This window comes from Prunus avium, chromosome 7 (assembly GCF_965620075.1).
Source record: "Prunus avium chromosome 7, drPruAviu1.hap1.1, whole genome shotgun sequence".
Taxonomy (NCBI): Eukaryota; Viridiplantae; Streptophyta; class Magnoliopsida; order Rosales; family Rosaceae; genus Prunus; species Prunus avium.
In genome coordinates, this window is record NC_142290.1 from 6,395,644 (window position 1) to 6,455,753 (window position 60,110).

Sequence of the window (60,110 nt, forward strand, 5' to 3'; positions counted from 1 at the left end):
TAGAGGGCATTTAGTATGCTCTTAGTGCTCATTTTCGATGTGGGACTCGTGGGAGGGCCCTATGAGGTTGACACGAGTCCTTAGATATTTCAGGCGGGTGTTTCGAGGTTGATTCTGCGGAATCGGTAGGGGATACCGATTGTAGGCTGTGTTGGGCTTGTAATGATCTTTTGCTGCTTTGAGACAATATCATCAGTAGCCTATGCCGATTGTCCGAGGCCTTGGGTGCTTGGGCGAGTTTATGAGATCCACGTGTCGTTGTACGAGTGGAGGGTCAGGTATGGTACAAACAGTAGTCCCCCAAGTTGCCGATTGAGAAGCTTCTCGGTTGGGGACTTGAATGTGTATTCGGCATTCTGACCCGGACACAATGGTCCCATAGTGGTATGTAGTCCCCCAAGTGCCCAAGGGAGTGAGCTTGGATAAGAGACGGCAGGGTGTGCCGATTGTTGCAAGGGGTGAGTGAAGACGCATGAATATGCGGCTGCCGTTCGGCGCGAGATGTGAGTGAAAACTCATCGATGTGCACCTACCGTTCGGCACGAGAGGTGAGTGAGAACTCCACGATGTGCGCCTGCCGTTCGGCACGAGAGGGGAGTGAAAACTCCACGATGTGCGCCTGCCGTTCGGCACGAGAGGTGAGTGAAGACTCATCAATGTGCGCCTGCCGTTCGTCACGAGAGGTGAGTGAGAACTCCACGATGTGCGCCTGCCGTTCGGCACGAGAGGGGAGTGAAAACTCATCAATGTGCGCCTGCCGTTCGGCACGAGAGGTGAGTGAAGACGCATGAATATGCGGCTGCCGTTCGGCACGAGAGGTGAGTGAAGACTCATCAATGTGCGCCTGCCGTTCGGCACGAGAGGTGAGTGAAGACTCATCAATGTGCGCCTGTCGTTCGGCACGAGAGGTGAGTGAGAACTCATCAATGTGCGCCTGCCGTTCGGCACGAGAGGGGAGTGAAAACTCCACGATGTGCGCCTGCTGTTCGGCACGAGAGGTGAGTGAAGACTCATCAATGTGCGCCTGCCGTTCGTTAGTGGAGTTGTGCTCGAAGGTGGCTAGATCTGCCACATTCGGGAAGTTGAAGCGTCTCTGAGGATTAGAAACGTGTCAACTGACAACGGTTGGTCGCCCCCATGCATGCGTGACACGTGTCGGCATGGCTACGAAGTGTCGCGTCGTTTCGTGTCCCGATGCGTCGCTTCGCTTCCCGATGCTAAATCGGCTTTATAAATGTGAGGAGGAGACGAGAGTTCAAATACTTGGAAATTTTGAGAGCAAAGAGAGCTTGTGAGAGGCGATTTCCGGCGACCTTGCGAAGGCTAAGCAGGCGATTTCCGGCGAGGTTGAACAAGGCGGAGGCGATTTCCGGCGAGCTTGAGCCACCGCGTAAACAAGGTATGTTGCCGTGTTTTCACATTCCCTTAGATCAAAGTGTTGAATTTCAAGAATTTTTGTTTGAACAATGTATGAACGAGCATGAACGCGTATGAACACGCATGAACATAGTGTTTTTAGGAGGTAGAATAGGATTTGGATTCTAGCATAGCCCTTAGTGTACGTTCGTGTGTTGTTTGTAGATGTCAGATACCGAATCCGAGCGTACGCGTAGTCCGAGGGCATTCGAGGATGAGTCGTCCTCGGGGAGCTCTGCCGAAGAGAGTGGGAGTTCTGAATCTGCGAGCTCTTCGAGCTGTGAGATAGTGGAGGGGGCAGGAGAGCGTGCCGAGGCTGGGGGTACTTCAACAAGAGTGCCTGGGGGTGGTGAGCCTTCGACGTCGGGTCGTGAGGCCGATGGGGGTGGCGTCTCTGTTGCCGTTCCAGGGGAAGGGGTGCTGAGGGTCGTCAGGGGTAGGCAGCGGATCCGATGGCGAAGCCCACGGAACCTGTGTTTGGGGTAGATGACTTAGAGCCGAACACACTGACCGAATCCGAGTTGGCTAAGATTCGGTCGGAGTACAATATTCCGGAATCGGTAGGGATGCGAATTCCGGAGCCCTTAGAGTCACTTAGTGACAATGACAAGGGGGTGGTCTTCTTCACGGACGTGTTTAAGCATGGCCTTCGGCTGCCGTTAAGGCAATCGGTGCAGAAGATCTTGACGGCGATCGGTTATGCGCCAGGGCAGTATAACCCAAATTTTTGGATTACGCTGCTCGGGACGATCACGGCGTTCAGCTTGGCCGGCGAGGGGGAGCCAAGCTACGAACAGTTCGCCCAGCTGTACAGTGTGACGAGGGCGAAGAGTGCCAATCATGGAGGGTGGGTTCAGTCCAACTGTCTCTCGGCAGGGCAGCGTGGGCACTTTGTGGTGGGGGTGCCGAGCTCTCAAAAGACGTGGCGTAAGCGTCGAGTGATTGTCTCCGGTGATTGGGAATCGGCACCCGGAGTTATCGTTGAGAGGAGGATTCCTACGTCCTTCCAGACAGTCGGTAGGGTAGGACCTGCCGTTCGGCAGGGTTAATAGTGTGTGTTTGTTTTTTTTTTTTTTTTTTTTTTGGTACTGACCGTTTGTATTTTGGTTTCAGTGTCCTTGAAACGGCCGGCCGCACCGATCAGAGAGATTGAAGCAATCGAGAGGGTGAGAGTGAAGATTGCCGAAGAAGATCGGTTTTGTAAGGAGCTGCTCTACTTTCGGAATCTGTTCAAGGCAGGCCTGATTGGGAGGGCCGAACACGATCGGAGGGTGAAGGAGGAAGAGGAAGAAGAAAAAAGGCAGAGTAAGAGATGCCGTTCGGCAGGGTCGGTTTTTTCGATTGTCCTATGCTGCCGTTTCCTTTCTGACTTCGTTTTTTTGTTTTGCAGTGGCAGGAGGGAGGCCTATGAGCGAGGCGACGAGGAGGCGTCTAGAGGGGCAAGGGGCGCCAAAGATGAAGAAGGTTCAGTCCCCCGGGCCGAAGAAGAGGAGGACGGCAGGGCCAGCGGGAGGGACGTCGGCTGATGAGCAGACGGTGGCTGATCGCCGCAGGGAGAAGAGGGCGGCGGAGGCAGAGGTCATTCGGGAGGCCCACCTCCAAATGACGGGCAAACGGCAGATCGAGGGTCCCATCGATGTGACGCCGTTGCCGAAACGGCCAAGGGGCCCGAACGAGGGGACATCGGTGCTGATCCCTGATGATGAGGTGGAGGGGGAGGAGGGACCGGTTAACATCGCGTGTCCTCGGAAGGCTGTGCCGTTCATCAACTGTATGATTGACGGTGCCCAGATGGAGCTGGCTGAGCTGGAGCAACTGTCAACGAAGACGTTGCGTGAACAAACCGGTCGGGCCTTCCGTCTCCAAGCAGCGGTAAGTGTAGGATTTGTAGCTTCTTAAGGATACTTTGATTCGGCATGTATTAATGTGTCCGTTGGTGTGGCAGGCCAATATGGACATGTGGCTCTGCGCGAAGCGAGCTGTGAATGCTGCCGAACGGTACCAAAAGAGATTTGAAGAGGGCCGTTCGAAGATCGCTGATGCCGGAAAGATGCTGCAGGAGGCGGACCAGCGTGCCGAGGAGAATGCGGCCAAAATTGCTGAGCTGATGTCGAAGCTGGCGGCGACCGAGCTGGACGTGGTGGCTGCCCATGAGGCGAAGGCAGCGGTAGAGGTGGCGATGGATGCGGCCGAGCGGTCGCATGCCAGGGAGCTGGTAGAGGAGAAGGCGAAGGCCGTTGCTGACTACCGATGGTCGGAGGAGTTTACGCGTTTGGTGGATAAAGAGGTCATGGAGCAATGTGACGACTTTCTCTATCGAGTCAAACGGTACAATGCTGACAAGAAGCTGAACCTGAACTTTCTCCGGGATCCACCACCGCTGCCGGAAGGGGTGACCGAAGAGATGGTGGAGGCCTACAAGGGCGAGGATGCCGAGGCCGAGGAAACCGACCACACCGAATCCAATAGTGAGGAGGAAGGGAACCTCCCTGCGCCAAACGCAAGTAGTGCGCCGAATGCCGAAGTCTCGACCAATGCCGAGGAAGCAAATGCCGGTCCTGGATGTGAAGGTGCAGCCGCTGATGCCGAAACCCAAGCCCCTTAGACTTCTTAGTTGCTTGTAATTATTTTGAACATGCCGAAAGGCGGTGTGTAAAGACAAATGGCCCTTCTGTGGCCTTTTATTTATCAATGTTAAGTTCGTTTCGGGTTAATGTGCTATGTCCCTTAATTCTGTATGTGTGCATGCCGTATGTAGAATATTTTCGATATAATATTGCTGGATGGTAATGCCGTATGTATAGAATAGGGAGTTCTAAAATAAACTGATTACAAAAGTGGATGACCGAAGGGGACGACCGAAGGTACGACCTTGGTGTACAAAGGTGGTGACCGAAGGGGCGTTCACTTGTAGTAATATTTGAGATGTTCTACATTCCAAGGGTGGTCGAGGGTTTGACCATCGGTACCGCGCAAACGGTAAGTTCCTGGGCGGCAGATGGTGACAACTTCGTAAGGACCTTCTCAAGATGGACCAAGGGTGCCGTCGTTGGAGTCCTTGGTGGCGAGGGAGATTTTACGTAGTACCCAGTCCCCTACTTTAAACGATCGGCGTCTGACGCGCGAGTCGTAGTAGCGGGAAGTCCGTTGTTTGTAGGCGGCATTCCGAAGCTGAGCCTGGGAACGGTGTTCCTCAATGAGGTCCAGGTTGAGAGTGAGCTGGGCTTCGTTTTGCTCTGGCTCGTAAGATGCCGTTCGGCACGAGGGTGCGTTGATCTCGACTGGAACAACGGCTTCGGAACCGAAGGCAAGGGAAAATGGCGTCTCGCCAGTCGACCGTCGGTAGGAGGTATTGATGGCCCATAGTGCTTCCGGAAGGAGATCGGGCCATGCTCCTTTAGCCGTCCCAAGCTTTTTCTTCAGCGTCTTCTTGATGATCTTGTTGATGGCTTCGACTTGGCCGTTCGACTGTGGATGTGCTGGGGAGGCGAAGAACAGGTTGATGCCAAATCGGTGGCATAGGTGCCGGAACTGAGAGGAGTCGAATTGTTTTCCGTTGTCGGTGATTATTGCGTTCGGGAGGCCGAATCGACAAATGATATTCTTCCATACGAAATGTTCAACCCTGGCTGCAGTGATTGTTGCCAAAGCTTCGGCTTCGGTCCATTTGGTAAAATAGTCGACGGCGACGATGGCGAATTTGACCTGTCCCTTTCCCTGGGGCATAGGGCCGATGAGGTCTAAACCCCATTGGGCAAAGGGCCATGGGCTAACAATCGGAGAGAGTGGTTCGGCAGGCAGCTTTGGAACGGAGCCGAAACGCTGGCATTGATCGCACTTCTGGACCAGGGTGGTGGCATCGGCATGGAGAGTCGGCCAGTAGTACCCTTGCCGAATGGTCTTGAAAGCCAATGATCGGGCCCCAGAATGGTTCCCACAGGCTCCCTCGTGAATCTCTCGTAGGACGTAGTTTCCCTGCTGCGGGGTCATGCACCGAAGCAATGGTAAGGAGTGACCACGCCGATAGAGAATCTGATTCAGAAAGAGGTATCGTGCCGATCGGCGGCGGATAGTCGTTGCTTCAGATTTGTTGTCAGGCAACGTGCCGTTGGCGAGGTAGGCGTGGATAGGATCCATCCAACTTGGATCCTGCCGAACGGCATGTACTTCGAGGTCGGTGGTACTGCGCCGAGTGAGGACCTCGATCGGCACATGGCGCCCTATGTTGTCGTCGATCGCCGATGCAAGGCGTGATAGGGCATCGGCGTGGCTGTTCTCGGATCTGGGGATCTGTTGAACTTGGTACGCAGTGAAGTGGTGTAGGAATCGGCGAGCGTGTGTCAAGTAGGCAACTGTTAAGCTCATAATTTCATACATATACATGCCCAATTTACTTACTTCTTTTGCTTAGTTTCTTATAATTTTGAGTTATTTGCCTCCCTTTGTGTGTTTTGTAGGCCAAAAGAGCAAGAGAGCATAATTCATGCAATTCATGCATGTTAAGGCCTAATTTGGATGAAGAGAAGAAGAGCTTAAAGACAAACTCATTTTGGCTACAGCCCCCTGCCAGTCCAGTTCTGTAGGTCATATTGCAAGCTTTGTTTCAGCAACCTACATAGCTCGGATGAGGCAACATTATTCATGAAAGTTGTTCCAATGGGTGTGTACTATAACATATCCAAAATTCAGCCCCATTGGATAAATCTGGAGTCCGTCACCTAGCAAACACAGAACCATGCTCAGGATGGATTTTGTCAGCGAGCAAACTGAGTTAGCAATTTGTTTCGGCCTTAACTTCCTCCTCCGAGCTTGGATTGGGCCAATACTTGTGTGGTTGGATCATACACATTCTGAACTTCACAATGGACATCTTAAAGTCTTCATTTGATTCAGCCTAGCCCAAGTTGTAAGCCCTTGAAGTTGCTGGTCATGCTGACCTCAGGATGAGCTGGTTGGAAGCTTGGTCATGGTGAGCTAGGCATGAGCTATTGTAGCTGGTTGGAAGCTTGGTCATGGTGACATGAAGATGAGCTAGGGCTGTTGGTGGGATTTATTGCTGAAGTGCATCAACCAATTCAGATTTTATAATGCAAGTGTTGTATGCATTAGTGAAGTGCATCAACCAATTCATCTTTTATAATGCAAGTGTTGTATGCATTAGCCATATTGAATTCAGATTTATCACTCCCCTCTCCCTATAAATACCACATCCATTCCACATTCAAGAGACAACAAATCCTGAGATTCACAACCCCCACAATTCACTCCAACCATCCTCAAACACTCTCACAATCCCAAACACTCCAACAATCACCAAAACAACTCCAGCAAACTTCTCTTCCATTTCCCTACGAATTTCATCTTCCTTAGCCATCACCACTCACTCAAACTCATCCCAAATCACCTCCATATCCTTCATACATCTTTCTAGAAGTGGGGAAGCTCTTGGAGAAGCATTAGAAGTGGAGAAGCACTTGGAGAAGCCTTGGACACCACAAGAACTTCAGAAAAAGGGTTTTTCTACTCTTATTGCATTCATTATGTTTTCTCATTTCTGTTCAAGTCTCTTTTCCATTATGAGTAGCTAAATCCATAACTAGGGCTTCGATGTAACCTAACATGAATATTCTGGGTTTATAAGTTTGGAGTTTCAAGTTTGATTCATGATTCATGTTCTTATTCATTATGCTTATAAGTTAACATGCTTGTTTGAATGATTGATCACCATTAGAACTTGTTTGTTAACTATCTTGGTTTGAATTAAGAGTATACACCATGCTTTAATTCGAATTGAACTATGAATAGGAAGAGTATGTATGGACATTCGACAACAGGGATTAGATACATACTTGGTTGTTTAAAATGTTCTTCTATGCTTAATGGGTTCCTAATGCTTAATTTTAGGTTAGACAACAAATGATCAAATTAGGGAATTAGGAACACAAGGTTAGGACCAAACACCATGGCCTAATCATACTTTAGCTAGAATCAATCTTTGAATCTGAATTAGACTTGTTACTTGAATCTTTATAACCCAGAATTGAATTGTTATGGTGAATCGAATGCCCTAGTCTCCAAACCTGTGTTTTAACTTTCAAAACCACCCTTTGTTACTTTTGTTTACTTGCTTTCCGTTGCAATTTCAGTTTGTTCATTTCTTTCTATAATCACAAGCATTCTCACTTCAAAGTTCATTTTAATCTTGCTGCATTTGTTTCCAAACTCACTCTTGCTTTAAATTCTATTTTAGATTTAACTTCCTAACTTCTTGAATTTGGTAATCTAAAGTACATAACTAATTTGAACTTCTCAGTCTTCGTGGGTACGACCTCGTACTTGTCTTGCTATACTACTAATTGCCCCGTACAATTGCGAGTTAACATATTATTAACAACAGCAACCATCGAAGTGTCCTTGGCTTCAAATTCAGTCAGTATCTGGTTGACGACAAGTTGTGAGTCGCTACAGATCCTGAGTTGCTGAGCGCCCATTTCTTTAGCGAGCCGAATGCCTGCCAACAGAGCTTCATATTCGGCTTCGTTGTTGGAAGTCCGGAATTGGAATCGGATGGCATATTCGATGGTTGTCTGGTCAGGGGCCTTGAGTACCAAGCCGGCTCCGCTGCCCTGTCGGTTGGACGAACCGTCCACGTAGAGAGTCCAAAGTGGAATCGACGGATTAAAGATTCCTTCGGTCGGGTGGGCGACTGGTACCGTCGAACATGAATCGGAGGCGGCGTCCTTCGAAACTGGCCCCTCGGACGCGGTTAACTCAGAGATGAAATCGGCTACAGCCTGTCCCTTCTCGGCAGGACGAGGGTGGTAGCGGATGTCGAATTCGCCGAGCTCGATGGCCCATTTGACTAGCCGACCGGATGTCTCCGGTCTCTGGAGTATCTGGCGCAGAGGCTGATTGGTGAGGACGGTAACACTGTGAGCCTGAAAGTATGGCCGAAGCTTGCGTGCTGAAAGGACGAGAGCGTAGGCGAGTTTTTCGAGCTCGGGGTACCGAATCTCAGCGTCTTGCAAGGCATGGCTAATGTAGAAAATGGGGAGTTCGATGCCGTTCGGCTTGCGAATGAGCACAGAGCTAAGTGCCGTTGCCGAAACCGAGAGGTAGAGGATGAGTTCTTCGCCGGGGAGAGGAGTGGATAATAGGGGTGCTCTGCTCATGTAGGCCTTAAGATCTTGGAAGGCGCGATCGCATTCGGCAGTCCAGACAATCTGCCGTTTGCTTCCTTTGAGGGCTTTGAAGAATGGAGCGCACCGATCGGTAGCCTTGGAGATGAACCGGGCTAGAGCGGCGACACGCCCAGTCAGACTCTGAATATCCTTCTGTGTCTTCGGGACCTGCATGTCGAGTAATGCCTTGATTTTTTCAGGGTTGGCCTCGATTCCTCGTTGGCTGATCATGAAGCCGAGAAATTTGCCCGAGGAAACGCCGAAGGCACACTTGCTCGGGTTGAGGCGCATGTTGTACTTTTTTAAGACGCCGAACATGAGCGAAAGGTTGTGGAGATGAGAATCGGCCGTTCTGCTCTTGACCAGCATATCGTCCACATAGACTTCCATCGAGGTGCCAATGAGGTCGGAAAAAATTTTGTTGACCAATCGCTGGTATGTCGCCCCAGCGTTCTTCAGGCCGAACGGCATGACTTTGTAGCAGTAAAGTCCCTTGTCGGTGATGAATGCCGTGTGTTCGCGATCGGTAGGGCTCATGAATATCTGGTTGTAGCCTGAGTATGCATCCATGAAGCTGAGAAGTTCATGGCCTGCCGTGGCATCCACCATATGATCGATCCGTGGCAGAGGAAAGCTGTCCTTTGGGCAAGCCTTGTTTAAATCGGTATAGTCTTGACACATTCTCCAGGCGCCGTTTGATTTTTTGACTAAAACTGAATTTGCCAGCCAAATTGGGTAGGTTACTTCCTGGATGAAGCCGATGGTCTTCAGTTTGTCTACTTCGAGCCTTATTGCCTCATACCGCTCGGCATCGTAGGCCCGCCGTTTCTGCCTGATGGGTTTGAAAGTGGAGCAGATGCTGAGCTTGTGACTGATGACGCTCGGGGCGATGCCGGGCATATCGTCGTATGACCAGGCGAAGACTTCTGCATTGGTTTGCAGGAAGGTGATAAAATCAGCCCTCAGTGCCGGACTCAAGGTTGTACCGATTCGAACTTGTCTGTCCGGTTGTGCTTCGTAGAGGGTGACTGATTCTAAATCTTCGGCGGGTTGCGCTTGTGGGGTTACAGCCTCATCTCGGGGGTCATCTGGTTTGTCCGTCCCCCTGCCGTTCGGTACGCCCAAGCTGGTGGCGACCGAGTATGTTTCGCGAAGCGCAGCCCTTGCCGATTCCTTGGTTGCCGAAACGTAACACGTCCGTGCACTCAATTGGTCCCCTCGCACTTGGCCGACGCCAGCGTGTGTGGGGAACTTGAGGAGGAGCATGTGTGGTGACAGCATGGCCTTCATTTTTGTGAGCGCCGTCCTGCCGATGATAGCGTTGTATGCCGTTGGGCAGTCGACCACTAGAAAATGAGTGTAGAGGACCGTTCGTCTGGGGATGGTACCGACGGCGAATGGGAGCTGGACACTGCCGATTGGTTCAACCACGTCGCCAGAGAAGCTCAGGAGAGGGGTGATATCCTTGTTCAGATGCCGAGGGTCCACGCCGAGGGCGTTGAAAGCGTCGGCGAAAAGCACATTGACCGAACTGCCGGTGTCGATGAGGATTCGGCCTACGTCGAAATCCGAGATATCGGCCCGTATAATCATGGGATCGGAGTGGGGGAAGATGATGCCTCGCTCTTCTTCTTCAGAAAAGGTGATAGGTTCCCAACCGTTTCGTTGAATTTTGTCATTGCGCCCTCCCGCCACGCTGAGGATCTGTGGATGCCGCACGGCACGAACGTAGTTTTTTACGGATCGTTTGCTGGCTTCGGCAATGGGCGCTCCTCCACTAATCATATTGATCTGCCGATTCAATGATTTATCCGTTGCTGGCTTGGTGTTTAAATACTGATCCAGCTTTCCGTCATTGATGAGGCGTTCAACAATTTTGCGCAGCGCGATGCATGATTCCGTATCGTGGCCGTTGTATTGGTGGTACCGACAGAAGACACCGGTGTCCTTTTCGCTCTGGCGAGGGAGTTTCCGATTGTTCGGCTTCGGTATCATATCCCCTTCGGTCAGGAGAACATGCTCATAGGTGGTGTTGAGCAAAGTGAAGATTTCGTCTGGCCGATTCCCCTTGTGGTTGCCCTTCTTGTTGTTGTCCTGCCGATCCCGGAAGTTGTCCTTCCGCTTATTTCGCTGAGTGGAAAAAGCAGGGACAGGGGGTGCCGTTCGGTAGGGGGCCTGGTTTGCCGATCGATCGACCGGGAATCGGTCGTAGTTTTGCGTTGGAGGCTGATCGGTCGACGCCGTTTTGTTTATTAGGGTCGAAGCCGATCCCTTGGAGTTGAAGTGCTCAGCCTTGGCGTGGATAGCCGCCTGTTTCATTAATTCGGAGTAGGTGGTCCAGTTGCTGCTGTGGACCAAATAACGAAACTGAGACGACCGAAGGCCGCTTTTGAAGGCACCGAAGGCCGCCCTGTCGTCAGTTTCCGGACATCTGGAGTACTCATGGCTGAACCTAGCCGCATATTCCCTCAACGGCTCATCGTCTTGCTGCCGAACGGTATATAGATCATCGGCGGAATATAGGCGATCGGTTTGAATCATAAAATGGTTGAGGAAAGTTTGCTTCAACTGATTAAAATTGTCAACCGTGTCTGGCTCCATCCGATAGAACCAATTCAGAGCGGCTCCGGTCAGGGTGGAGGGGAATAGCAAACATTGGCCTTCGTCCGTCAGTCCTTTGCAACCCAGAGCTGATTGGAAGGTATGAATATGGGTAACGGGATCTTCCACCCCCGAATAGAACGATATGCGGAGTGCTTGGACCTCCTTCTCGTGTCTGAATGTCCGGATTCGATTGGTGAACGGCCCTGGCTGTACCGTTCCCCATGTTGGTGTCTGAGCCTGGTCTTGTTCCTTCTCAATGCGATTCATCTTCTGTAGGAGGAGACGAATAGTCGGATCGGTAGATGGAAGATCGTCACCAAAGGGCTCGACCGCTCGGTTGCCTGTGCGTTGGTCAGTATTGTGACCTCGCCTTCCTTGATCTGCCGTTCGGCTGGGGCTTCTCTCGTAATTTCCTTTTCGCCGAGCGTTGTCCTGGTTTGATCGGTGGCTGTGGCGTTGTGCAGGGGGCCCCGCTGATGAGATTGTGGTTCCTGGAGATGTTGGAACATAATCTGATTCGTCCGTCTCTTCCAGGCCGATCGCGCCGTACCTCTAGCGTAAGGGGGATTTTGGTCCAAGTACCTCCAGGCGTGGATCGTCTAACTTCGCCCGGACCTGGATGGGCGATGACTGCCGTTCCCTGCGCCGATCGTTGATCCTTTCGCGGCAATCAGAATAAACGCGATATTCGGGATGGCGCTCCTTTGGAGTGGGCACGAACAGTCTTCGGGAGACAGCCGGTCCGTTCGCGGCCTGCTGCTTCCCTCTATCCTGGAAAGTGGGCTTTCGTACGCTTTTAAACGATTTCTCCTGCCGAAGCTGTGTGGTTGGTTCCCGATCGTTCTGCAACTGGGCGGAGAGTGTTTGTTGTTGATGCAGCTGCCTCTGGGTGTCATCCAGTTTGGAGGCGAGAACATTGTTGTGCTCCTGCATTCTTGCCATATCCTGCTGTAGGGTCTCCATGCGAGCCTCCATGGTACAAACAGACAACATGCGGCACACGTTGCTGAAGCCGATGTCGTTAAAAGGTGTAGGGCTTTCGACAACACGCGTTGAACGTCGTCGTTTATTTTGGCGCTCGTTGTGAACAACATTAACCAAAACACGCGCACGTTGTAGGAGCGATTGACAACAACGTGCCGAGCGTGTCGTCTTATAATATTATGACAACATGTCTGTGCTCGTTGTTGTTTATGTTTTGACAACAAGCAATGCGCGTTGTTATATCAAATATATATGTTTTTTTTTAAATAATTATCAAAATTACCTGATAAAAGTATAATTTATCTATAAATAGAAGCTCTATGATAAACATAAATATTTACTTACTTCACATTCATAAGGCATCCCAGAATACAAAGCTTTCATTCAAAAGATAAATAAGGAGTTCCATACATATTACAAAGTTATATTCATCCCAATTATTCTAATTGTGCAAAATGATTTTTCTATGCATATAATTACAGTTCAAAATCCTTGTCAAAATAATCTAAAAACATGATTGATTGCACTCAGATCTTGCTGAAACATGCTTTAGAAACTTGGTTAGTTGCACCTCAAAATCCTTATCAAAATGGTGAGTATTGCAATTTGGAAGCATTGTCAAACATAGTCTAAGCACCTGAAAAAATAACATATGTAGCAAAAAAGGGATTATTATGTTATATAGAAACTTTGAATGTTCAATGTCAAAGTAAATTGAAAAATACCTTAGTGAAGCAATTTTATACAGCTTTTTGGCCATGCAACAGTACTGCCTAAAGCTTCACCAAGTCTTCGTGCTTCATCTGTGGGCCTATACAAGTTAAGTTGTTCATCAAGCACTTCATCAACCCAAACCTTCCAACAATCGCGTCCAAGAGGCATATGATGAACTTTAACACTTGGGTCTGTTGAGGCAATATGTCCCTCAGCTACAACTTGCTCCAGCTCAAAATTGTACCAGTCTAAGAGTTGGCATCTTCCATACTCAAGATTGCTACTTTGACCACATCTTGAATTCACATTGTAACTTTTATCTTGTACATTATGACGGCTTCCTTGTTGTGACTATATGAAATACAATGGAAGAGGACAATAATTTAGAAATTATAAGCTATCTCACAGTTTACTAAATCATGCTATAATTATCATGAAAAATATGTACTTACTTGAGTACATGCATGTGCACTTATCATATCCTCCACATTCTTATTGTGAGGCTGTAAACAATTAAAGAGAAGCTTGAATTTTTTTTTTTTGTGATTTAATAAATAACTATATGAATAAATGCTTCGTAAATTATTTTAAGAGTTGTATACCTCTTGAGACATTTTAATAAATGCTTCAAGTTTGGCTTCAATTAGCTCCATCCTTTGAGATTGAGATTTCACTACGGACTCAAGTTCCTTCACTCGTCCGCTGCCTTGAATTACTGCATCTACTCTAGAGGGTGTTGCACCAAACCCAAGCCCTCGAACTCGGCCACGACTTTCATGTCCTATAACTCTTGCTATAGCATCATCTCGTATAGAATTTCTCGATGGTGGATTCTCTTTCGACTCATTGCACGTCTTTATATCTTTCTATAACATATAAAACAAACAGATATAAGTCACGGTTTTTGATTCAAGACCTTTTACTTCATGTGATTCTATGTGCATATGCCTAAGCATTTATATATAACTGGTGGTTTTGCACTGTGATCCTTGTATGTGAAACTTTATATAGTAAATGTACATTTCATGACCATCTAACATTAGGTTTCCTCACTAGCACTCGTTTTGCTGTCTCCAGTTGTAGATGTGCAGAAGATCTACTACTTGTTATTGTCATGACTTCTTCTCAATTGTTGATCATGTCATCCGTGACAGAAGAAGCCATATTCTTGTATCCCTACCTCAGGAACTTTTCCTTTTCAATATGCGAAAATGAGGGATGTCAATCTCTTCTTCAATAGTCATGTCCTTAACTTTAACTCTAAAGAATATGAACATGGACAATTTATAAACGCAATCTTCATTGATCTGTAAATTATTACATGTAAATTATTGGGCACGATATAAGTAACAAAAATATATATTCAGCACGATTTATGTCAAAAATATATACATTGGGCACAAATATTGGTTTTGTGTCTCATGTTGTCACATCGGTCAGATTACACTACAAAAAATGAAAGCAATAGTCACATTTTTTTAAGTAACTAATTATTTTGGTGACAATTATGGTTGGTCAATGCTCTTAACCAAATTAGTCACCATTATTTGTATTTAATAATTTAAATATAATAAATTTTGTTATAACTGACACATAAATAGTAATAATGTAATAAAATATAAGAGGATAATCTTTCCCATAATAAAATATTTACAATGGTAATTTAATAAAAATATATAGATGGAATCTTTCTCACTGACCAAGGCTCTTTTCCCTTCCCTCTGTGTAATTAGTACTCTAAATAATAAATATTATAAAATAAAAAAAGTGAGAGCATGCATTTGCATTCAGATGCGCCCAAACCAACCCTTCTTTTTCTTTCTTTTAAAATTTTTTATTCTCCCCATATCTCATCTCTCCCAAAGCCTTCATTTTTTTTAAAATTTTTTCCCATCTTCTTCTTCCTTCCGTCACTTTCCATCTCTCCCTCTCTTTTTATTTTTATTTTCCTTCTTCTTCTTCTCTCTCTCTCTCTTTCCTTTTTTCCTGCTTCTTCCTCTGTCACTCTGCAATTTTTTCCTCTTCTTCCTCTTTTGCGCGTCTCCCATATCCCGCTTTTTTCTTTCTTTTTTTTCCATCCCTCTCTCTTCTCTTCCTTCTTCTCCTTCTTACCGCTCTCCCTCGAAGACCAGTTGTACGTATATATATACTATTCAACTACTGTATATTTATTAGTCAATTATTGAAAATGGTAACTATTGCTGACTTTTTTTGTCTTAATTAAGACACAATTGTTTGTGTCTATCAAAATTAAATCATTTATTTTTATTAAAAACTTGTCAGATAGCACGCAAATCAATTTACACAACCAATTGAGCACGATTAACTGTGTTCAATATAAAATTGTGCTCTATATCAACATATTTGGCACATTTATTTGTGTTTTATATGAAAAGAGCACAAATATAATTTCTTTATGTTTAATGTTAGAAAAGACAGCACAATTTTGTATTTGTGCTCTTATGACCGTACCTTTTGACCAGTTTTGTAGTAGTACGATGGGGAAAAAATAAGAAATTAAATAGAAACAATAGACACTAACTACTAATACTATAATTTATAACATACCTTCCAATATGACAGCTCAAAAAATATTGATTTCTTCTTCCATATAAGATCAGAAAAATTTGCATCTTTCATTTGATTCCTCTTCCTCTTCGTATTTTTTTCCTTCTTTTCCTTGGTTTCTTTTTTTCCCTTGTTGTCTTTTCTTTGTTTGTTCTTTCTTCCATTCTTGTTCTTTTTCCCCCAGTCAGTCATAATGCTATCAACTTCAAGATAAATTTCTTCACCTGTAGAAATCTTTGGTCTACTCCTATCTTCATGATGTCCATTAAACCAACTCATTTTCTTGCGATATGGATGATTCATAGCAAGAAATCTTCTATGACCCATGTATGAAAATTTATGACTATGTGTCAACCAATCAGCACATGTGTCTTTACGACAAACTGGACATGCAAACCTTCCTTTGGTAGACCATCCGGATAGGTTTCCATAAGCTGGAAAGTCATTTACTGTCCACATCAAAACAGATTTTAGGTTGAACATCTCCTTACTAAATGCATCATACACCTTCACCCCATTATTCCATAGATCTTTTAAATCATCTATAAGTGGTGCCAAATAAATGTCTATGTCATTACCTGGCTGTTTTGGACCTGGGATTAGTAAAGTCAACATCAAACTCTCCTTAGACATGCATAACCAAGGAGGCAAATTATATATAACCAAGATAACTGGCCAGCAACTATATCTAGAACTAAGATCTTGAAAAGGGTTAAAACCATCAGTACAAAGGCCAAATCTAATATTTCGAGGGTCTAATCCAAAAGAAGGCCACTTCTTGTTTATCCTATCCCATGCCAAGGAATCAACAGGATGTCTCATCTTACCATCTTGACTTTTATGTGTTGAGTGCCACCTTAATTGTTCAGCAGTCTCAGTTATTGCATACATCCTCCTCAATCGTGGTACTATTGGAAAGTAACGCAATACTTTTGTAGGGATTCCCTTTTCAATTTTAGAATTGCGTTGATTCACTTTCCATCTCGAAGAACCACATGTAGGACATTCCTCTACCATCTCAAGATCATTTCTAAATAGACAACAATCATTCACGCATGCATGTATCTTCTCATATCCGAGTTCAAATGCCTTAAATATCTTTTTGGTTGTATATAATGAACCAGGAAGTGTGTTATTTTCTGGTAGCATATCACCAAAAATTTGAAGCATTTCATCAAAAGCATTATCTGTAAGACTATGTGTTGCTTTATACTTCAACAAAGCAACAATTGCTGACATCTTTGTATACTTAGTACAACCAGGAAACAAAGGAGTTTCAACTTCTCTAACAAAATTTTCAATTTCTGCCTCTTTACTTTCACAAGGGTACCCCTCAACTTCATCATTTTGAAAATAAAAGTCATGGTACAACCTATATGCCTCAGGCATTTCCACATCTTCATATTGAACATTATTACTTGGACTTTCACCATGAAAAACCCAAGTGGTGTACGCAGGATCCATGCCTTTTATGACCAAGTGTTCATACACTAAATTAAAGTGGTGATGTTGTAGGTTTCTGCATTCCAAACAAGGGCATACTATAATATCTAAGTTTCCCACATGTCTTTGTGCCACATTGACAAACTGTCGTGCTCCCTTTCTGTATTCATCTGAAAATCTATAATAAAGTTTTATTTAATAAAAAAGATAAAGTTAATAGTACTGAAAACCTAATACTCTTTCAAGTTATATATGGTCAACCTGTTAAATTGCAGCCATTCTTTATTCATCTGAGAAACAAATTACATCATATATCTGTTACTCCATTTATATGAAGAAGAAAAAAACTAAAATCAAATTAAGACATAAAAATAATAGTGATGAATTGAAATAGAAACCTTCACAAGAGTAGTAGTATTGGAGTTTATAGTTGGTGCCCACTTCCTAGTCTACAAGGACGGACCACGTATAGGCTAGCATGTGCTCTAGCATAGTGCTGAATTTTGAGATTAGGCTTATTGTGTAGGCTCAATCTAGACCAATCAAAGAAATCAGCCCGCCATGGACAAAAAATCAGATGGCTACAAGAAGAAAGAACAGAGAAATAGAGCAGACGGAGAGAGAAGAAAGAAAAGAAGAAGAGAGGAAGAAGGAAAAAGAACAAAGAAAGAGAGAGAGAGAGAGAAGAGGAAAAAGAATAAAAAAAAAGAGAGGGAGAGATTAAACAAATGGAAAGAAAGAGAGAGAAGAAGAAATAGAATAAAAAAGAAAGGTGGAGATATGTGTTGGGATGGGATGTGTTTTTATTTTGTCGGGTGCACTGCCCAACAATAGGTGATGTTTTTATTTTATTTTTACTTCCTTGTTTTACTTTAATTCCTTCTAAATATTTGTTCTTTTTTCTTTCTTTGTTTCCCTTCAATTACTTCCAAATATTTCAACAATATTATCAATAATTTCAACATTGTTTCTGTTTCAAATGTCATATAATAACAAAAAGTTCTAAATATGATGAAGAAAATATACTGAGTGCTTATAAAATAAAATAAAATTGTAACAAACAAGGGCTTATACTTTACCCCAAAAAAAAAAAATTAGCCTACCCCTACGTATAATTCTGGGTCCGCCATTGCTAGTCTATTCAATTTCAAACAATTTCTTTCATGGCTTCCTTCACCAGCTTCTTTGCCTTTCTCTCCGTCACTTCCTTCACCAGCTCCTTCACCAGCTTCTTTGTCTTGCTTCATTCTTACTAACCATTAATGATGAGTCTTGGGTAATCATTCCAAAACATGATTCCTTCTCTCCGTCACTTCCTTCACAAGCTCCTTCACCAGCTTCTTTGTCTTGCTTCATTCTTACTAACCAGTTTAATGATGAGTCTTGGGTAATCATTCCAAAATATGATTCCTTCCCCTACTTTTTCATCCTTGTTACAGCTTCTTTTTTTTTTGTAATCATTCCCAAAACATAATTCCTTCCCCTGCTTTTTCATTTTTGTTACATTAAAAAAAATATACAAAAAGTTTTTTTTATAAAAAAAATAGTGGTAATGACAACCCTTTGGTTTTGATGATGTACCAGAATTATATATATGTATCCGATGCTACACAAATTGGAAGCTAACAGTGGTAATGGGACCATGAAGCCTCTAACCATTTCCAAATCTTCAATCCGCTCAATTAACAGAAACAGTGGTAATGTTTTATTCATGACACGTTCTTTGTTAAATTTATTAATTGCTTAATTTTTTCTTGTTTGTTCTTTAATATTTTTTAAGACAAGCCAGCTGCTATATGGTTGGATGGTTCTTTTATTCTAGCATGGCATTCATGAAATAGAATCGTATTTGAGTGATCATTCCAATTCGATTTTGAGGTGAAATTAGATATATTAGACTCGTGCTTATAAAAGCAATGCTAAGCTAACACACTTGCGTGTCGATGATTGTCGCTTTGTAAAATCCACAATTAATTTATTAATCTTGATAGTGTGCTGTTTATTATGATTTAAGCACGTATGGTAGGATCCCAAGGTTAATAAAATATGAGATTTGGCGTAGTAATAATTTGCAAGTTATTGACCAGAGGTCTTGTAAGTTTCCTACTGACAGTTTCAGAACTTGGAACAGAGCTAGGTGGGTCTTATTTTATCGTTTTGCTAATGGAGTCCTTCTGTGGTGCATCCGATGCACCGGTACAGCCACTCACATGCCAGTCACGTGGGGTGTTTTTAAAACAAGGAAAAACGGTTGTGTTGGTTAACAGGTTAAAGGCAAGGGGAAAAATTGACGCGCCTCCTTCACGACGCTGCTTCCCCTTCTTCCTAAACCCTCACCTTCCCTTCTCTCTAGTTCATTTTCTTTCTTTTTGGCTCAATTCTAACATAGTATCATGACTGATTTCTCTTATTCACATGCTTGAATCTTGAGAACCCTCTTCTTAGAATCCCAAATTTATTTGATTTCTTCTATTTCCCCAAATCTGATTCACCTTTGATTCATTAAACTTCAACTATTATTTATTATGGCTTGTACTAAATCTCTAGTTGCTGACCTTCTACTAAATCGAAATGGAGCAGATGCACACAAAATTGCAGTCATGAGCTGATGAAAACTTCCATCTCCTGCGAAATATGTGAAAAATGGAGAAGCTGGGATGGGTTTGATTGATTTTTGGGTTTAATTGATTTTCCATGTTTGGGTTTGATGGAGCTGTGTTTGATTCCTGATGTCTTGGTTTGATTGGTTTTTGATGTTTGTGTTTCTTTTAGATGGGAAGAGAGAGAGAGAGAGAGAGAGAGAGAGAGAGAGAGAGAGAGAGAGCTGAGGGAATGGGGGAGGGGGAGAGGTGTCGGGAAGGGACAAGAGCAGGGGCGGACGGATTAAGGGACAAAAGGGGTCGCTTGACCCCACGAACTGGCTGGAAAAATGGCTATGGACAGCTTGTGGAGGTCTGAGCAGACCCCATGGCAAGCAGAACGACGACTCCAAGAGATGCACGCAAAGTGCTTGACGGAAGGCCACCGCCACGAAAGGCCACAGAGGTTGTATTGTTTGCTGCTGGTGAGACCCTGAATATTACCTTAGATTGTTGGGATCGATCTCACGATCATGTAGGAGAACACGGTTCGTCAATCGGAGCCCCACAACCAAAGTTATGAATTTTAGAAGTTTTTAAGAGCTTTTAGATTTGAAGTTGCAGAGCTCTCCGAAGAAGAAGAAGAAGAAAGACACAGCATGTTTGGGTTGTAATCCAGCGCTTCTCATTTTAATTCCTTTTTGAAATGATGCATTAACAAGGCGCCACATGTCAATTTTTAATTGGACTAACATCATAAATTCATTAAAAAGTCATATGTGCTCTAAAAAATTCATCGAAAATTATCCCAAACTTGTAATCATGTCTACTTTTATGTCGTGACTTCTAAATCACATGTACTTTTGGTTAGATTAATTGTGTAATTGACATGGATTTTGTTCATATTTGATAAGAATTTTGATAGACTAATTGTATAATTGTAAAACTCTTATTTATATTTTTTAAAATTGATATTGTTATATTGTTATATTTTCTTTTTTTTTCCTTCATTCTTTTTTCTTTCTATTTAAGTGGGTTGATGTGCAAAGGCAGAAAACATAGGTGTGTAGCTCGATAGAAAACATAGGTTTTAATTATGAATGATATTAATATTATTTAAATTTCAAGGGTATTTAGTTGTTTTGTTTTTCAAACCTTTAGCCTTTTAAAATTGTCCCTCTTTTGAAAAATTCATGGAAATTATCAAGAGGAAATTCTCTACAAAAACATTAGGAAAATTTAATCTTTTAAGCTTTAAAATTGTTGTTTTTTTTTAATTTTTTAAAATTAATGTAGTTCGATGTTTCCTCTTCTTTTTTCTTCTTTTTTTTTAATGTGAAATAAATAAATATTTTATTTTTTAAAAATAATTGGATTGAAAATGATTCATTTGTCCTAAAAATACATCAACAGTTTAGCCTAAAAAAACTTCGACACTGTTTACACTGTGACCCTATGAGAAATTAAAATATTATATAATAATGTATAGATACCCATAGAAAAGAATAAATATACTATCTATATTATATTTAGACAAAAAAAAATAAAAAGAATATAACTAATGCAGGGTTTAACATTGCAATTGAGAGCCATACTGTAAATCTAAGTTATTTACTCAAGATCTATATTTTAATAATTACCCTTAACATGGATAGTGATGAATCCAATTTCTTCACCTCACAAAGGTAAGGCCAAGGATTAAACTATCAGCCGTGAAGATAATATCAGGCCTCCAATTTATGGATATTTCGAGGAATATATCGTTATCGTTCTAGGTATTGGGAAAAAATCAACAAAAATGACATATATAGGCATTGAAACACATAATTTTGGTGTAAAAGTTTCATAAATGTTATGTACATTATCAATAAATGTATTGAACAAATAAAACTCAAAATTTACTAATAATAAGAAATACATATGATGAAATATAAGTGGTATATAATGCGCATTAATGAAAAGTTTGAAAATAAAATGTTGATTAGAATGAATAAACTATGCATAAATCCACAGTTTGTTTAAACATTGGATTACAATTTAGATAAGTATCTAACTACATAAAGGAAGAGCTCCAATGAGGTTCAAACAATGAGGAATAACCATCTAGATTCATACAATAGTCATACCAAGTCATGTAACCCGAGCAGTTTGTAAGCCATGTTTGAATATGGTGCAGATAGGTCTCTCTTGAGCTCCCTACTGTCCTCCCATATATGGGATAGTTAGGATTAACCCAACTAGTAGGCAGGGGCGGCCCTGGCATGGTGCAAGTGGCACCACTGCACAGGGCCCTTGATTTTTGAGGACCCAAGATATTTTTTTTACTTTATATAATATATATATTAATATTATAACAACTATATATATATATATACTCCAACGTGAAATGCATTAACACAAAAGTGTATTTAGTGGAGTTGGTTTCTAGTGCATATTCCTTGGTACAAGGCCTAGGTTCAAGTCTTAGTTATGTGAATATAGTTGTAATTTTATTCTCTTTTTATTATAAGAACAAAATTTTAAATAATTTTACCAAAGAAGCACGTGAAAAATACAAGGGGAAAGATCCAATTAAATTAACAATAGTATATATCACACCTATACGCTTTTTCCTTTAATTTTTTTTTAAATTTTTTCTACTCATATTCGTAATTTTATTCTCTTTTTATTATAAGAACAAAATTTTAAATAGTTTTAAAAAAGAAGCCCGTGAAAAATACAAGGGGAAAGATCCGATTAGATTAACAACAGTATATATCACACCCATACACTTTTTCCTTAAAAAAAAAAGTAATAATAATTTCTTCGACTTACAACAAAAAAAATATATATATTCATGTCTTATTCTTTCTCGTGAACTTTTTTTTTTCTTACCGAACATACCAACAATTAAATTTATCAAATGAACGCAACATACTCAACGAACACAACCCTTGTGTTTGAGAGAAAAAATAGTGCGTTTGTTTGATAAAGTATTTTCCTTGGTCCAATTTCTCAAGGAACTGCGAAACTTTACTTAACGAACGCATTCCTTGTGTTTGCCTGAACAAATAGCCTGTTTGTGTGAAAAAGTAAGTTAGCGGGGTCCATTTTTCAGGGAAACGGAGAACTTTACTCAACGAACGCAACCTCTTGTGTTCGCGTGAACAAATAACCCGTTTGTTTGAAAAATTAAGTTAGTTATGACCATTTTTCCGGGGAACGAGCAACTTTACTTAACAAACGCAACCCTTGTGCTTGCGTGAACAAATATCCCGTTTTTTTGAAAAAGTAAGTTAGTTAGGCCCATGTTTCCATGGAACGGGCAACTTTACTCAACAAACACAATCCCTCTGTTCGAGTGAACAAATAGCATATTTGCTTAAAAAGAAAGTTAGTTGGGTCTATTTTTTCAGAGAACGGGCAATTTTACTCAATGAACGCAATCTTTGTATTTGCATGAACATATAGCTCGTTTGTTTGAAAAAGTAAGTTGGATTGGTCCATTTTTACGGGAACATGAAACTTTACTCAATGAACGCACTCGTTGCATTCGCTTGAACAAATAGTCCGTTTGTTTCAAAAAGTAAGTTTGTTGGGTCCATTTATCCGCGGAACAGGCAACTTTACACAACGAACGCAACCCCTATGTTAGGATGAAAAAATATCCCGTTTGTTTGAAAAAGTAAGTTAGTTTGGTCCATTTTTCGGGTAAACGGGTAACTTTACTGAACGAACGCACCTCTTACACTCACTTGAACAAATAGCCCGTTTTTTTGAAAAAGTAAGTTGGTTGGGTCCAATTTTCCAGGAACGAGCAACTTTACTCAATGAACACTCCCCTTGCTTTCGCTTGAACAAATAGCCTGTTTGTTTGAAAAAGTAAGTTTGTTGGGTCCATTTTTCCAGGGAACGGTCAACTGTACACAACGAACGCAACCCCTGCGTTAGTGTGAAAAAATAGCCCGTTTGTTTGAAAAAGTAAGTAAGTTTGGTCCATTTTTCGGGTAAACAGGTAACTTTACTGAACGAACGCACCCCTTGCGTTCGCTTGAACAAATAGCTCGTTTGTTTGAAAAAGTAAGTTGGTTGGGTCCATTTTTTCAGGAACGAGCAACTTTACTCAATGAATGCATCCGTTGCATTCGCTTGAATAAATAGCCCGTTTGTTTGAAAACGTAAGTTTGTTAGGTCTATTTATCCGGGGAACGGACAACTTTACACAACGAACGCAACTCCTGCGTTAGTGTGAAAAAATAGCCTGTTTGTTTGAAAAAGTAAATTAGTTTGGTCCGTTTTCGGGTAAACGGGTACCTTTACTGAACGAATGCACCCCTTACACTCACTTGAACAAATAGCCCGTTTATTTGAAAAAGTAAGTTGGTTGGGTCCATTTTTTCAGGAACAAGCAACTTTACTCAATGAACGCACCGCTTGCATTTTCTTGAAAAAATAACCCGTTTGTTTGAAAACGTAAGTTTGTTGGGCCCATTTATCGGGGGAACGGGCAACTTTACACAACGAACGCAACTCCTGCGTTAATGTGAAAAAATAGCCCGTTTGTTTGAAAAAGTAAGTTAGTTTGGTCCATTTGTCGGGTAAACGGGCAACTTTACTTAATGAACGCACTCCTTAAGTTCGCTTGACAAATAGCCCATTTGTTTGAAAAAGTAAGTTGGTTGGATCCATTTTTCCATGAATGAGCAACTTTACTCAATAAACGCACCCCTTGTGTTCGCTTAAACAAATAGCCCGTTTGTTTGAAAAAGTAAGTTGATTGATAATATTTTTACGGGGAACGGCTGACAGTACCCGCCTCGAATTCCTCAGAACCTAGGACGAATCAGGTGAAAATTTTCGACAGCTTACCGATGTCGGGCCCACGTACTAAGAACCGAGACTTTCTACCGAAATTTCGGCAGAGTCTCTCCTGAAAATTGGACTTTTCCCCAAATTCTTTCCCGAACTTAAAATGACCTTTTTGCCCTTTAGTATTAATTAATATTTTAATTTTTTTAAGAAAACCTTAATTAATTCAAATCATTTTATTTTATTATTTATTTCAATTTATTTCCTCATTTAACTTTATTCTCTCTTACTTTAATTATTTTATTACTTTTTCAGACCGGGATGTTACAATCTACCCCCCTTATAAAATTTCGTCCTCGAAATTTCATACATGTCACTCGAAGGGGCATGGATACTGGACCCACATTTACTACTCAGGTTCCCAAATAACCTTGTTCACACTTGATAAGATGGAAACTTAACTTCCCAGGTTTCCCGAACTTCCACAAAATGTGGCTTCGATCCGAGGGTCACCCCACTTCAAAACATTCAAAAAGCTAGCCTTTAAAACATTAATATCAACAAAATGCAACCCTGGGTGACGATACATTGGTATCTCTCTCGACATTTGTTCGCTGTCAAGGATAATGCAACTTCATCTCTTTCTAGAATCCATGCTGGATAAGTTGTTCCGATTAACAAGTAGCTCTAAGGACGACAAATTTTCCCTTTTCTAAGATTATCATTTTCCTTTTCTTTAGGATTAACAACCGATATTACAAATATGATTCTTCGAGAGGAATACCAGAAATGATCATTTTTACCGAATTGTAATCATCATCCACCTCAACATGATTACTTTTCAGATCTTTCATAAGTAATTCCATGAAGTACTCTTTTGGTGCCCCTCCATGACATAGTGGTGCAATTAAAGGCCTCGTGCTAGATGGAGGTGGACATGTACATATAAGGCACATCACCCCCTCTCCGTTGGTCAATGTGAGATATTACAATTCACCCCTCTTAAGAACCTGACGTCCTCGTCGGCACACTCACACCACACGGCAAAGTGGCTCTGATACTAAATTGACATGACCCGCCCCGAATTCCTCGAAACCCAAGACTTTCTGCCGAAATTTCGACAGAGTCTCCCCTGAAAATTGGACTTTTCCCTAAATTCTTTCCCAAACTTAAAATGACCTTTTTGCCATTTAGTATTAATTAATATTTTAATTTAAAATAAAACCTTAATTAATTCAAATTATTTTATTTTATTGTTTATTTCAATTTATTTCTTCATTTAAATTTATTCTTTCTTACTTTAATTATTTTATTACTTTTTCGGACTGGGATGTTACAACGACAACTTTACTAAACGAACACACCCCTTGCGTTCGCTTGAACAAGCTGCCTGTTTGTTTGAAAAAGTAAATTGGTTGGGTTGATTTTTCTGGGGAACATGTAACTTTTTCTCAACGAACGCAACCCCTGCGTTCGCGTGAAGAAATAGCTCGTTTGTTTGAAAAAGTAAGTTGGTTTGGTCCATTTTTTCAGGATCAAGCAACTTTACTCAACGAATGCCCCATTTGCGTTCGCCTAAACAAATAGACCGTTTGTTTGAAAAAGTGAGTTGATTGGGAAGCTTTCTTTTTATTGCCCTTTGACGGGCCCTTCAGCCTCCCCTTCTTTTCTTTCTGTTATGACAAAAGCCTTTTCTTGCCGGCTTTCTATTTTTCCGGGAATGGGAAACTTTACACAACGAACGCAAGCCATGTGTTAGCGTGAAAAAATAGGCCGTTGGTTGGAAAAAGTAAAATGATTGGGAATATTTTTCCAGGAACGACAACTTTACTAAACGAATGCACCGCCGCTTGCGTTCGCTTGAACAATCAACCCGTTTGTTTGAAAAAGTAAATTGGTTGGGTTGATTTTTCTGGAGAACATATAACTTTACTCAACGAACGCAACCCATACTGGGCTCATTTTTCGATTTGCGCACAGTCACTCTTGCATTACATCATTGTAGTGCAATTTCATTTGTGTTATGCAAACGCTACCCGCCTGTGAGCAAACTCCACATAGCTTAAAAACGCAAAACTCCATTTTTCTTATTTTCGTTTGCGCACAGTCACTCTTGCATTGCATCACCATCATGCAATTGCATGTCTGCAATGCAAACGCTGCCCGACTGTTGGCAAACTCTTCGGAGCGTACACACGAAGCCCATTTGTTTGAACGGGCAACTTTACTCAACAAACGCAACCGCTGAATTCGCGTGAACAAATAGCTTGTTTGTTTGAAAAAGTAAGTTAGTTGGGTCTATTTTTCCAGAGAACGGGCAACTTTACTCAATGAACGCAATCTTTGCGTTTGCGTGAACATATAGCCCTTTTGTATTCCTTTCATATTATTTTATTTTACATAATTCAATTATGTTTAACGTATGAAATGACCAATTTGCCCTCATATTTAATGACAGATTGGATGAAATGTTAGGTAATTAAACGGCAGGGGAGATATTGGCGATAAAGAGCACTTGTGTGCAATTCTCAGTTTATAATATGCATATGCATATACCTGTACGCAATTTTGTAGCATCTATGTGCAATTCTCATTTTACAATATGCAATTGCATATGTATGCAATTTCGTAACATCTGTTTACAATTCTTAGTTTACAATATGCAATTGCATTCTGCACTTTTCCTGAATCCTTAGCCAGAGCAACCAATATATAGTAGTTATGGCAATCATAGCAACCAATACCAATCATGAACATCACATTTGAACCATACACTTACAGATTTAGCAATACAATCTTTGAAATGATAATGGCAACCCAAGCATATTAAGCTTCAATTAGAAACAGAATTGTGCATCCAAAAGCTGGGTTTAGGGAGAGAGAGAGAGTATGAAAACATGAGTATACAATAACTTACATAACTCTATACCTTTTTCATGATGAGCTTTCACTTACAAAAACACTTCAATTTAGACATGTGAAAACTCTAAAATTGGGGTCTATTGAACTCCATTTCAGTGATGGATGTGTGCCATTGAACTCATATTGTTGTAACAATATATCAACTGGTTGGCTTGAACAAGGCCACCATCAAAGCATGCAATTACAGAGATGCTGAACCAAACAATACTCATGGTCTCACTGCTGCTGGATTGGTAGCCCACCCACATAAAACTCCCCAATTATTGGAAAGCTCACTAACACATCAATGGCTCCAAGTCCTTTGGAATGAGCCCTGGGAGAAAGAAGTAAAGCTCTCAATGACTCAAGCTCTTGGCCATAAACCTTGCAGAAATTTTCTTCTTTTCCAGTATGCCCATTATCAACTTCAAATCCACCACTTTGGTCACGTATGCCCAGAAGGTAGCCAAGGTCAAAATCAAGAATGCAATTCCCCAATGGAAGAGTAAAAACAGTGTGGACACAATCATAATCCTGGACCCTAACCACTTGAATAGTGCCAAATCAATGAAATTTCATGAACTACCAGAATCAAGGAAAATGACAACTGAACAATTCTTGATAAAGTCCTGTATCACCATAGCCTTGAGCAATTTTAGAGTTGGCGTAGAGGCTTCTTCAATAGAAACAAAACGAAGCAAGTACAAGTCCTGGTGAAGCTCTGTCATCAACCCTCCAATGAAGCAACTCATGAGAAACTCACCACCACCATGCTACAGTGTTGGTCTCAGACAATGTTATTATCCTCCCAGCTGCTTTGGATTGAGCTGCATCGTTGGCTCCCTCAGGCTCAGCAGCTAAAACTCGAATTGCAGGGTTGATGGCCTTGGCAGCCAAAGCCACACCTGATATCAAGCCACCTCCTACACACCCACCCACAAACACACATATATCAACGCTAGAAAACAAAGCTCAGAAGTCAACAACAAAAATGTGAAGGAACAATAGTGAACTAATTTTTAAAATGATGATTAAATGTAACTTAACCAACCACTTATGGGAACTATAATAGTGTCTAACTGTGGAACTTGGTGCTCCAGAAACTCCAATGATATGGTACTCTGTCCACTGCAAGAACATTTAAACATGCCATAAAGGCCCTAACTCCATTAGGTATGCTAATGAATGGTACTGTCCTCACATTACTTTAATAGGAACTATGATATTGTAAAACAGTATCTAATGCATTCACCTACAAGGAAGAAGTTTCGTTAATGCATCTGAATTGTTTAAGTATTATGAATTAGGCTAGGTAATACTAATCAAGGAGTAGCCAGGGTGATATTATATATCACCATAAAATTCAAGGCAGCATCTATGATTGTATTTTCAAGAAAATATGGTAACCATGACACGCATATTGATCAATAGTTTACAATTCATAATATGATTTTGGTTTGGTCATTCTTTAGGTAAACACACGCACACCCTCACTGTAAAGCAACCTTTTTATGTTGTCTTATTTTGTATCAACACAGTAGACTCTGAAGGTACATCCTAAGTTTCAATAATATTGATACAAAACAAGGTCATCTTTATGCAAAAGATTTCTACTCTTCCCTCATCAAGGGCCAAAATTCCAAACAAATGCAGTTAAAACAAATGAAAGTTGCATGTGTACCTTATTATGCGCCTATCGTTGTAAGGATGTAGAAGAACTGCCCCAGTTTCTTGCAACACCTTGGCTGCAGTACTTTCCCTTGACTGCATTGTGGGCTCACTCCAGATAAGCTGACCACCGTAACAAATGACATTCTCAACTTTGCATTTCGGAGCATTTTTTGGTATAACTATATATGCAGGGATTCCGCGTAGTTTTGCAGCCAAAGACAATGCTGCAGCATGGTTACCACTGAATTTGGAGGACAATATCAGGTGGTAATCCCACAAACTGATCAAAGGAAATACCCACGAAAGACAAATGAGCCGAAAGCAAACCTGCTGTGTGTTACAACCCCTTTAACAGCATGATCATCATCAAGTGAAAATACAGCATTGCAAGCCCTCTGAATTTGAAAGCACCACTGCATAGCAACATAATAATAAGTCTTATTGGCTGAGGAAAACTAAATGAATTCCAAACCAATCTAGGAAAAAAGTAAACACTCACCCCTTTTGAAAACATTCACATTTGAAAAACAGCTGCCTTCCTGCAAGAGCATTCAAAGATTCAGAGGACAAGACAAGAGTTTGGTGTATGAATGGCTTGATGCGTGCTTCTGCTTCCCTTATAGAGGAAATATCAGCAGCATATTTTACCTCCCTCATTTGACTCTCTGCTTCCATCTTTATACCACCAATAACAAAAACTTGATTTTTTTTTTAACTGGGTAAGAAACAATCACACTGAACTTTTAGCAACACCTTCAACAATCTAAGAATTTAAAGAGAAATTCAAAAGTTCTCATAAATCAATCAGAAAAGGTTTAAATTTTGAAGAACATGCAATGAGCTAAAATGAATCACACCCATTAATTCCTGAATGGAGCGCATGTGGTGATCTGCCAGATGTATCAACCCCAAAACCGAATTGCTTCCAAGCTTCTTGATCATGATTCTTCAAAGACAAAAACTGAGTAATCTTCTAAATTGAACCAATGGAAAAAGAAGACAACTAAGCAGGCAAACCTTGCGTGGATGGTGATTCCGGAATTGGCGATGTCCGATGACTGTTGCATCTCGGCGTCGGCAGAGGTGAGACGCCCAGATTCTGATTTGGGACATAGATGAGGATTGGATTTTCAAGAGAGAGAGATCAATCGCAGAGATAAGTAGCTTCAGTGCACGCGAGGGCTTCTGCGCGTTCGTTGAAGCTTTTTACTGAGTCACGTGTATGTCACGTGATATTTAATAACAAAGGGCTCAACAAGTCTTCAGGTCATTCAATCTCAACCCTTTATTTTTAAAATGCAATACTGGCCCTTGGATAACTGGCTGTACCAGTACAGCCGATGCACCACAGAATTTTCGTTTGCTAATGATCTAGCTGGTGGTGATGTGGCGTGGGAAATAATTCCACGAGAGAAATCTGACAAAATAGATAGTCTGGCTGCTGATGCCACTGGCACCTCCAGACCACGTCTTCTCCTTTTGTAGTCTCTCTGTTGCTGGGCCTTTGCCCCTCCTTTTACAAAAAACAAAAACAAAAATAATCAATAATACCATCCAAAGAAAGCGTTGACCAAAAAAAAAAAAATCCAAAGAAAGCAAAAACATTGATGTTAAAGGTATAACCCATCTTAATGTTGAAATGGATGCTGCTGTGGTCGTCCACCTAGTCAAAAACATTGATGGCTTGGCCCCTGATTAATGCTTGCTGTACTCTCTTGAAGCATTTTGATAATTACAATCTACTTCATATCTACAGAGAAGGAAACAGTGTGGCTAACGAGTTGGCAAACTGGAGTTACAACTTAGATCTGTGCGGTGGGAGAAGAGATATACCAGTATGTTGTTTTTTATTAGCTTATTATATTAGAGACAACATGGAATGTGATGAGCTTTATTTGTTGTTTTTATCAAACTAATAATAAAAATAAAAGAAAACGCAAAAGACAGGTATTCTATATGGTGCTGATCTACACCGGAGATTCTCAAGTAATTGAGCTACACTGTCCTCTTTCTAGTTTCTTCAAGGAGGGTTGGTGGGGCATTGATAAACTTCGCTCTGTACTTGGGGAGGAAATTGTACAAAAGCTCATTAATACTCCGGTTGACTTCATAGGCAATACTCCATATGTACAAATATGGAAGCCTACAACAGTTCCCCAACCTGGGTTTTGATTACTTAATCAATTCTCTTATCCATCTAATTAAATAGTTAGTGAAGTGAGCTTGTATAATGACCGCAATTTTGTCGGGAACCCTAGCACAATCCAAATTTTACAATTCAATTCCATCTTTTATTTATTTATTTAGGGCTAATTATGCTACATTTGGTGCAAGTATTTATGAACACTAGATGCTTTGCAGAGAGATTTAAAATTAAATATGGGTTTGATTTGATAATTAATGTGGCTCTGCATGCATTACTAACATATACAAAGAATGAAGCTAAAATTGATAGGAATGGGGTTGGTTTGTGGTATAGCTCTTTTTGTCGTATAAGGATGTAGAATGGAATCTAACATGAGAATGGGAGTAGATGGCTAAAGCTGATGGCTGAAGCTGATGGCTGATGCCGAAGGCCGAAGGCTGATGGCCGATGCCGAAGGCTGAATCATTGGGGGATGTGAAGACATTGATCGGTTCATAATTGTATATTATTTCTTACCCTTCTAGCTTATGATTTGGTTATGTTTTTGAGTTAAACTTGTGCTTTTAATCCTTTTTGTGTTTATCTTTCAGTTAATTGAGCTTTAGGTAACAATGATGGCTTTGGAGAACATAATTCATGCAATTCAAGCATGTTAAGGCCTAATTTGGATGAATTGATGAAGAGCTTAAAGACAAATTCATTATGGCTACAGCCCCCTGCCAGTCCAGTTCCGTAGGTCATATTGCAAGCTTTGTTTCAGCAACCTACATAGCTCGGATGAGGCCACATTCTTCATGAAAGTTGCTCCAATTGGTGTTTACTATAACATATCAAAAATTCAGCCCCATTGGATAAATCTGAAGTCCGTTACCTAGCAAACACAGAACCATGCTCAGGATGGATCTTATCAGCGCAGAAAATGAGTTAGCAATTTGTTTCGGCCTTAACTTCTTCCTCCGACCTTGGATTGACCCAAATAACATATGGCTGGAAAGAAGACATTCTGAACTTCAATTTAGAGTGCTTAAAGTCCTAATTTGATTAAGAGAAGCCCAAGTTGTAAGCCCTTGAAGTTGCTGGTCATGCTGACCTCAGCATGTGCTGGTTGGATGCTTGGTCATGGTGAGCTAGGTATGAGCTATCATTTCTGGTTGGAAGCTTGGTCATGGTGACATGAAGATGAGCTAGGGCTGCTGGTGGGATTTAGTGGTGAAGTGCATCAACCAATTCAAGATTTTCTAATACAAGTGCATCACCCATTTCAGATTTTCTAATACAAGTGCATCAACCATTTCAGATTTTATAATTCAAGTGTTGTATGCATTAGTCTTATTGAATTCTGATTTTCACTTCCCCTAGGCCTATAAATAGGGAAGTTCTCTAAGCTTGTAATAACACCCCAAGGGGGGAGCTCTCAAACACTTCTCTAGAGCTCCCTTCCCTTCTCTCCCTCAAATTCTCTTAGTTTCCCTTTGTAGTTCTCAATTGTTGTAATAAGATCATTCTATTAAATTTTCTTTGTACTAAATATCAAACACTTTTCCTTTCTCTTCTTCTAAATTCTTCAAATACTCTCTTCTCCAAACACTTCCCAAACACTTCTCCCATTTCCTTCATCAAATTCTCTAAAGCTTTCAAACACATGTTCTTCCAAAATCCTCAAAGTTCTCAAACATCTCTCTACTTCCCTTCTCTTCCAAAAGTCTCCATGTCTCAAACACTTCACAAACACATTTCTCTTCCTTCCCTAAGTTCTCAAATTCTCCAAGTTCACAAACATCCTCCAAGTTCCTAAACACTCTCTTCCAAAATCCACAAAGCTCTCAAAACACCTCTCTACTTTCTTCTCCAAATCCTCCAAGTTCTCAAACACTCTCTTCCAAATTCCCCATGTCTTAAACACATTCCCTTCCAAAATCCTCAAAGCTCTCAAACACATGTTCTTCCAAAATTCTCTAAAGTTCCCAAACACTTTCTTCTCCCTCCTCAAAGTTCTCAAACACTTCCTTTCTTCCTCAAAGTTCTCTTAGTTTCCTTAATGTTTTCTTAGTTGTAATTTATTTTTCTTTGTTATGTAAATTATTTTCTTAAGTTTTCAAGTTGAATTAGTTTCCAAGTTTCAATTATGGTTTTTGTTCTTATTCATTATGCTTATAAGTTAATATGCTAGTTTGAATGATTGATCACCATTTAGGCTTGCATGTTAGCTATCTTGGTTTGAATTAAGAGTATACACCATGCTTTAATTCGAATTGAACTATGAATAGGAAGAGTATGTATGGACATTCGACAACAGGGATTAGATACATACTTGGTTGTTTAAAATGTTCTTCTATGCTTAATGGGTTCCTAATGCTTAATTTTAGGTTAGACAACAAATGATCAAATTAGGGAATTAGGAACACAAGGTTATGACCACACACCATGGCTTAATCATACTTTAGCTAGAATCAATCCATTAATCTAAATTGAACTTGGGAACTTATTTGCATGAGTTACTTATTTCTTTCTTCCTTGTTTTATGTTCTTTGTTTTTGTTTCTATTTTGTGTAGGGAAACTAAATTGGATCATTCAATCACCAATCCCTGTGGAATCGACCTCGCACTTACATATGCTATACTACCAACGGTTCATGCACTTGCGAGTATCACAAGTTGAGGATGCAGCTTAATCCATTTTGGTGGAGCTAAATCTACGCAACAGACATCGCACGCGCCGAATGATGATGGGTGCCGAAGGCCAAAGGCAGATGCCGAATCATTGGGGGGATGTGAAGACATCGCACGCGCCGAATGATGATGGGTGCCGAAGGCCAAAGGCAGATGCCGAATCATTGGGGGGATGTGAAGACATCGCACGCGCCGAATGATGATGGGTGCCGAAGGCCAAAGGCAGATGCCGAATCATTGGGGGGATGTGAAGACATCGCACGCGCCAAATGATGATGGGTGCCGAAGGCCAAAGGCAGATGGTAGGAGGTTCCGAGGGCATGGCTCAAAAGGGTGCCGAGAGCACTCGTGAAGGAGAACGACATAGCGTTTTGTGTCGCTTCCCACAGACGGCGCCAATCTGTTTGGGCTAAAACTAGACAGGTAGTATGTAGGCCAACTTAAAGATGAGGTGGATGTTGAGGGTGAGGACCCTCAGTATGTAAGAGCAATCGGTGAATAAATGGACATACATACAGAAAACAAATGTACGTGGTTCACCCGAATAATGGGCTACGTCCACAGAGAAGTATGTTCTCATTATAATAATGTGTGTATACATTGTACATAGGGTTAGACCCAAGGGGAAGAGGAAGAATACCAAAGGCCGAAGGCTGAGGGCAGATGCCGAAGGCTGATGGCCGAAGGCTGAGGATCTGGCTGATGGCCGATGATTCGTGGGCTTGTAAATGGGCTCATGGGTAAGCCCATGAGGCCCTAATAGCCTGCCCAACCCCTTTCTCCTCTCTCTCATTTGAAGGAGAGGGGTCTTCTTTTATATGGAAGGGAGAGTCCCCTTCTCTTGTGTTTTGTTGATGTGGGACTCCCTTCCCTTTGCTTGGATTAGCTTGGAAATGCTTGGAAATGCTTGGCCAGATATTGTACAAACACTATTAGTTTGGCTAATCGCTCATGGCAGAACTAATACTTGCGACTTGATCCAAAGGAAAAGACCTGGCTGGTACTTCTCTCCTAGCTGGTGTGTTATGTGCAAAAAAGATAATGAATCTGTGGATCATCTATTCTTGCTTTGCTCGATTGCCTCATCCCTGTGGGCTAAGTTATTTAAGGTGGCAGGCCTAACATGGGGAAGCTTCGCAACTGTTAAGGCGATGCTTGAAACTAGGCTGAATTTCTTTGGTGGCAAGAGGAAGGGCTCAGTGCTGGGAAATTGCGCTTTGATGGCCATTTTCTGGGCAATTTGGGGGGAAAGGAATAGGAGAATCTTCGAGAATGTGATCGGGGAGGAGATTGAGCAGTTATGGGACCGTACCCGTGTCTGGGCATCACTTTGGGCTTCTGTCACAGCAGAGTTTAGGGAGTTTAGTTTTCAGCTTATCCATCTAGATTGGGAAGCGGTAGCCATGTAGTGTAGGTTTATATCTTTTTTCGTTTTGGTGGCCTCCTTGGCCATCTCTTGTATTGTTTTTTTCCTGTTTTTATGAATACTATCGTCTCTTTTCAAAAAAAAAAATCTAATTGAACTTGGGAACTTATCTGCTTGAGTTATTTTCTTTTCTCTTCTTTCTTGTTTTATTTATTTTCTTTCTTGTTTTTCTGTTTTGTGTAGGAAAACTGAATTGGATTATTCAATCACCAATCCCTGTGGAATTGACCTCGCACTTACATATGCTATACTACCGAACGGCTCGTGCACTTGCGAGTATCACAAGTTGAGGATGCAGCTGAATCGACGCAACACTGGTGGAAGAAGATTGTATACCAGGCATCGATATAATCACCATAATTGTAAGTAAGGCCTGACTGGAGGGGTAACTGGTCATAAGGATTGGGGCTCCAAACTTGAGGCATAAGAATTTGGCGTATGTAGAGGGAATGAAAAAGGGTGGCATCTGTTTCTTTGTCTTTGATTGGCCTAATATCAATTGACTGGGTTTCATAGAGAATGTCTCTGTAAAACTTGATTGACTTTGATGGGTGACTTGGAAAGTAATGAAGATTAGGGGGGAAGAATTTCTTGGCAATTTTAACTGGATTAGAAAGCTCTTCATAGATTGACTCGACAACAAAAAGGGTGCAGTGACTTCTGGAGGCATAAGGAGACTTTTTGTAGTTAACTGGATTTTGACTCTGAATGGAAGGAGCAGGGGGGTTAACTATGAAAGGATCATAACTTGAAACTAAAGCTGACTGATAATTTGGGAGCAAAGAGGGTTGACTCAAGGGATTAAACCTATTGTTGACTGGAATTGGAGAATAACCTAGGAAGGGCACAACTTGGGAGCTTGACTCTTGTTTAACTGGGCTCATTGATCTGGGAATGATTCTGGGTTGACTCGATTGACTTGGTTGGCTTGGTTGACCATACTGCATTTTTTGCTTGTCTTTTTCTTTGCTGGACATGATTCTGCTTGTTTGTCATGCAGGAACTCTCTAGTAAGAAAATCAGGAATACTATTTTCACTTCCTCTCAAATATTCTAACTCAAAATAAAAAACACTCAGAATGGCTTGCCATTGTGCAAAAATCTGTTTACTAGCAATATTTTTAATGTCTTTTTCTAAAACATGTTTTGCTGATTTGCAATCAACTCTAATTAAAAACTTTTGATTTAATAAATCATCTTGAAATTTACTAATCCATAATACTATAGATAAAATCTCTTTTTTAATAGTACTATAATTAACTTGAGATTGACTCCAAACTCCGGAATGAAATCGGACAATTTGTTCTGGTGACTCAGGGTTAACTCTTTGCTTTAGAATACCACCATAACCAGACTCAGAAGCATCTATTTCGACAATTTTGAAGGAATTAACTGAAGGAATACCAAGGCATGGGAGTGACTTGACATGGATCTTGATTTGTTTAACTATTTCTATATGACTCGGAGTCCAGGTAGGAGGATTGCTCTAGAGACGATCAAACAGGGGCTTGCATAACTTTCTTAAATTTTTATAGAAATTAGAAACATAATTCAAGGATCCTAAAAATCTCTGAAGTTGACTTTTTTCTAGGATTTGATCTGGGAATTTATCTGCAAACTGGATAACTCAATTAATTGGGCTTATTTGGGATTGACTGATGTTGAAACCTAAAAACCTGACATTAACTTGGAATAACTTGATTTTCTTGGCTGAGATGACTAGACCATTAGTTTTAACTATCTGCAAGAACTTGTGTAAGTGCTTCCAGTTCTGCTCAATTGACTCAGAAAAGATAAGAATATCATCTATATAAACTATGGAAAATTGACTATACTCATTAAAAATTTCATTCATTATATTCTGGAATTCACTCGGCGCATTTTTTAATCCAAAGGGCATGACATTCCACTCGTCGTGACCGAAAGGGGTTACGAATGTAGTTTTGTATCTATCTGACTCTTTAACTTGAATTTGCCAAAAACCACTCTTCATATCAAATTTACTAAAGATAACTGCTTTTTCTAATCGATTAACTAAATCTCTTTTATTATGAATTGGGTACCTAATCCATTCTAAAACTGAATTAAGGGGCTTGTAGTTGATCACTAGGCGAGGGGCTCCTCTTTCTAACTCAGCATTTTTCTGGACATAAAAAGCTGGACAAGACCAAGGTGATTTACTTTTTCTAACTATTCCTTTGTTGACAAGATCTGTAATTTCTTGTTTACACAATTCCATTAACTCTTGACTCATTTGAATTGGACGGGCTTTAGTGGGAATATTCTTTTCACTAAATGATTTGACATAGGGTAAAGAAACGACATGCTGTTTTCAGTGCCAGAAGGCATTGGGGATATCAGAACATACTTCATTTTTTAACTTTTCTTCAAATTTACTAATTTGTGACTGAAGTGACCTATCGGCTAACTGTTGTTCTACTCGTTTAAATTTAATTTCTTCTTTAAGAAAATTAACTTGTTTACTTTTATTCTGAATTAATTTAACTGACTTAGACACTGCTGACTTTTGGAGTAGCTTAAGACTGTGTAACTCTGGTTTGGTTAAGAACTTGAATTTAACTCTTTCTCCTAATTGGCTTGAGGTGACTCCATCATACTCTACCTGGAAAGGATAAAGTAATGAGATAAAAGGTAAACCTAAAATTACTTCATCCGTGATATCCTGAATCAGGACAAAGGACGTCTTAAAGCATATTTTATTCTGGCATACGTGGGCTTTGGGTAACTCATATTTTAATTTCAAGGCTTTTCCAGATGCTGTTCCTAAGACTTCTTTTGACTTTTTGTAATACTGGGTTGGAACTAGACCTTCTTGAATACAATTTAAATCGGCTCCTGAATCAAATAAGGCAACTGTGTTTAATTCAAATTCATTAATAAAAATACTAACTCGGGAATACCATTTTCTAAAATTAATTTGTTTAATTAACTTAATAACTTTGTCACTTTTATTACTATCGGAGGACTCAGGTTCTGACTCAGAACTAGACTTTCCAAAAGGATTACTAGACTCTGCTTTTGATTCTAAAAGACTAATTAGATCCTGCTTAATTTGATAATTTTCAGTTTGTAACTTTCGGCTAATTTGTTTTAACTCTAAGATCTCTTTCTTAACTGTTTTGACTTCTAACTGGAGATCCTGAAGTGTGACTTCTTTCTTCTTACTAAACCTTTCTAAGGTATCGTTAAGACTTATCTTAGGAGGCGTAGGAGAACTGGACTCTTCTTGACTTATGACTTTTCTAAGTTTTCTAAGATACTCAGATTTTAATTCGAAAATTTCAACTTTACTGATTAATTCTATTAGTAACTCTTCTTGTTCTTCCTGTTTGGTGAGGACGCAAATTGATTTACTTAAGACATTACAGCATTTGTCTTTACAACCTAATTGGACTGTGGGTGAACTAGTCTGGGAATTATCTGAACTATAATTATCTGAATTACTAGTAGACATGTGGTTTGACTCGGAATCATTTAACTCAAGAACTTTGATTAATTTAGCTTCATCCTCGGATGCTAATTTTAACTGCTTAATTGTATCTTTAACTTTACACTCATTAGCAAAATGACCAAATCTTTTACACTTAAAACATTTAACTTTACTTTTGTCTGTCTTTTTCTTAAAGTGACTCTTTTTACTTTGTTGATTACCTTTTGACCATTTACTTTTCCTAGGGGTGAACTTTCTTTTACTATAAAACTCATCATTATTTCCGAAAGAATTTCTCTTCCGGGAATAATGGCGACTTCTACTAAAGCGTTTATCATGACTTCTTTTAACTTGTCTAGGTCTGCTATATGTAATGGGGACCAGCTCCATTAGAATCACATGATGGTTTCAAATATTTTGTCATTTTTGTTGATGATTATTCTCGAGCAACTTGGTTGTATTTGTTGAAATCAAAGGGTGAAGTTACTTCTGTTTTCCAGGATTTTCACAAGCTTGTCATGAATCAATTTGACTCTCAAATTAAAGTTTTAAGAACTAATAACGGCACCGAATTCGTAAATAGCTCTATGACTCAGTACTTGAGCTCTTATGGTATCATGCATCAAACAAGTTGTGTTGGAACCTCCCAACAAAATGGAATAGCTGAAAGGAAGAATCGCAATCTTCTTGAAAAACCAAGGTCTATTATGTTGAATATGAATGTTCCAAAAAAATTTTGGTCACATGGTGTTCTTACAGCAGCCTATCTAATCAATAGGCTACCCAGTCGCATTCTCAAGCTTAAGTCTCCCTTGGAAATTCTCAAGAAAAGGAAGATTGATTTATCTCATTTACGGATCTTCGGTTGTGTGTGTTATGCTCATGTTCAAGCTTCAAATCGTGACAAACTTGATTCTCGAGCTGTTAAGTGTGCTTTTATTGGTTATTCCACAACTCAAAAGGTTCCAAATGTTATGATGTTAAAGCAAGATGGGTTCTGATCTCACGAGATGTCAAGTTTGATGAATCCAAATCTTTTTTGAAAAGACTTTAGAGAATAATCCTCAGGGGTAACAATTATCTGATGGTATTCCATTACCATTGATAGAAACAGATTTATTTCCTTGTTCATCAAATGATATTCCAGATGAGAATTTTCTTCCTGAGCATAATGATGAGCATAGGGCTGAAAGTCCTGATGGTGTTCAAACTGAAATAAATGGTGAGTCTGAAGTTACTGTCATCGCTGCACCACGATGCAATCCTACAAGAGAACGACATCAGCCAGCAAGTTTGAAAGATTACATTACTTTTGCATCCAGGTATCCTATATTGAACTACATCTCTACTGCAAATGTATCTTTGTCTCATGCTGCCTTTTTAAGCAATATTTCAAAGTACCGTGAACCATCTTCCTTTGAAGAAGCAAATTCTCAGTACGTTTGGAGAGATGCTATGAGGGAAGAACTTCATGCCCTTGATGAAAATTGCACTTGGAGTATTGTCAAATTGCCACAACGAAAAAGGGCAGTTGGATGTAAGTGGGTTTACAAGACTAAATTTAAAAGTGATGGCTCTCTTGAAAGGCATAAAGCCAGGCTTGTTGCAAAGGGGTTTACTCAAACGTTTGGGGTTGACTACAAAGAAACTTTTGCTCCGGTTGCTAAAATGAATACTGTGAGAGTTCTTTTGTCAGTTGCAGTCAACAATGATTGGCCACTCTTCCAAATGGATGTAAAAAATGCCTTTTTACATGGAGAGTTAGGAGAAGAAGTCTACATGAGCTTACTGTTGCGTAGATACAGCTGCACCAAAATGGATTCAGCTGCATCCTCAACTTGTGATACTCGCAAGTGCACGAGCCGTTCGGTAGTATAGCGTATGTAAGTGCGAGGTCGATCCCACGAGGATTGGTAATTGAATGATTCAATTCATTTTCCCTACACAAAACAGAAATGAAAAAGAAGGGAAATAAATAAAACAAGGAAGAAAGAAAATAACTAACTCAAGCAGATAAGTTCCCAAGTTCAATTAGATTAACGGATTGATTCTAGCTAATGTATGATTAAGCCATGGTGTGTGGTCATAACCTTGTGTTCCTAATTCCCTAATTTGATCATTTGTTGTCTAACCTAAAATTAAGCATTAGGAACCCATTAAGCATAGAAGAACAATTTAAACAACCAAGCATGTATCTAATCCCTGTTGTCGAATGTCCATACATACTCTTCCTATTCATAGTTCAATTCGAATTAAAGCATGGTGTATACTCTTAATTCAAACCAAGATAGCTAACATGCAAGCCTTAATGGTGATCAATCATTCAAACTAGCATATTAACTTATAAGCATAATGAATAAGAACATGAACCATAATTGAAACTTGGAAACTAATCAAACTTGAGACTAAAGAAAAGAATTTACATAATGAAAAGTAAAGTGGAACTAAGAAAAACTTAAGGAAAATTTCAACACAAAAGATTTCATTACAACAATTGAAAACTAGAAAGAGAAACTAAGAGAATTTGAGGGAGAGAAGGGAAGGGAGCTCTAGAGAAGTGTTTGAGAGCTCCCCCCCTTGGGGTGTGTTTACAAGCTTGGGAAACCTCACTATATATAGGCCTAAGGAAGCTGAAAATCTGAATTAAGTATGGCTAATGCATACAACACTTGTTTTATAAAATCTGAAATGGTTGATGCACTTTACTAATGCATACAACACTTCCATTATAAAATCTAAAATGGTTGATGCACTTCACTAATAAATCCCACCAGCAGCCCTAGCTCATCTTCATGTCACCATGACCAAGCTTCCAACCAGAAATAATAGCTCATCCTGAGGTCAGCATGACCAGCAACTTCAAGGGCTTACGAATTGGGCTTCCCTTAAGCAAATTAAGACTTTAAGCACTTAAACTTGAAGTTCAGAATGTCTTCTTTCCAGCCATATATCATTTGGGCCAATCCAAGGTCGGAGGAGGAAGTTAAGGCCAAAACAAATTGCTAACTCATTTTGCGCGCTGATAAAATCCATCCTGAGCATGGCTCTGTGTTTGCTAGGTAACAGACTCCATATTTATCCAATGGGGCTGAATTTTGGATATGTTATATTACACACCCATTGGAACAACTTTCATGAAGAATGTGGCCTCATCCGAGCTATGTAGGTTGCTGAAACAAAGCTTGCAATATGACCTACGAAACTGGGCTGGCAGGGGACTGTAGCCAAAATTGAGTTTGTCTTTAAGCTCTTCATCCATTCATCAAAATTAGGCCCTAACATGCATGGATTGCATCATTTACTATCCAAAGCCCTCATTATTACCTAAAGCTCAATGAACTGAAAGATAAACACAAAAAGGATTAAAAGCACAAGTTTAACTCAAAAACATAACCAAATCATAAGCTAGAAGGGTACAAAATGATATGTAAATATGCACCGATCACTTACCTCCCATACATCCTCAGGAAAAACAAGAAGGTATGGTCTGCAAGTTACACAAGGCTATCTACGGCCTTAAGCAATCACCAAGAGCTTGGTATGCGAAATTAAGTTCTGTTCTTGAAAGTGTAAAATTTCAGCGGAGTTCTGCTGATTCATCTTTACTTGTTAAGGATGAGAATGGTAGCAAACTAATAGTGCTTATATACGTTGATGACATTATTATCACTGGAAGTAATCTTGCAGAAATTACCAAGCTGAAGTTATTTCTTCACCAGAAGTTTGCCATTAAGGATTTGGGATCCTTAAAATATTTTTTGGGGATCGAAATTGCTGCGTCCAGGAAAGGATTATTTCTTAACCAACGGAAATATGTCCTTGATCTACTTAAAGAAACAAGAATGATGGAGACGAAACCTATTGCCAATCCCATAGATGTCAAGAAAAAACTTGGTCTTGATGGAGAATTGTTATCAAATGTTGGTTACTATCAACGGCTGGTTGGCAAGCTTATCTATCTCACCATCACTCATCCTGATATTGCTCATGCCGTTAGCCTGGTCAGTCAACATATGCATGCTCCAAGAACCACTCACTTGCAAGCTGTCAAGAGAATTCTCCGATATTTAAAGGGTTCCCCTGGTCGTGAATTCTAATGAAAAAGAATGGAAACACTAATATTATTGGGTATTCATATGCCGATTGGGTAGGATGTACAGTTGATCGAAAGTCCGCCACTGGATATTGCACTTTTGTTGGAGGGAATCTGGTTACTTGGAAGAGTAAGAAGCAAAATGTTGTTGTTCGATCTAGTGCCGAAGCCGAGTACAAAGCCATGGCTTCTCTCACTTGCGAATTAATTTGGCTTCGCAGTCTTTTGAATGACTTGGGTTTCACAGATCCTGAACCCATGACCTTGTTTTGTGATAATCAAGCTGCAATTAATCCATATTACTGCGAATCCTATCTTTCATGAACGAACGAAGCATATCGAAGTAGATTGTCATTTTGTTCGAGAAAAGGTGCAATCCAATATTATTCGCACAGCCCTTATTCGAAGCAACAAACAATTGGTTGATGTCTTCGCTAAAGGACTTTCCTTAGCTCAATTTGAAAGTCTTTTGTCCAAGCTTGGTTCGATCAATATTCTCGCACCAGCTTGAGGGGGAATGTTGGAATAATTGCTCTGATTAATACTCACCTATATTACCGTTGGACCAAGGTTCTCAACTATACCACTATATTGGAATTGGAACAGTCTTCTTGGGACTGCATACTAAGAAAGTCTTGCATATATATGTACTATTGAACCTCTTGTAATTCTCATGATGAATGATAGCAAACAACTCTCTTTCAAGTGGACGTAGGCTATATCAAGTAGCTGAACATTCTGTGTGTCTTATTCTCCTTATTTCTCTGTCTATTTCTTAAGGGTAATGATTTCCCCACTCCCATTTTGACCACTTACACTCCTTTTTCAGTTATAAAATGGAGTGTAAGTGGACAAAATTGGAGTGGGGAAATCACCACTCTTTCTTAAAAGCAGAGAGAGAGAGAGAGAGAGAGAGAGTGCGGACTACTATCTATCATACGCCTGGAGATCCCCATGTAACTGGTTGGAGTTTTTAGTACCAATAAACTGCAAACGTTATGAGGTTTCAGAAGATCAAAAGAAAACTTTAAGAAGCCTGGAGATCATTGATTTTGTGAACGCAGATATGCAAATTGACAATGAATGTGCCGCTAGTTTTACTATATTTTTTCACCCTAACTTGGTGGGAGTTTTCCTTGTATTCCTAAAAAATCTGTCATGATTACTGACTGGAGCACTAAAAGCAAAGTCAACTTTTAGGAAATAATCTGCATTATGTTCATCTTATTGATTTTAATCACACCGCCTCAAGATTCCTCATCAGTTGAACCGGCTCTAAATCGGGCTGGACCGGTTTTAATTCTCTGTAAACCGGTGAAAATCAGACCTATCCAAATTTTTTATTTATATTATTAAAAAATCATTAATACACATGTCAACGAATGATTCGTTCATTTTATGCCATTTCTACTCCTTGAGGGGCTTTGATTTTTTATGTCATTCCGCCTCTGCCTCTCTCAGTGAGTCTCTCTCACTCTCAACCTCCTCTCCCCAAATCCGCTGCCAACTTCTTCCAGATTTCTCTATCGCTCTCTCAGAGCTGCTCTCTCGCTCTCTCCCAAATTTGCAAAACCTGGTTGTATGACATTCTGAGTATGCTCTTCATCAATTCATGGGTCTTTCTCGATTTTTAGATTTCTGCATATTTGTCTTTTGGTTTTGATGTTTTATGCTTATTTGACTTTGAGAATTCCCAGGCTCATGTGTGTGTACTGGTTTCGATGATAGAGCATAATAGAGGTTTCGATCTGTGTGGCAGATCTGTTTCATTTTTCTGTCTAGTGCAGACACTCACTGATATCTTGTGCAGCCAGTTTGAAAAAGATGAGCTTAAACGGAACTCTGCAATAGAAAATTGGTCAGTTTTCCGTGTTGCTGATGATGACAAGCGTTCACAAAGTAATTGCTGGAGTCTTTCCCCCCAGGCAATTTAATTTCACCGTGTCCTGTGATTTAGGATACAAGGGAACTTTAAAATTTTCATTTATAGATGCTGGACTGGAATTGCTCTTTTTATAGGTGGATTTTAAATTAATCTTTTTGGTCAAATATGATGTAGGTTCTCTTTGATTTATTTAGTGGTTTGTTGGATTTTTGTTCGGCAGCTCATGAAGAAACATGGTGGTAAGCATGGAGATTATTATTGAAGATTTGAATGCATCTCAATCAAAACTAATATTGAAAATTATGCCAGAGGTAATATTAGTTTTGGAAGAGTTAGATTTATACCAAGCTTTGGAAAAAATGGAAAAAGGTTTTCTGACAGGATCCGACCCAAATTCCACTTTAGAATCTGAGCTGAACCCTGTGCGTGTTCGACACCCGGCAGGTGCCGGGCACAAATGACCAAAATACCCTTCTAACTAGAAACCAAATTTTCTACCAGTTTGACTTCTGCCAATAAAACAACCTCATTGCTTAAGAAAATAATAATGAACTTATAAAACCCTTAAACTTGTAAACATTCATTCCTTGTCTTATAATACCAAGATAATAAATATTTAAACCTTTGCCCATAAAATACCAAAATAAAATCCTCAATTTTAATTTAAAAACATCTCGAAACTTAAATTCTCTCCAGGCGTACCCCCATTCCTGATCCGTCAATTCCGTTAGTACCGTCAATTCTAGAAGTAGTTCGTCAATTCCAATATTATTCTGTCAATTCCAAGTATCCCGTCAATTCCATCCTCGCAGGCCTAGGAAACACAAAGTTAACCGAGCCGCATTCCTCGCAGGCCTCGAAGACACCAAGTCAACCCGAGCCGCAATCCTTGCAGGCCTCAGGGGACCATTAGTCAGCCTGAGCCGCATTCCTCGCACCACACAATTTAGGCCTCCCCGAACTCATGAGGCATTATTTATGAATAACCACTGTTTCAAGGCAACTAGGGGATACTCCTTTGTGGGTTGAAAAACTGATCGGTGCATATTTACATATCATTTTGTACCCTTCTAGCTTATGATTTGGTTATGTTTTTTTGAGTTAAACTTGTGCTTTTAATCCTTTTTGTGTTTATCTTTCAGTTCATTGAGCTTTAGGTAATAACGAGGGCTTTGGATAGTAAATGATGCAATCCATGCATGTTAGGGCCTAATTTGGATGAATGGATGAAGAGCTTAAAGACAAACTCAATTTTGGCTACAGTCCCCTGCCAGCCCAGTTTCGTAGGTCATATTGCAAGCTTTGTTTCAGCAACCTACATAGCTCGGATGAGGCCACATTCTTCATGAAAGTTGTTCCAATGGGTGTATACTATAACATATCCGAAATTCAGCCCCATTGGATAATTGTGGAGTCTGTTACCTAGCAAACACAGAGCCATGCTCAGGATGGATTTTATCAGCGCGCAAAATGAGTTAGCAATTTGTTTTGGCCTTAACTTCCTCCTCCGACCTTGGATTGGCCCAAATGATATATGGCTGGAAAGAAGACATTCTGAACTTCAAGTTTGAGTGCTTAAAGTCTTAATTTGCTTAAGGGAAGCCCAATTCGTAAGCCCTTGAAGTTGCTGGTCATGCTGACCTCAGGATGAGCTATTATTTCTGGTTGGAAGCTTGGTCATGGTGACATGAAGATGAGCTAGGGCTGCTGGTGGGATTTATTAGTGAAGTGCATCAACCATTTCAGATTTTATAATGGAAGTGTTGTATGCATTAGTGAAGTGCATCAACCATTTCAGATTTTATAAAACAAAGTGTTGTATGCATTAGCCATACTTAATTCAGATTTTCAGCTTCCTTAGGCCTATATATAGTGAGGTTTCCCAAGCTTGTAAACACACCCCAAGGGGGGGAGCTCTCAAACACTTCTCTAGAGCTCCCTTCCCTTCTCTCCCTCAAATTCTCTTAGTTTCATTTTCTAGTTTTCAATTGTTGTAATGAAATCTTTTGTGTTGAAATTTTCCTTAAGTTTTTCTTAGTTCCACTTTACTTTTCATTATGTAAATTCTTTTCTTTAGTCTCAAGTTTGATTAGTTTCCAAGTTTCAATTATGGTTCATGTTCTTATTCATTATGCTTATAAGTTAATATGCTAGTTTGAATGATTGATCACCATTAAGGCTTGCATGTTAGCTATCTTGGTTTGAATTAAGAGTATACACCATGCTTTAATTCGAATTGAACTATGAATAGGAAGAGTATGTATGGACATTCGACAACAGGGATTAGATACATGCTTGGTTGTTTAAATTGTTCTTCTATGCTTAATGGGTTCCTAATGCTTAATTTTAGGTTAGACAACAAATGATCAAATTAGGGAATTAGGAACACAAGGTTATGACCACACACCATGGCTTAATCATACTTTAGCTAGAATCAATCCATTAATCTAATTGAACTTGGGAACTTATCTGCTTGAGTTAGTTATTTCTTTCTTCCTTGTTTTATTTATTTCCTTTTTTTTTCATTTCTGTTTTGTGTAGGGAAAATGAATTGGATCATTCAATCACCAATCCTCGTGGGATCGACCTCGCACTTACATATGCTATACTACCAAACGGCTCGTGCACTTGCGAGTATCACAAGTTGAGGATGCAACTGAATCCATTTTGGTGCAGCTGTATCTACGCAACAAGTTTTTGGCGCCGTTGCCGGGGAATTGGCAACATAGTTTGGTTCTATTTCTTTTCCCTACTTGTTTTATTTTTATTTTTCATTTTCATGTTTTTCTAGACAATTTCAAGTTTTAAAGTTAATGACGTTAATGGACAAGTTGTGTTTGTAGTCCAACAGAAAAGGACAATTGCCCAACAAGCAAGAGAACTGGGTTTAAGTCCCAGCTTACACAACCCATTGGTGCTTGTTGCTTTGAAGCATGGAATTGAATGTGTGTTGATTTTCCTTTTCATTTTAGTTTTTATTTCCTAATCCTTTTAATTCCATTTCAAGTTTGTGTGTTTGTTTTAGCAATTTATGATAGCTTAATAAAAATGGAGAGAGATGGCAACCTCAATCATAAGAATGGGAAGTGTGGAGCAATGGGAGAAGTCGCGACCTTCAAGTGCATCACATTCGACCTAATCGCTTCAAGGGGGAGCATTTCAATCCTTTCTCTTCTTTGAATTATGTTTCTTTCCGTCATTGTTTTTACCTTTTGGTCTGCGTTGAGTTCTTTGTTTTTCTGTGCTGAATCCAACCATATAAAGAACGTAAAATTTGGACTTACGGTTGGAAAGTTATAGCCTAAAAACTGAACAGAGGTCGAAGCTGAAAAACATAGAAACGAATCTGTCCAAAAGGTGATAAATAGGTGATAGAAAGTGCTGTTTGTGTTTTTCTTTGGTTTCTTGGTTTGTTTCTTTTAGTACAACAATTTATTGAGTTTGTTTGAGTTTGTTTAGAGTACTTAGTTCATTTTCGTTTATGGTTTGTTGTTTCATTTTATCTTAATTTGTTTTTATTTCTTATCTTAAAAATTTTTAAATAAAAAAAAAAGATTTTTCATATGAGCCGACTTATGGTAACCCCAGTGAGCACTTCTGTTAATACAGTGTCTAGGAGTTCTTTAGGCGACACCTTCGGTGTCTAAGAAGTTTGGGTTTTAAGCGGGACCATTGTGACCCCTCCAACCTTCCCGGATCCCCTGGCTGTGTTTTCTGAGGCCCTTAACTGGTCATCCGTGAGTTGCTTGTATATTCGTGTGTTTTTAAATTAAGTTTTCTTTATTTTCTTTGTTTTCTTTTCTGTTGAGTCTTTGTTTTTGTTTTGTTTCTGTTTTTGTTTTGTTATGTTAGTCTATTTATTTATTTACGTGGTATGGTTAGTTAGTTTATTTCTGAGTGTTAAAACACTTTTTTTTTTTTATATTTCAAACAGTGCATAAAAACAAAAAACAAAAAAACAAAAAAAACAAAAAAAACAAAACAAAACAAAAATAAAAACAAATAAAAAAACAACATCATCATCATCTTCTTCATCTTCTTCATCTTCATCTTCATCTTCATGGCATGCCTCTATTTTCTCTTACTTGCAGAATCTGCAGCAGCTCCACATGGTCCTCATTTTTTCTCTGCAGTGCTTCCACGTGCTGATTGGCACAATAGAGCCGCTTCTGCAAGTCCGCCACCATAGCCTTCAAGGAAGCTATTTCCTCGCTCATCGCGGCACACTCCCGTGTTCTCGCCAGCAATCGCATGCCCAAATTGGTAGCCGAGACCGCGTGGAGTACAGTTAAATTGTGGGACTCCTCCACCGCTGCCTTGTCAGACCTCTGTGCCACATGCAGATGATCTGTCGGTGTGAGCTTGTTACCAATCATGCCTCCCAGCAGCGCTGCTCTGTTCGGCATTGCCTCAGAAAAGTTCGGTATTATCTCAGCAAAGTTTGAGGCCGTACCGTGATGATATGTGGAGTTTGGGAAGACATGGTTTGGAGGAACCCTTATCTGCGCATTCGGTGGCGCAAGGGACAATTCAAGGTTGAGATCATCAAGGTGAGTGCATGAGGATGCCATTTTTTTTTTTCTGTTTCTGGATTTTTTGATGTTTTTCCTTTAGTTGCAGGAAGAAATGCTGGGTATCATCCGCTTGCAGAGGTGTGGTTTAAATAGACATATGCTGATGAGAGAGAGCCAACACCATTTCGGATTTCCCGGGCATGCTCGACCTAATCGCTTCAAGGGGGAGCACCTTTACTTTCACTTTACTTTTCTTTTTTCCGTGTTTTCTGGTGTTTAATGTTTTTGCCCGTTACTTTCATTTTCTAGAGCTTTGTGTTTTTGCTTTTCCCTTTCGGCTATCATCTTTATCTTATTTTAGTTAGGGAAATGTGTTTTCTTTTCCGTTTGTCGTGTTTGTTTTCTTTTCTTTTTTTTTTTTCTTTTTCTTTCTGCAACCCTACTCTTTTATTTCCGAAACAAAATAACGAAAATACAAAAACAACAAAATAAAATAAAAACAACAATAATGCAGTAGGAAATCATTTCTTCTCGGTGCTTGGTGTCTCGACCATTGGAGCTTTGAGTTTGGCCCTCTGGCTGTCCTCTTCCGGGGCTTCACGCACAGCTTCTTGGGGCTCATCACTTGAGCTCCCAAAGATCGCAATCTTAGCTTGAGCGTAACTACTCTCGCGATCTGCTTGTTTGCGTTTACCCGGTCGGTCTAGGTCCTCCAGCTGTTTTCTCATGTCGCGAGAGTACAACTCTACCATTTTTGATAGGTTTTTATTCTCGTCCCGCAATACTTCTAGCTGGTGTCGATTCACCTCCACTATCCTTGACCTCTCCCTTTTCAAGCTTTTTATAGCAGTCTGACACTCCTCAACCATACTTCGCTCCGCCGCCAACTGACCTTTCAGCACCTCTACCTCATGGGACTTCGCAAGTAGGCGATGACCCAAACTTGCGACTGTTGCCGTACTCTGCACGCTCAGTGCCAGGGCATCGCTCACGACCCGGTTGTCATCCCTTGTCCCCAGAACACGTATATCTTTAGGAGTCACTAAATTTCTAGCCACTCCAATGGCAACATCGTTGTCCAGGAGTATTGAGTCAGTTACTGTCACAGGCCCCCGTGCGGAAGCAAAGTAGGGCATCCATACTGGTGCCGCTGCTTGGCCTCGTGTCTGAGTCGGTGGAGCTAGGTTGAGATCCAACGAAAATGGGTAGTTAGAGGCCATTTGATTTCTCACTCTCTTTTCTTCTTTCTTTCTTTTCTCTTTTGTGTGTTTCTGAGTTTGTTTTTTTTTTTACCCTTTCTTTTTACCTTTTATAGACTTAGTCTGCTAAACCCTAGCCGCTGCGGTTCTGAGTTCTGTGCGGCCCTTACGGCTTATCTCTATATGTCGCCGCACCCGTTTCCCAACCCCCCTTAATTGCATTTTCACCTTTCACCACCTTCTAGTGAAAAAGTCGTCCCGCTTCACCCAAGAAGCCAATAATTCTGGCTTGGGGGATGTGACTGTTGCCTCTGCACGCCGACACGTCCCTCACCCCTTTCACCCGTGACGCCCCAGGAACCAAGGCATCAGGGACCACACACTTTCTTTTCAGAAATCCCGCCTTCGCACTCCCAATTCACGTTTTATTAAATTAAAATAAATAAATAAATTAATTAATTAATAATAACATGTGGGCTTCAGATTTCATTGTGGGTTAGGTTTTCACCGTTGTTTGGGTTTCAAAGTGGGTTAAATTCACCGTGGTTTGTGTTTCAAAATTGTGGGCTTTGGGCTTCAAAATTTTTTTTGGGTTTCAGAATTGTGTGATTAGGGTTTACTGTTTCATTTTTTTTGTTTGTTTGTTTGTTTGTGTTGTAATTTTTATTTTATAATTATTTTGTTTTTGTTTTCTTTTGTGATTTTGTGATTTTTTATTTATTTGCTTTAATACCTTTCATTTGTTGTTATGACATTGTTTGTGGCTAATTTTTAAACATTGAGGACAATGCTCATTTCTAGGTTTGGGGGTATTGGAGTTTAGCAAGTAAACTTGGTTTTTCTTAAAATTATTAAATAAAAAAAAAAAAAAAATTAAATTTCGTTCTTGTTTTGAATCTTGTTTTGTTTAGTCACTTTCCGAACACATTTGATGAGATTGTGATAAATGTTGCATGACTTAAATAAAAAATTGAATTTTATTTATTTTTTTTCCTTGTAAATTTTTATTGTAAAAAATAATAATTAATTAATTAATTAATTTGGCATCGTTCTAGCATGACATGTTCGAAACCTTCTTTGCACTTGCCATTTGTTTCATAATTTTCCAATTAAAGGATTTGCATGATCTAAAGAATTGTATGAATCATAAATTAGACTTATATAACCATATAATGTGAGCTTTTGAGCCTTGTACTTCATTTCATGAGTGTTATATACACATACTCTTAATTTCTTGTCATCTAAGTTGTTGTTTGATCTCATTATTCATTGATTTGGTTGAACACTTAAAAGTCATTCATTCTTTTGCAATTTGATCTCATGACATTTAAGAAATGATATTAAGGCCCTCTTTGGATCGTTTGTGCCTTTCAAGCTAACCTTATGCATGTTTAAGCATGACTTTCCATTGTTAACCATTTTGAGCCTACATGTAAACCTTTTCTTTCATTTTACCAATTATATTTCCTCGCCTTAGCCTGAAAAACAAATATTTACCTTTCTAAGGAACTCATGAGCTTTAATTGGGATGTGTTTTTCATACTAAGTTTGGGAATTGGTGTTACATTTTGAAAAAAAAAATCACACAATTGGTGAAAGAAACGAGAAAAGTTGTGATTAAGTGGTGGTTGAATGAAATTTCATTTTTGGGTTTCATTTTTGGGCCTTCAAAATAAATTGGTGTTTGTTCAATTCAAGGAAAGGAGTATGAATCATTGTAAATGAAGGTATAAGGAGTTTTGATCGTGTAAAAGAAAAAATCTAATCGTGATGATTCGAAGTCTTGTAAACAATTGTTTTATGCTCTTATATTTTGAGTTTCTTGGACTTTGTTTTATCCATACCCTTCATTTCTTACTCACCTTACACCCTTGGCCCCATTACAACCTATGCTAAAGACCTAAATTGATCTTAAATGTCATGTGGTTGAATTGCATTCATTTTTCTACTTTTAAGTGTTTGGCATCCTTCTTGAGGTCATGTTAATGCAAGTCCTTCATCTTTTTATTTCGAGTTAAGTCCTTATGGTTTAACTCTAACCTCATGTTTATAACTGAGTATTGCATTGTAGCCTTCTTCCGAGTGATTCATTTGTGAGAGGACAACTTTGGTGAGATTTGAAGTTGAACTTGTGCTTTGTATGATTTTTGAAATTGTGTGAAAACTAAGATTGGGGAATTTGTTGCATTTGGCTATCACACTACCACACTTTGAGCATGTTATGTTTTGAACTTTGCCGCCTTGTAAATAATGTCTAAAATTGAGCTTTTAAACTTTTGAGTCATGTGCATGAGTCATTTATCTTCATAAAATGTTCGGAAAGATTGTTTTGAGTTTTTATTTATTTATTTATATTTTTATTTTTGTTTTGTTTTTGTAATTATTTTTGTTTTTGTTTTTTATTTTGCTTACGGACTAACAATCTTTTAAGTTTTCTAATTACCTTGTTTTACAGAGTCAGTAAAACGTTTGTGGGTATCGTATCTGTTAAACCCTCAGGAGACACAACTCCTCCTACTAGGGATGCCTAGAGGTTTAAAGGCTTGTTGCATATGCTCAATGCAATCGAGTTACCTACGAAAGTGGTCTAGTTAACTTCTTGTTTGTTTTTATCTTTGTTTTCCTTTTGTTTTGCTCGAGGACTAGCAAAATCTAGGTTTGGGGGTATTTGATCGGTGCATATTTACATATCATTTTGTACCCTTCTAGCTTATGATTTGGTTATGTTTTTTTGAGTTAAACTTGTGCTTTTAATCCTTTTTGTGTTTATCTTTCAGTTCATTGAGCTTTAGGTAATAACGAGGGCTTTGGATAGTAAATGATGCAATCCATGCATGTTAGGGCCTAATTTGGATGAATGGATGAAGAGCTTAAAGACAAACTCAATTTTGGCTACAGTCCCCTGCCAGCCCAGTTTCGTAGGTCATATTGCAAGCTTTGTTTCAGCAACCTACATAGCTCGGATGAGGCCACATTCTTCATGAAAGTTGTTCCAATGGGTGTATACTATAACATATCCGAAATTCAGCCCCATTGGATAATTGTGGAGTCTGTTACCTAGCAAACACAGAGCCATGCTCAGGATGGATTTTATCAGCGCGCAAAATGAGTTAGCAATTTGTTTTGGCCTTAACTTCCTCCTCCGACCTTGGATTGGCCCAAATGATATATGGCTGGAAAGAAGACATTCTGAACTTCAAGTTTGAGTGCTTAAAGTCTTAATTTGCTTAAGGGAAGCCCAATTCGTAAGCCCTTGAAGTTGCTGGTCATGCTGACCTCAGGATGAGCTATTATTTCTGGTTGGAAGCTTGGTCATGGTGACATGAAGATGAGCTAGGGCTGCTGGTGGGATTTATTAGTGAAGTGCATCAACCATTTCAGATTTTATAATGGAAGTGTTGTATGCATTAGTGAAGTGCATCAACCATTTCAGATTTTATAAAACAAAGTGTTGTATGCATTAGCCATACTTAATTCAGATTTTCAGCTTCCTTAGGCCTATATATAGTGAGGTTTCCCAAGCTTGTAAACACACCCCAAGGGGGGGAGCTCTCAAACACTTCTCTAGAGCTCCCTTCCCTTCTCTCCCTCAAATTCTCTTAGTTTCATTTTCTAGTTTTCAATTGTTGTAATGAAATCTTTTGTGTTGAAATTTTCCTTAAGTTTTTCTTAGTTCCACTTTACTTTTCATTATGTAAATTCTTTTCTTTAGTCTCAAGTTTGATTAGTTTCCAAGTTTCAATTATGGTTCATGTTCTTATTCATTATGCTTATAAGTTAATATGCTAGTTTGAATGATTGATCACCATTAAGGCTTGCATGTTAGCTATCTTGGTTTGAATTAAGAGTATACACCATGCTTTAATTCGAATTGAACTATGAATAGGAAGAGTATGTATGGACATTCGACAACAGGGATTAGATACATGCTTGGTTGTTTAAATTGTTCTTCTATGCTTAATGGGTTCCTAATGCTTAATTTTAGGTTAGACAACAAATGATCAAATTAGGGAATTAGGAACACAAGGTTATGACCACACACCATGGCTTAATCATACTTTAGCTAGAATCAATCCATTAATCTAATTGAACTTGGGAACTTATCTGCTTGAGTTAGTTATTTCTTTCTTCCTTGTTTTATTTATTTCCTTTTTTTTTCATTTCTGTTTTGTGTAGGGAAAATGAATTGGATCATTCAATCACCAATCCTCGTGGGATCGACCTCGCACTTACATATGCTATACTACCAAACGGCTCGTGCACTTGCGAGTATCACAAGTTGAGGATGCAACTGAATCCATTTTGGTGCAGCTGTATCTACGCAACAAAAACCATATTTGAAACTTATCACAAACTTTCCTTTTATTCCACAAATCCATTTTCCGACCTTTATATCAACTTTCCTATAAATTGATTCTCAACTATACTTAAAATATTTATATAATATTCTAATAAAAACCAAAGTCCATTCAGTTATTGAGTATATGTATTAAATGTAGATATGCACTAAAATATTCAATTAGTTTATTAATCACGTCAAAATCCGATTAACAAACCATTCCAATTCTATTATAATAATAATCTCAATAGCAAATAAATAACTAGATAAATAAATAAATAACTGAATAAATAAATAAATAAATAATCACTACCCTTAGGGATTCCATCAGTTCCAATAATGTAGAGTCTCTAAATATCAAGAATAACATTTAAGTATATCATCAAATATTATAATACATTTTCAAATAACAAATAATAAAATTATGCACAATTCAGAAATCTATTTATAACTACCTATACTCATTCAATAATTATATAAACCCATAATATGATCCGAATAACTCCATTTTCGGTCAGGACCTGTTTATAGTGTCGCTCTAACATTTCTCGAAGGATAAAACTACCTCGGAAGACTCATGGTCAACCGAGGGGTCAAATTGCCTAAACTTGGTCATCCGGGCCCGCGCGGCCCACGATCTCCAATCACAAATCCGGGAGTTCCTATAGGTTCAAAGTACCCTTTTAAACCTACCATGCAAGTTTGGTCCGCACTAGACGGTCGGATTGATCATGATCGCATGATCGGACGGTTACGGTTTATTTAGCCATAGGGTTAGCGATTTCGGAGTATCCGGGACTCCGATTCAAGATCCGTCGAATCCTATACGATCCTAGAAATACAAGGTACAACATACATGAATTTGAGTTCGATCTAACAGTTCAAACGTATCGAACCCAGATAACGCACAATAGGCGAAATCCGTTTGAGGTTCAAACAATATCCAAATTGGAATCCAAGCACACCTACGCGCTCGTGAGAACACGAGGATCATCTTAGGACAGAATGTGGCCTCAACACATTGCCCATGCGCTGCTGCAAGCGCCGGCAGCGCGTGGGTGGCTTGATCAAATTCTGGCGGTTGGAAAACTACAAAATCAAGGGCCAAGCTTCCTACCGTAGGTTCAGGACATCGATTGGAGCCACTTTTGTTCTTGAACCTACCCCGAAAAATGGCCGGAAGTGGCCAGAATTTCAATTCAAAAACCGGCCAAAACTTGATTTGAAAATCGAATTACCTAGTCTACAAATTGATCAATTCCTACCCAAACATCAGCTAGAGCCTGAAAAATAGGTGAGAAACCATACCTCACTCGTCAAGTTTGGTGGCCGGAGGACGGAGAACGATGGCCGGGAAGTTTCGAACCAAAACTGCCTTGTTTTTGGGAGATTCCGGCGACTGGTGCAACTGTTGGCGGCGGGGGTGGATTGGGTTTTGATGGAGGGACCTGGCTAGTGGTTTTGGGTCCGGTCTCGAGGGTCGGGGTGGGGGTGTGGCGGTGGTTAGGGAGGAGGGGAGGTTGCGGCTAGAAAATTTCGAAGGGGAGGGAGGCTGCTTCGAGGGGAGAGAAAGAGTGAGAGAGAGTGAGAAGAAAGGGAGAAGAAAAAAATAAAAATCTGACTTTTAGAAAATTACAATTTTGCCCCTCTACGTATTTTAATCGTATCTTCCTCAATACAACTCGGATTTGGACCCACTACATATCTACAGACTCATTTCGACGTGCTCTACGCAACAGTCTAATTTAAATTTTCAAATTCCTTCCCGGTCAATAAGTCAACCTTTAAACTATTAAAGTATTACGGGGGTAAAATTGTCTTTTATTTGAAATAATTAATAATTAAAAATTGATTTAGGATCGGGTTGTTATATTTTCTTTCTTTTCTATATTAATCAAAATTTGAAGTTTCTTTATGTCATATTAATTCATATATTTATTAACTTTTTTTTTCTTTGTGCTAATTTGATTTGAGGAGTATGAAACTCATGGAATTTGATTTCTATATTTAATGGAAATTTACTTGTTTTGATTTGGATTTTTTTTTAACTTTGTAAATATGCAGATTGTGATTGAGATTACTCTCACAATCTGCTATGGACTATAATAATGATTTCTGTGGATTTGGACATCTGCAGTGAATGATGATTTTCTTATGTTTTTTGTATTTGAATGATGATAAATTGTAAAATATGCAAAACTATAGAAACTGGAAAAACATACAGGAACCCTAAAACTTGAATGGGCCTGAAAATCTGCCCAAAAAAAAAACATGTCTTGGAAAACTTAAAGAAATAAAAAATGATTTCAATTGTTGCTTTTTCAAGGCCTTGGCAGACGTCTGAACTGAACCAACCCGACTTGCCAAATTCGGATTTCGAATTAACTTGAAATGGGCCTAACAAACAAGTGAACGGTTCACCATTTGGGCCTGCTGACATGACCCAGTTAGATGTACAGTTTGGGTCCATAACTGACCCGTGTAGCCAGAAGCCACAGAAAGCGACCCCTAGTGATGCTTCTAAAAAGATATTCTCTTTTCACTGTTCTTCCACGCTCTCTCTGTGCCTCTCCACAGAAAGCGACCTCCAGCTCCCTTTACAAACTGTGTTTTTCTTCTTCTTTTCTCTTTTGACATTGTGCTCGTCTCTTCTCTCTCTTTTCATGCCTCTTTACCCTATGTTTCCTTGCATGTTCTTGACCACACTGATCTTCCATGCTCTCTCTGCCTCTCTCCGCGTCCATGATGTGTTGGCAGGAACGTAGTTCAATAACATATTCATTTGCTGCTCAAGGCCAAACCACTGCCGAGAAAAAATTAATTAATTAATGGAAGGCAATATCAATTTGTAGTTGGTCTGATCTGAACCAATGTTTTCAAAGGTGAGGTGTATAGGCAATGCATTTTTAGTAGCGCTATGCGAGGCTTAAGTCTTTTGAATATTAATTTATTTTAATAAGAAAAATTCATGAATAATACAATACAATTAAATTGTACAACTAATTCTTATTGAACCATAACAATCTTTTAAATATAAGTACTAATTGTCATTCAAAACATAATAATCAATATTATGATGAGTTTGACCCAAAATGATTCTTAAGTTTAGAAATTCATCCACTGCATCTTTGATCACAAAATACGCATCTCAAGTATTTTTCCCTTTCTATTTCTTTTGCATACTTCCACGCAGGATCTTTTCGATTCATAGCTATAAAACAACACCATTAATAATTCTAAGATACAAGTATGATGCATGTATGTCAAATTTCTATTATATCACATAAACAAATAAGATAACTAATATATTTTTAAAAAAATTGAAAACAAAATAATACGGAACTTTAAATTACAGTTGCAAAGAATTAGAGAGAAAAATAAAATACTTACTTGCAGTCGAAAAATGAAAAGGATTCTTGAAATTGATGGAGATTATTTAGTAAGGGTATAAATTAGGGTTGTATTATACGATATATATATATATAATTCCATGTAATAACATATTAACTTAGAGAGAGAAAAAAAAAAGGGTAAGTACAAAAGCTACAGTCGGCTGGAGATAGAAAAGGCAAGAAGATATTAATTCTTCTTGCCTTAAGTTTATTACAATAAGGCCCCGTTTGGTTCACGGAATGGATTTGAGGGGAAATCAATTCCCATGTCATTTCTCAAGGAATGGGAATGAAAGATTCCTTTCCCACGTTTGGTAATGTTGGGAAAGTAACCGGGAGATTTCACTTTGTTTCCTTTCCCATGTTTGTTTTGAGTAGGAATGGAAAACAAAGTTTGTATAATTTTCCAATTATATCCATATTAAATCAAATAAAAAAAAGAATGCATTTAATGATACGTTGTAATTATAAATTGTTCATAGGGACAAAATAGTCATGAAAATTGTGCATTGAATGTTGGCTCATTTTCCCAAACTTTCCCATGAGGAGGGAAACCAAAACCCAAGTTAAGAGGAGGGCATCACTTTCCCCCCTACTTTCCCATGTGCAAGGCATCCATTTCCCATGCTGGACTTACCAAACATGGGAAATGAATTGAATTCCCATTCCCAAGTCTCCTTTCCCATGAACCAAACGGGGCCTAAAGGGAAGGCAAAAAAAACACAGAAACTTGCGTTTTTTTTTTAATCAAAACACTCTGGGCTCGTTTGGTACACAGGACTGTCTTGGCATGGACTATGCTTAAGGACTGTCTTGGCTTGGCTTGGCTTGGTCTAAGTTGGATAACACTTATCCTGCGTTTGGTGTACGGTTGGACTAGGACTAGATTTTTTTTATTTTTTCAAAACTATCTATGTATATGTATATATGTATAAATACATATATTATGTATGTGTACATATGTATTTTATAATATATGTGACATGTATGTGTATATACATGTATATATGTATATTATAAATAATATAAACATATGTATATATATATATATATATATATAGTTGTAAGTGAGAGTGGAGTGTTGTTGCTTCGATTCAGCTGCACCAAAATGGTTTCAACTGCATCCTCAACTTGTGATACTCGCAAGTGCACGAGCCGTTTGGTAGTATAGCATATGTAAGTGCGAGGTCGATCCCACGAGGATTGGTGATTGAATGATCCAATTTGTTTCCCCTACACAAAATAGAAATGAAAAAAGAAAATAAATAAAACAAGAAAGAATGAAATAACTCAAGCAAATAAGTTCCCAAGTTCAATTAGATTAACGGATTGATTCTAGCTAAAGTATGATTAAGCCATGGTGTTTGGTCAAAACCTTGTGTTCCTAATTCCCTAATTTGATCATTTGTTGTCTAACCTAAAATTAAGCATTAGGAACCCATTAAGCATAGAAGAACAATTTAAACAACCAAGCATGTATCTAATCCCTGTTGTCGAATGTCCATACATACTCTTCCTATTCATAGTTCAATTCGAATTAAAGCATGGTGTCTACTCTTAATTCAAACCAAGATAGCTAACATGCAAGCCTAAATGGTGATCAATCATTCAAACTAGCATATTAACTTATAAGCATAATGAATAAGAACAAAAACCATAATTGAAACTTGGAAACTAATTAAACTTGAATACTTAAGAAAGAATGTACATTACAAATAAAACTAAAGTAGAACTTGAAAACTTGAAGGAAAATTTAGTAAACTCATTTTGTTACAACAATTGACAACTTGAAAGGAAACTAAGAGAATTTGAGGGAGAGAAGGGAAGGGAGCTCTAGAGAAGTGTTTGAGAGCTCCCCCCCTTGGGGTGTGTTTTGAAGCTTGAAGGCTTCTCTATTTATAGGGCTAAGAGGGAGGAACAACATAATGAAATCCAACACCACCATTCCTCTTTTAATACAACCCATAACTCACACTTCATCTTGTCTATGTTAGTGTGGTTGGAATCAATCTCATCCCATACTTCTTTTGCTGCACCTCAAGCTTTCTTCACATGGGATCAAAGGTGATCAATTGTGGCTGCCTTTTGCTGCCAACCCATGTGGTCTTCTTTTGGTTGTTGAACAAAAACGAGTCTTCTGAACCAG

At 39.6% G+C, this 60,110-nt stretch overlaps 1 pseudogene across 1 annotated transcript; it reads right to left on the minus strand.

The window, feature by feature from the left end:
- Positions 1–27,087: 27,087 nt before the first annotated feature.
- Positions 27,088–30,048, minus strand: LOC110746829 (serine racemase-like; annotated as a pseudogene). The gene is made up of 7 exons (XR_015825809.1): positions 29,867–30,048; positions 29,707–29,795; positions 29,349–29,564; positions 29,177–29,262; positions 28,860–29,090; positions 28,230–28,306; positions 27,088–28,101 (listed from the first exon to the last, which is right to left on the minus strand). The product of XR_015825809.1 is annotated as a serine racemase-like (transcript).
- Positions 30,049–60,110: the final 30,062 nt, after the last annotated feature.